Genomic DNA, 72,089 nt, shown 5'->3' with positions numbered 1-72,089 from the left:
CCTGGAGGCTTTGTAAGGAGCACAACGCTAGGATTTTTTACAACAAAATGTCCTCGGTTGCCCAGGTCTTCCAGTCAACCCAGGAGGCTATTCTCTCCTGGAAATCGACCGGTTTGATAACTAACCTTGTTTAACAGCTGGTTGTTCCACTTTTGAGGTTTGCTCCTATAGTGCTTGGTCTAGATCACATAGACTGTAAAACTTTGTAAGAGTTCTGTTCCTTTCTAATAAAAAACGGCTATGGCCCTTCAAAGTCTCAATTGTCCAAATCGCCAAGAGAAACTCTACGTGAACGTGCATGCAGCCGCGCTATCCAGTCATTCCGTTTTTTCGACCATCCGATTACTTGAACTTGGCCGCAAATCGACAGCGGATCAACCATCCGACGGCGGCCCTTTAAAGCCTCGTTATAACCCTGAAAAACTCAGTTTTAGTTTGGCACGCCCCATTCAAGGCCCCCGAGCCCGTTCTCCTCCCATCCTTACGACCGCAGCCTGTTAGACGTTGAGCCACCTACCACCGCTGAGCTATACCTAGCTCTCTAGGACAAGCCACACCATCGCGAGCTCTTAAAGTTACCGATTTGTCGTACACGGTCAGCTTGTCGGAGCCGCATGCCTCAAACAACCATGCCATGTTCAGACAACGCCTGACATGTGTAGTCGTCACAAGCATGCTGGTTGGCTCCACCCTTGTGGCACGAGCTCTGCTCCAGGCCGTTGAGTGCCAGTCGTGCACTGCCTAGCGGGCCAGTTCACGTACCACAAGCATCACCATGTCGTCTGCTTCTGGCTCCCGAGCACTCCACCGTGTCTGGCACCGCGGGCTGCCGCTTTCAGTCGCAATTGTATTTTTCGCCACTTCCAAGTAGTGGAAACCTAGTCGTCGCACCCTGGTAACGAGTTGGGCGGTTTTGGGCCTCTAAAGGTTGCACGACATATAGTCTGGTTTAAAATTAATAAGAGTGGTTGCATTCGGTGTTAACTGGCTGAGGCCCATATTGGCTCACGGCCTTACAATTCGACATGGATATTTGTATTTTAGGCCCTATAGTTTCTATGGAGTTATGTGATTTACATTCTTGGTTAATTATTTTATACACAAGCCCCCAAAACTATATATTCTCTAAAATGCATATTTTTTAGACTTGAAGAGCCTCTAGGGTGCGATTTTTTGCACTAATTTCAGGTTTAGAAGCGTTTAACATGCTATATTAATGTACACGGTTTTACTACATAATTTTATTGTCATTGATTAATTGTTCATTACTTCTAATCGTCAAGTAGTTCATATTTTAGCGTGTTTTAAAATATACTAGAATGCCATTTTAATGAATATGTACCATCATAGCCTTTACACTATGGATTACCCAATGTAATTCCCCAAAGATCGCACGAATGATGGCCAAAATCAATAAACCAACGACATATATGGCGAGCCAACGACAAATAAAAAGGAAAAACATGGAAGCTCTTGAGAATACTTAATGAGCAACTCACGCACCCGTATAGTCATGAAAAGATGGGTGGGCCAACTCGGACCCCTCGACAGATGGAGAATTTTAGAATGGCACTCACATTGTGGTTTACGAGATCTTGGTTATATGAGATACAAGTATACCTGGAGCAACCATAGTCATGAGGCGAGCAGATATGTCAAGGAAAGACTTCATAGAGCTGTCGGGTCTTAGAGCTAGCGCACAAGATTTCCATCATACAAAGTGATAACAGGAAATCCTAGACACTCAAATCATCGACCTATGACTATATATATGGAAGGCGCTGATAGAACAATGAGACCTGAAAGGGGGAATGATGGCTACCGATTTAAAGCAAAGTGGTTGCAGGAGGAGGGATGTGAAGAAATAGTCAAGAATGCATGGTCGCGGGTGTCTAATCGAGGCGAACATGATTTATCTCAGAAATTAAGAGGAACTGCGGGAGATCTAAAGTGTTTGGACACTAATGTGTTAGGGGATCTAGAGAAAAGAATGAAAATAATAAAAATTGAGCTGGAACATGTGAGGAGAGCACCGATTTACGAGAACATGGTGTCCCGAGAGCATCTCTTGTGGGAAAAGCTGGACAGACTGGAACACCAACATGACATTTTCTAGAGACAAAGAGCTCATGTTAAGTGGCTGCAGGCTGGGGATAAAAACACAAGTTTTTTTCATGCCTATGCATGAGAAAGGAAAAAGAAGAATACTATCAAAAGACTAAAGAGAGAGGATGGCGCATGGGTAGAGGGTGAAGAACAAATTGCTAGCTTTTTTTTAATATGTTTTCTTCCGCAACAGGACCAAATAGGGAAGAAACCCTGTATGCGATCTCTCCAAAAGTTTCTACTCAAATGAATCAGTCTATGTGCTGAATATACAAAGGAGGAAGTGAAAGAAGCTTTGTTCAATATTGGGGACCTGAAGGCGCGAGGACCATATGGAATGCCTGCATTATTCTACAAGTGCTTCTCGCAATTTGTTGGCAAAAATTAACAAAGGAAGTGCTGAAGTTCCTTTGAGGTGGAGAAATGCCGAAAGGATGGAACGATACCACAATGGTGTTAATTCCAAAAATTTCAAACCCACAGAACTTGAAGGACCTAAGACCAATTAACCTGTCCAATGTCATATACAAGGTGATCTCTAAAGTAATTGCTAATAGATTGAAAAATATTCTATCGTATATTATATCTCCGAACCAAAGTGCTTTTGTTCGAGGTAGAATCATTTTAGATAATATCTTATTGGCCTCTGAACTTACCCATTTTATGCAGAGAAGGAGAAGGGGAAACTAGGATATGCTGTTGTAAAGCTCGACATCAGTAAGGCTTACGATCGAGTAGAATGGATATTCTTGAAATAAATGATGTTAAAATTGGGGTTTGATAGTGAATGGGTAAATCTGGTGATGAAGTGTGTTACAATTGTGAGGTACCAGGTCAAGGTCATTAGAGATACAACAGAGGTTATTATTCCCCAAAGAGGACTACGCCAGGGAGACCCCTTATCAGCTTACTTATTTTTGTTGTGTGCAGCAATGCTAAAGGAAGCTGAAAGAAATGGGAGTCTGAGAGGGATTAAATTATGTAGGGAGGCACCAAGTGTTAGTCATTTACTCTTTGCAGATGATTCGTTGCTGCTCATTGAAGCAAATGCAGAGAGTGCTATGGTCGTCAACAACATATTGAACAAATATGAAGTTTTCTCATGACAGGTGGAAAACAAAGAAAAATCAGCCATCCAATTTAGTAAGAATACAAGTAGAGAGGAGAAAAGGGAAATAACGGAAATCATGAACACACCAATAGAAAGGATAAAAGGGAGATACCTCGGACTACCACCTTACATTGGAAAATCAAAATCAAGGGCCTTCCAGTATATAAAGGAAAGGATGTGGAAGAGAATCCAAGGTTGTAAAGAGAAGTTATTGTCGATGTCTAAACCGAAGAGAGTGGGAGGTTTGGGATTCAGAGACCTGCAATCTTTTAGTATGGCCATGCTAGCAAGACAAGGATGGCGGCTACTCCAAAACCCTTCTTCTCTTTGTGCATGAGCACTTGAAGCGAAATATAATCCAGGCCACAACATAATTGAAGCTACGCCAAAGAAGGGGATGTCTTATGCATGGTGAAGTATTTTGAAAGGTGTACAACTCCTGAAGAAAGGCATAATTTGGCGAGTTGGAGATGGAAGAAATATTAATATTTGGAAAGACCCCTAGCTTCCAAGTGGCATCACCAGAAGAGTTACCACACTAAAAGGATGATATCTAGTGTCAAGGGTGGCAGAACTTATTGATCCACTAACTAATGGTTGGGATAATGACCTAGTGTGTCAAACATTCAATGTAGAAGATGATAAGATAATCCTACAAATCCCCATTTATGAGAATATGAAGGACTGTGTGGCATGGCACTTTGACAAGAAAGGGATTTTTTCCATGAAGTCAGCATACAAGGTAGCATAGACCGTGTAGAAAGGGAATCAAGATATGGATAGCCATCTAGCTCTGCAAGCTTTGCAAGCAGTGGAGAAACAATCGATTTCGATTGGGAGAAAATATGGGTCTTATCTCTCCTGAATAAAAGTCTACACTTCCTACGGCGTATGGCAACATACACCTTCTCTTTAAGAATGAAACTGGAGAACAAAGGTATGATGGTGGATACTAGATGGCCAGTTTGTAACAGATACGATGAGGATGGGGGGCACTGCTTTCTGAAATGCAAGAAGGTGAGGAGGCTTTGGTTGCTAGCCCAAATGGAAGAAGTTAGAGAGAATGTTTTGAAGTGCAGTGACCCACTAAGTATGTTTGATGAGATATTTCACCTGACCGAGGAAGATCGTATGAAGGTGTGTATTCTGTTCTGGGTGTGGTGGCACGAGAGAAACAAGGCCAATGTCGGAAACCAGATGAAATCTCCAGAAGATATGATTGCTTCTATTAACTATTATCATGTCTTTGAATGCAGGAACCTAAGAAGCAGAGGAGCACCCAGAAACAAACTTCAACCATATGTTAGTCTCCTCCCATGAGTGGGATTCTTAAAATAAATATAGATGGTGCTTTTCATTAATCGACTTCGTCTGGTCGATGGGGTTTTACTATCACAAATGATAGTGGTGTGATTATGGCCGAAGGAGAAGCAAATCTGGAATATGTATCCAATGCAGTCCATGCCGAAGCCCTCGCCATGTTATATGGAATTAGCACAACTACGCAAATGGGATGTAATCATGTGATATTTTAAATAGACTCCATGGTATTGAAGCAGGCGATCTCAAGCGAGGAGTATGACTTGTCGACTTTAGGTGCCGTGTTTCAGGAAATAAAATTTCATTTGAATGTGGCTTTTGATGATGTAAATATTAGTGTTTGTCCAAGATCCTGTAATGTAGCAACTCATAGCCTAACAGCACATGGTGTAAGACTAGGAGATGGCCAATATGAAACTTGGCTAGGCTATTTCCCTGAGTTTGTTGTAAACTGTGTAGCTGGTGATTTAGTCAGTTTAACTTTGTAATGGAATACAAGGTTGTTCCTTAAAAAATTCAATAAACCAAGAGTCTAGGGGCTTGACCATAATCTGCTAGATTATACCCAACACGCATTCAAACTCATCCTCGAGTCCAAGTGAATTTAGAGGACGATAAGCTTGGGGACCGAGATGGTCCCCGCCACTCATAGGGGAATGCCTAGGCAATTCTTTTTCTTGAACTCTGACCTCCACAATACCCTGGAAAATGAGTACATCGCAGAACATAGTGCCCCAGCTCTTTTGGATCGCTCTCGAAAAGCAATTCAAGAGGCTCGAGCAGATAGTTTGCCTCCATGAGATGATGGAGTAGAACCTAGCCACGCAACCACTGTCTATAAGAGCACAATATACTCCTATGGTGGTGCCTTAGACGTGCCCATGGCAGAGCCATTGGTGTTCAACCTTACACCCTATCATCATGTTGATGCTACCCTAGCAAAAGTTCACCTATGCGGAGATTCTTAGCCAGCTTGCCATCTAGGATGGAGTAATTAGCTCCCTTGTTTACTCCGCCTGGTTTCCCCTTTGTTTATATGGTTCCTTTGGATAAAATGATACATTCATTTCAGTTGGTTTGTAAGCTTTGTGTGAACTAAACCTTATTCATTACCTCTGGCGATTGAACGATGTTACGTTCATCTATTTTCTCCTTTATAATTAGGATAGCATGTCATGTTCGAAGATGTGTGCATTTATTATTACTGTAGCTCATGTTCCTTGACTTACTATGCAGCTCATATGTTGTGGTCAGATTGTTGATTCTAATTGTAGGGTCATTCTTGACTTCGATTCATGTTCTATACACGATCGTCGCACAAGCGCTCTTCTTGGTGTTGGCCCTCAACACTTTGATGGTCTCTGGGAGCTTGACTGGCTTCGTCTTCCCTTCGCTGCAACCGTCACCAGACTCACAGCCCCTGTTGCCACATCTACCATCTCTTTTTAGCAGTGGCATCATCGTCTTGGGCATTTATGTGGTTCTCATATCTCGTCTTTGGTTCATCGTGATGTTCTGGGGTCTGTCTCCGATAATGCTTTGTTGGATTGTCTAGGTGATTCAGTTACCCTATCCTTATAGTGAGTGAGTGTTCGAGCGGCCTTTTGATCTTGGTCACTCTGATGTTTGGGGTCCGGCTCCCTTCGCTGGGGATGGGTACCAGCAATAGCTGGAGTTGTGTACATCCGCGGGCGAGAGGAAGAAGAGGAGTTAATTAACAAGATGTTTAAAAGCCAAGGGGCTTTTTGCAAAAATGCAAATGAACTACGGTGACAACCTTTTCCAAGTGAAGGGAGTATTTAGGAACGAAGTAAAATGTTTTTAGAAACGAAGAAAGTAGAATGTTTTTGTGGTGAATTGTTATTGCGAGGATGGTTTGTCGTGCTTGCTTGCCACGTCACAACATTCCATTTGCCATGCTTAAAAATGTTAAGTCACATTTTTAACACTCTCATAAGGCTTTGTTCGGTTGTTGTGGTTTCCTTCCCCACAGGTAATCAACACCTACAGGGATTTGATGAATCCCCTCATGTCACCCATCCCCGGCCAACCCCTTCCCCACAGATCCCCACAATCTCTTTCTTAAATTCTGTTCGGATACACCCTTCCATCGGCAACACTTGTCACTGAAAAATGTAGCGCAACTACAGGAAGCTAGCTCAAGAGAGTATCACTTAACACTTTGCCACTGAAAAATGGCCCGATCATAAAAACACATCATACTTAGCAGTATCAGTCAACACAGTATTAGTTAACACTTTGCTCAACACAGTAGCAGTTTTCATGAAGAAAAAACACAGGCTGGATTTAGGGTTCATCGATCACACCAGATTCTACTCATGAACGAAAGATACAATGCTGAATTATTTAATTGTGTGCACTTGCTAGAAGCCACCACGACGACAACAAACAAGTCATGCCTCTTGCAATCGCTCATGGCGTCATCAGATTAAATATCGGACACGACACCATGGGGTCAAGTTAGAGCACATCGCCTCAATGACTGTCCTATCGGCGTCCAATAGTGGTTCCTAGCCAAACATTTGATATGCCACACAGAACGTGTCCATTCAGTGTTGGTGGTGTTGGTCATGAATTCCTCCACAAACATGGCCATTGCACATGAACTCTTCATTCCTGCATAAATACGGCACCAAAGATTGCTAGCGGTACATCAAAAGTATAAATGCAATGAACAATTTAGAAATTGACACAAGTAAACATGGTAAGAACTAAGAAGCATGCCATGGACTTCTCACATAAAAGAAAGAACCATTGGTCTACAACAAGTAAGATGAAAGAAAGTAAACTAGAAGTTGAAATAATGTAAGGGTAACCAACTTTTTCTCCTTGTTAGCTTAAAATGGTTCTTTCTATCTAGATGGCCTAGATATTAACATTACAAAGTATAATCTAGTTGCAGGATATATACAGAATTATACGGTAAAAACAAAAAGCATATGCATTGAGCTAGGCACATAAAATTAGAGTATGTGCTTATAGTTATCAAACAACGGTTCTAGTGGACACCAATGGATGCACACACTACACATATTTTGGATGCTCAATACAAGTATGCATGCAAGTATCTACAAGGGGGATTCTTGCATATTATAGATGTTCTTGCAAGTAAATAAAAAAAACAAGGGGGCTTCATGTCAGTGCATGAGTTATTCCATTTCAGTTCTCACCCACATAAGAGCAGTATCCGGTCTGGCACCCATGAAAATCTCTCAGTTCTCGTGGATCTTGAACACTCGGAAAGCCTTGACTTCTTTCTCGGGTGTGATATCCATTGTTTTCACCATATCGATGCAGTTTTTGATAGAGTACTCATCCACAACCCTTGGCTTATTCCTCTCATTTCTCCATCATTGCAGCCACATCGCTATTCACCCCCATCCGCCTCTTTGGTGTTTTTCTTGTACATTTCTTGAGGGTGCAGTAGCCAAATTTGGTTGCGTTTGATGGGGCTCCACATCAATATTTTCTTGCACGATCACCTCCTCAACATCTCACCCTTTCTCCTCCAAGATTCTCACCATTGCTGATGTTTCTCCTCCAATATTCTCACCATTGTATGATGTTTCTCCATGATTCTCGCGAAGACACTCACCAGCTCCTCCCAGATTCTCGACTTGTGCTTGGGTTGAGTATTGTGCTGACTCGATAGATGTGAAGTTGTATGTCCCTTCAGCGGTTTGGCCTACAAGTTAAGGTGACAATCGAATATAAGATTTCAAAATAAAAGACTGAACAAACATAAAACAATGACATGAGTATATGAATGAAGTTGATAACTGGCCATCATGCAATTCTCCCAAAACGTCAAAAAGAGGGAAACCTTTTGTCCTGAACTTTCCAGCTTGAGGGTGTGACTACATAGTTGACAAAAACAATGAGATTAGAGCATGAAACAAAGCAATGAAACTTTTAGGGAATAACAATGACATTCTTACTATGGTAATGTTTTTCCAAAGTGGTGGATCAGCTAGAATCTTGCAGTGCTCGTCATCCCATGAAACACCGCTTTCCTTCCATATCTCTTTAATCATCTTATATTCTCTTTTCAACTCTTTCTCCTTTTCTTGGATCTTCTTCTCGTACCTAGCATAAGGATTCTTCTGGTGGAATTTCTTCACTATCTTATTCCATGCTTCAGAGCTCCATCCATTTTGACCCTTGTGTTCAGGTGTAGCATGCTCATGAAGCAAGTCCACGAGATCTTTCTCAAGGCTTGCATTCCATTGTGCTCTATCTTATGCATTCCACATATCGTGTTGATGTACCTTTTTCTATCTTAACTATTTTCACATTCCTAGAGAAATATCTAAGATTGTACAAGAGCTAGTTTATTACCTTTTGGAGACCCTCTCCTCCTCTTTTCCACACTCCCTGTAGGGGGTGACGCTCTACGCCTTTCGATAAATTATTTTAGGAGGTTCAACCTTGGTGATCCTCGAGCAGTCATCATAATGATTTCTCGACAAAATAAGTATCCAAGTGACTATTTATAACATGAGATAAAATTAAAATAAGTTTCAGAGTGACAAATTATTACAAAGCTTTATTGTTCCCTAAGGTTGCAGCTGATAATTTGCCCACATTTGATGAGCAATTGCATCCCTAAGGTTATCGCCTTCATGGTTGACTTGATGATTTTGAGGAATGTCATCATCAGGAAGATCCACAAAAATCATGGGAGATATGTTGTTTGGTTGATTATCTAACCAACGCTCATCTCCTTGGTGAGATCGAATGATTTTATGTAAGATTGTCGCTGTTGCTCGAAGCTTGACTTGATTCTCTATTAGATGGTGTGTACCCACTTTCAGAATTGGGAACCGCTTCTTCAAGACTCCCAATTCCCGTCGATAAAGTTTTGTAACACGGCATGCCGCTGATTAAAGAGCTCCCTGTGATTTTGGGGTCGACGGCGACCGCGTGCAAACTCCTTGAGATGGTACCGGACACCACGGTATGGTGCCAAGAAGTAAGGAGTGTTAGCATAACCGCCATCAACCAGATAACACTTGCCTGGAGGTACTTGAAACTTGTTGTTAAGTGTTGAGCGAAGAACTTTACCATTAGTCGCAGATCCCTCCCAACCACAAGAAATGAAGGTGAAGTTTAAGTCGGAGTCACACACGACCATAACAATATGGCTTAGGGTCCTTTCCTATTTCTAAACGGTGCGGCCTTTTCTCTTGAAATTGTTATGGGAACATGTGTCCCATCAATGGCCCCGATGAAGTTCTACAACAAAATAGTACAAGGTAGCATCTAAAACATGAAGAGTAAGATCTCGATGTGGATGGACGATGTGGATGGAAGTTGACGAAGCAAAAACCTGAAAATAAGGAAAGAATCTCGTGCTCGATTGAATCTTTGGATGTACTTGATCAGGATTTGGAGGCTTCAAGAAATTCTTAGATAGAGTAGGGATGATGTTGAAGAAATTCTTCATGTGCTCATGGAAAGTATCCTCGCTGTGACCAAAATGAACTTGAAGATCTTCGAAGGAAGAATTATGGGATAACATCCACAGAAACGATGTTAGTTTCTCTTCAACTTTAATTCTAGTGTCAGACACCAAATTCTCGCGTCGAAGATAACCAACCAAAGATCTGAAAATATGAGGTTCCATCCTGAATGCTACCAGGCAGTTTTTGATGTGTCCTTCGAGTAACTCATCAACAAACATCTCGCATGTTAGCAACGACGAATAACGCCGAATCCTCGGCTCCGTACTAGCAACTCCACCGGCCTCCATCAAATGTAGTGTAGGGAAAACAAATAGCATCATTTCGTCATCCTCCTCCTCCCTCTTCTTAGTGCAATCCCTCATATATGAATCCATTTTATGACTAAAGAAGAAAAAGGCCACTAGTTATTACTACTACAACAGTAATAATGCAAGGTGTCCAAACAAATGTCCATGCAAACGTAACTACAAATGTTCATGCAAACGTAACTGATAGTAATATGTAGGAGTACATTGATACATACAACAATCACTAATCAACATATGATATTACTGGATTGTTCCTTCGGGGTCATCATGTTTTTTGTAATTAAGACAAGACTAATCATCTAGGATTCTATCCTATGTGTAATTACATAGGAAATACAAGTTAAAAAAAATCTGAAGACTACACACCACACCATGGAAGCTAACAGAGTTTGCATAGGTACAAAATCAGTCCCAAAATCACTGAAACGGGAGTGGCAACAGGGACAACAAGGTGAAATTTTTACCTTTGTGTGGGCGTTGGCCTTGCAAGTTCGATCGAGCTCCTCCCAGGTCGAGCTCCTGCCCTCACCTCCTCGCTTCAGCCGTCTCCTCCCCTCCTCCTTGTCTCGTCCTCTCCCCTTCTGGAGCAAAGGGGAGCTCTGCTCTGCACATATCTGGCAGAGAAACACAGTCGGCAACAACTCTGGTCAATTTAGGCACGGATCTGGCCGAGAAACGCAGACGACGCAGAATACGTACCTCTAGCAGATTCGTGAAGGATGAAAGGAGAACGCTCGCAAAAGGTTGGCGCTTCTTCGTTCCCACTGATGTCGTGCCCTTCGTCCCCGCGGTTGGCGCCTTTGCCGCCGTCGCTGTCGCCTAGGGTTTGCAAGAGAGGAGAGGCAAGGGTTGGTTCCACGGGAGGAGAGGTGGGGGTTGATTCCCTGCTGAAACCCAACGGTTTTGGAAGGGATCGAACGGAATGTAACCCCTGTCGGGTTTAACCGAAGATAGTTAACAGGCCCACAGGGATTTAACCCCGATCAGGGCAAAACCCCGGGGTTTGACCGGGTTTCGGCTTCGATCCCGACGGGGGTTAACCCCTGTCGAGTATTCCACGTACCTCTAGTAGATTCATGAACGATGAAAGGAGAACGCTAGCGAAAAGCTGGCGCTTCTTCGTATGTCATGCCCTCCGCCCCCTCGGCTGGCACCTCGTCCCCGCGGCTGGCACCTTAGCCGTCGTCACAGTCGCCTAGGGTTTGCAAGAGAGGAGAGGCGGGGGTTGGTTCCACGGGAGGAGAGGTGGGGGTTGATTCCCTGCTGAAACCCGACGGTTTTGCAAGGGATCAAACGAAATGTAACCCCTGTCAGGTTTAACCAAAGACAATTAACAGGCTCACAAGGATTTTAACCCCGATCAAGGCAAAACCCCGAGGTTTGACCAAGTTTCGGCTTCGATCCCGACGGGGGTTAACCACTGTTAGGTTTAACTATCAGGTTTAACAGGCTCACAGGGATTTAACCCCGATCAGGGCAAAACCTCAAGGTTTGACCGGGTTTCGTCGACTTGACCGAACGAAGCCTAAAGCATAAAATAGTGTATTAAGGAATGGAGCTGGTCTTTTTTTCAGTCAAAGGGAAGTGATCTTCAGGTTTAATATGGCTGCAGTCAATGCTATTGCAAAAATAATTTTAATTTCCATCCACTTCTAACAAGAACTGTAGAGTCAACTTGCCTTCAAGCGAAGTAACAATTCGGTATTCGTTCAGTATCTGTATTCTTATTTCCCGCCTCACGCTAGGCAGCACGAAATACATAAAGAATAAGGGTGCTTGGTGCTATTCACACTTATTACAGTTGATTAAATATTCGGGCAGACATCTATCTATGTTTGGCGCACAACAGCAGTAACCATGAAGTAGCTGGCTTAACTGCTCGCAGTTATAGGTTCAGTGGCCTTCCTCAGCCATTCCTTCTCCTGAACATTTAGGTAAGACTCCAAGATTTTCTGGCAGTCGGAGTGGTACACGTTTACCCATTCGATCTCCGCAGGGGTCAACAAGGCGGTGTTTATAAGTTTAGTCTGGTATGGAGCCTGCACAACAGAAGAAATTCATCAGCATACTAAGGAGTGGCGTTTTTATTTTAGAAACTGGGAAGAGTGGTACATGACAAGAAACACATGCTGAAGCGAACAGGTGAATACTCCCTCTGTTCCTAAATATAAGTCTTTTTAGATGTTTCACTGGAGAAGTACATACGGATGTATATATACATATTTTAGTGTATATATTCACTCATTTTGCTCCGTATGTAGTCCCCTAATGAAATATTTAAAAAGACTTATATTTAGGAACGGAGGGAGTAGAACAGTAGGTTATGCAATGCCAGTGGGCCTGCAAAGTTTTCTTATGTTAAATGTGAATCAGTGATACATAATGTAGGCTTCCCTTATTTTGGAGGCACGGTTGGGATTTCTTGCCAGGACAGATTATACACATTACTCTTTTTTAGCATAATTATACACATTATTTAAGCACAGCAATCGTCATACATCAGATCCTAGTATAGTAATATGGACTCAGGATACCTAAAACCAACTTATAAGACAAGGAATATATTGAACAGCAGCAGAAGCTAACAGAATGTATTGAATAGAATTCCAGGCTCATACATTGTGAAATCGAAGACCCTCCTCAGAGAGCTGAGCCTAGAAAAGCAACTATTTTCCATGAATATGTCATAACTTCATCAGCTACTGCTACTTCAAAGTGAAAACAACGAACAACAATAACAGCTATTGCGGTGGACAATGAACAAACAATACTTACCCATGTTATATGTTCAAATGACAAATAACCCTTCTCCCCAAAATTAAATTTTGTATCAGCCTCTTTGACTATAAGGACATTCTCCAACCTTATACCAAAGTTTCCATCTTCGTAGTAACCAGGCTCTGCGACAAAATATCATGCAACTTATATTCCTAGGATTTGAGACAACAGGATTGACACTGGAGTATTAAGTAATTCCATTTTGAACTGTTAACAGCAGTGTGAGCTCAGATATTCACTGACCATCTGTTACAGTCATTGATGCTTGCAGTGGTACATTTCGAGCAGAAGGTCTGAAGCTAATTAGATGAGGTCCTGGATGTAAAGAAAAAGATAGTCACATCATTCCATGATAGCTATTCATTCAGATGAATTAAGAGAAAAAAAAGAGGACGAGTCACCCATCTGACCTTCATGAACATTCAAATAAGATCCGATTCCATGGCCTGTGCCATGCCGATAGTCAAGACCACTTTTCCACAATGGGGTTCTTGCCAAAATGTCAAGAGCATGACCTACAACCAATACTGAATGGTTACACGGAACATTCCATTATAGGTAAAAATGAAAGATAATGCCATCTCCTTGTATATAAATACAAATGCATAGGTACACATATAAATAGTTAGCTTCGCTAAGAAAATACAAGTAAGTCTCAATTGTCCAATTCGCCAAGAGAAACACTGCGTGAGTGGGCGTGCAGCCGCGCTCTCCAATCGTTCCGTTTTTTCGGCCATCCGATTCCCTGACCTTGGCCGCAAATCGGCAGCGGCTCAACCATCCCACGGCAGCCCTTTAAAGCCTCGTTATAACCCTGAAAAACTCAGTTTTAGTTCGGCACGCCCCATTGAAGGCCCCCGAGCCCGTTCTCCTCCCATCCTTACAACCGCCGCCCGCTGGACGTTGAGCCACCTACCACCGCTGAGCTATACCTCGCTCTCCAGACTAAGCCACACCATCGCGAGCTCTTAAAGTGCCCGATCTGTCATCCGCGGTCAGCTTGCCGCAGCCGCACGCCTCAACCAACCATGCCATGTTCAGACAACGCCTGGCATGTGTAGTCGTCACTAGCGTGCTGGTTGGCTCCACCCCTGCCACACCAGCTCCGCTCCAGGCTGTTGAGTGCCAGTCGCGTACTGCCTTGCGGGTCAGTTCACGTGCCACAAGCATCACCGCGTCGTCTGCTTCTGGCTCCCAAGCACCCCACCGTGCCTGACCCAGTCATCGCACCCCGGTAACGAGTTGGACGGTTTTGGGCCTCTAAAGGTTGCACGACATATAGCTTGGTTTATAATTAATAAGAGTGGTTGCTTTCGCCTTTCGTTGTTAATTGGGCCGAGGCCCATATTGGCTCACAGCCTTTCGATTCGACACGGATATTTGTATTTTAGCCCCTATAGTTTCTATGCAGTTATGCGATTAACATTCCTGGTTATTTATTTTACACATAAGCCCCCAAAACTATAATTTTTCTAAAATGCATATTTTTTAGACTTGAAGAGCCTCCAAGGTGCGATTTTTTGCGCTAATTTCAGGTTTAGAAGCTTTTAACATGCTATCTTAATGTACACGATTTTATTATATACTTTTGTTGTCATTGATTAATTGTTCATTGCTTCTAATCGTCAAGTAGTTCATATTTTAGCGTGTTTTAAAATATACTTTTTGATGGAACGGGCTCAAGTCACGCTGCCTAATTTCCTCGATTGTGAGTTGAGCCACCTCTACATAAATTAATCTTGTGCGTTCGAAGATGCGCCGGTTCCTCTCCTTCCAGGCATTCCACATAATATAGATGAGCTCCTTCCAGGCATTCCACATAATATAGATGAGGAAGCCGCTGCGTTGCCTGCTCGAGCCGTTGACTGCAGTCCGAAGCCGGGTTCTCACTTGGGTGGGAGAGCCGCTGGCTTTCGCCACGGCGTCTGCTTCCCCTTCGATCGATTCTTTACACTATGGATTACCCAATGTAATTCCCCAAAGATCGCACTAATGATGGCCAAATCAATAAACCAACAACATATATGGCGAGCCAACGACAAATAAAAAGGAAAAAACATGGAAGCTCTTGAGAATACTTAATCAACAACTCACGCTCCCGTACAGTCATGAAAAGATGGGTGGGCCAACTCGGGCCCCTCGACAGATGGAGAGTTTTAGAATGGCGCTCTCAGATTGTGGTTTACGAGATCTAGGGTATCTCGGAGACAAGTATACCTAGAGAAACCAGAGTCATGAGGCGAGCAGATATGTCAAGGAAAGACTTGAGAGAGCTGTCGGGTCTCAGAGCTGGTGCACAAGATTTCCATCATACAAAGTGATAACAGGAGATCCTAGACACTCAGACCAACGACCTGTGGCTATATATATGGAAGGCGCTGATAGAACAATGAGACCTCAAAGGGGGAATGATGGCTTCAGATTTAAAGCAAAGTGGTTGCAGGAGGAGGGATGTGAAGAAATAGTAAGGAATGCATGGTCGGAGGCGTCTATTCCAGGCGAACATGATTTATCTCAGAAATTAAGAGGAACCGCGGTAGATCTAAAAAATTGGGACACTAATGTGTTAGGGGATCTAGAGAAAAGAATAAAAACTGAGCTGGAACATGTGAGGAGAGCACCGATTGACCAGAACATGGTGCCTCGAGAGCATCTCTTGCGGGAAAAGCTGGTCAGACTGGAACACCAACATGACATTTTCTGGAGACAGAGAGCTCATGTTAAGTGGTTGCAGGCTGGGGATAAAAACACAAGTTTTTTTCATGCCTATGCGTCAGAAAGGAAAAAGAAGAATACTATCTCAAAAGACTAAAGAGAGAGGACGACACATGGGTAGAGGGTGAAGAACAAATTGCTAGCTATTTTTTTAATCTGTTTTCTTCCACAACAGGACCAAATAGGGAAGAAACCCTGTATGCGGTCTCTCCAAAAGTGTCTACTCAAATGAATCAGTCTGTGCTGAATATACAAAGGAGGAAGTGAAAGAAGCTTTGTTCAATATTGGTGACCTGAAGGCGCCAGGACCAGATGGAATGCCTGCAATATTCTACGAGCGGTTCTCGCAATTGGTTGGCAACAAATTAACAAAGGAAGTGCTGAAGTTCCTTCGAGGTGGAGAAATGCCGAAAGGATGGAACGATACCACAGTGGTGTTAATTCCAAAAATTTCAAACCCACAGAACTTGAAGGACCTAAGACCAATTAACCTCTGCAATGTCATATACAAGGTGATCTCTAAAGTAATTGCTAATAGATTGAAAAATATTCTACCGTATATTATATCTCCGAACGAAAGTGCTTTTGTTCGAGGTAGAATAATTTCAGATAATATCTTATTGGCCTGCGAACTTACCCATTTTCTGCAGAGAAGGAGAAGGGGCAAACTAAGCTCGACATGAGTAAGGCTTACGACCGAGTAGAATGGACATTCTTGAAAGAAATGATGTTGAAATTGGGGTTTGATAGTGAATGGGTAAATCTGGTGTGTTGCAACTGTGAGGTACCAGGTCAAGGTCAATAGAGATACAACAGAGGTTATTATTTCCCAGAGAGGACTACGCCAGGGAGACCCCTTATCACCTTACTTATTTTTGTTGTGTGCAGCAATGCTAAAGGAAGCTGAAAGAAATGGGAGTCTGACAGAGATTAAATTATGTAGGGAGGCACCAACTGTTAGTCATTTACTCTTTGCAGATGATTCGTTGCTGCTCATTGAAGCAAATGCAGAGAATGCTATGGTTGTCAACGACATATTGCACAAATATGAAGTTTTCTCAGGACAGGTGGTAAACAAAGACAAATCAGCCATCCAATTTAGTAAGAATACAAGTAGAGAGGAGAAAAGGAAAATAATGGAAATCATGAAAATACCAACAGAAGAGATAAAAGGGAGATACCTCGGACTACCACCTTACATTGGAAAATCAAAATCAAGGGCCTTCCAGTATATAAAGGAAAGGGTGTGGAAGAGAATCCAAGGTTGTAAAGAGAAGTTATTATCGCTGTCTAAACCGAAGAGAGTGGGAGGTTTGGGATTCAGAGACCTGCACTCTTTTAATATGGCCATGCTAGCAAGACAAGGATGGCGGCTACTCCAAAACCCTTCTCTTTGTGCACGAGCACTTGAAGCGAAATGTCATCCAGGCCACAACATCATTGAAACCACGCCAAAGAAGGGGATGTCTTATGCATGGCAAAGTATTTTGAAAGGTGTACAACTCCTGAAGAAAGGCATAATTTGGCGAGTCGGAGATGGAAGAAATATTAATATTTGGAAAGACCCCTGGCTTCCAAGTGGCATCACCAGAAGAGTTACCACACTAAAAGGACGAAATCTAGTCTCAAGGGTGGCAGAACTTATTGATCCAGTAACTAATGGTTGGGATAATGACCTAGTGTGCCAAACATTCAATGTAGAAGATGCTAAGATAATCCTACAAATCCCCATTTATGAGAATATGAAGGACTGTGTGGCATGGCACTTTGACATTAAGGGATTTTTTCCATGAAGTCGGCATACAAGGTAGCAGTAGACCGTGCAGAAAGGGAATCAAGATATGGCTAGCCATCTAGCTCTGCAAGCTCTGCAAGCAGTGGAGAAATAACCGATTTCGATTGGAAGAAAATATGGGCTTTACCTCTCCCGAATAAAATTCTACACTTCCTATGGCGTATGGCAACATACAGCTTGCCTTTAAGAATGAAACTGAAGAACAGACGTATGATGGTGGATACTAGATGTCCAGTTTGTAACAGATACGATGAGGATGGGGGCCACTGCTTTCTGAAATGCAAGAAGGTGAGGAGGCTTTGGTTGCTAGCCCAAATGGAAGAAGTTAGAGAGAAACTTTTGAAGTGCAGTGACCCACTAAGTATGTTTGATGAGATATTTCACCTGACCGAGGAAGATCGTATGAAGGTGTGTATTCTGTTCTGGGTGTGGTGGCATGAGAGAAACAAGGCCAATGCCAGAAACCAGATGAAATCTCCAGAAGATAAGATTGCTTCTATTAACTATTATCATGTCTTTGAATGCAGGAAGATATGATTGCTTCTATTAACTATTATCATGTCTTTGAATGCAGGAACCTTAAGAAGCAGAGGAGCACCCAGAAACAAGCTTCAACCATATGTTGATCTCCTTCCCTGAGTGGGATTCTTAAAATAAAAATAGATGGTGCTTTTTATGAATCGACTTCGTCTGGTGGATGGGGTTTTACTGTCACAAATGATAGTGGTGTGATTATGGCTGGAAGAGCAGGAAATCTGGAACATGTATCCAATGCACTCCATGCCGAAGCCCTGGCCATGTTATATGCAATTAGCACAATTACGCAAATGGGGTGTAATCATGTGATATTTGAAACAGACTCAGGTGGTATTGAAGCAGGCGATCTCAACCGAGGAGTATGACTCGTTGACTTTAGGTGCCGTGTTTCAGGAAATAAAATTTCATTTGAATGTGGCTTTTGATGATGTAAATATTAGTGTTTGTCCAAGATCCTGTAATGTAGCAGCTCATAGCCTAGCAGCACATGGTGTAAGGCTAGGAGATGGCCAATATGAAACTTGGCTAGGCTATTTCCCTGAGTGTATTGTAAACTCTGTAGCTGGCGATTTAGTCAGTCTAACTTTGTAATGGAATACAAGGTTGTTCCTTAAAAGAAAATCAATAAACCAAGAGTCCAGGGGCTTGGCCATAATGGGCTAGATTATACCCAACAAGCATTCAAACTCATCCTCGAGTCCAAGTGAATTTAGAGGACGATAAGCTTGGGGACCCAGATGGTCCCCACCACTCATAGGGGAATGCCTAGGCAATGCTTTTTCTTGAACTCCCACCTCCACAGTACCCTGGAAAATGAGTACATCGCAGAACATAGTGCTTGGATCACTCTCGAAAAGCAATTCAAGAGGCTGGAGCAGATAGTTTGCCTCCATGAGATGATGGAGTAGAACCTAGCTGCGCAACCACTGTCTGGAGGAGCACAATCTATTCCTATGGTGGCGCCTTAAAGGTGCCCATGGCAGAGCCATTGGTGTTCAACCCTACACACTAACACGATGTTGATGCTACCCTAGCAAAAGTTCACCTATGCGGAGATTCTTAGCCAGCTTGCCATCTAGGCTGGAGTAATTGGCTTCCTTGTTTACTCCGCCTGATTTCCCGTTTGTTTATATGTTTATATGGTTCAATTGGCTAAATTGATACAATCATTTTGGCTGGTTTGTAAGCTCTATGTGAACTAAACCTTATTCATTACCTTTGGCGATTGAACGATGTTACTTTCATCTATTTTCTCCTTTATAATTATGATAGTGTGTTATGTTTGAAGATGTGTGCATTTATTATTACTGTAGCTCCTTCCTCGCTAATTGTGAATGAGAACCTGCGAACGCTCCCCGGTCAAATCCCACCCCTGGTAGCTGTTCACATTTGGTATATGCATACGTATTATATTCTTCCCATTGTTGTGTATGCTTGTACACGTGTCTCCCGATGATGCCAGTTGCTAGCATCATGTTGCTTCATTTACTTTCTGCTCTAACTAATAACCTCTCTCCTTCGCTCCTTCATTATGACCACCTGCCCATTCTACTGTGCATCATCCATCTCCTTCAGTCAAAGAAATCAGCATATTGTTCCTCCCCTTCCTCTCACGTTCTGGCCCTCCTAATCCTCCAGATTCCCAAGCCAAATCCACGGCATCGCCCCCCGCGGGAAATAGAATTCTAGGAGGATAACACTACCTGGCACCGTGTACTCTCTACACTAGACAATCATTTCCTCGGCACCATCTTCCATTGTGGAACCATTCTTGAACTTCAAGAATGGAGTTATATAGGAATATAAAGGTTGAAGACGATTCTACAGTTCCCCCTTCCTGGAAGAATCTGATACAACCAGTAGAAAGTATGGGTTCTCCTGTATATTATATTACTATATCTAAGCAAAAATCATTTACTAACTCAAATACCACTACCTTCTTAAAGTGCATTAATGTCGTTCAGATAATAGGGGTGCACGCCGCCTGGAGCTAATAATCCGCTTCCCTTCCTCGCGGTTCGAATATAGTTGGCTCCAGACGAGCCACTACTTTTACTTACTATGGGAACAACTTTGATCATTAATGATGCATTGTTGCACCCGGAGTGTCATACTCTTTTACGTTTTAATAAAAACATCCGCACAAAGGTTTCCATGTTGAGATCCTAATGACAATAGCGAGTGTTTACTCATCACCAAGCATGATGAAAATGGTGAACATGTTATCGAAAGGCTTCTTTTATTTGACAAGGGCTAAAGTACACTAAAATTGTAGCACCGCATGTGTCCCTTGAGACTGTTTTTATAAGCTCTAAACTTTTTTGCCTCTGCAATGATAAGTTAGGCCACCCCGGTCTTAGGATAATGGTAAACATAATTAGCAAACCGAATGGTCATAATGTTAACGTAAAATACTTCCTGAATCCTGATGATTTCAGGTGCTCCACATGCGCTACGGGGAAGTTAGTCATTACACCACCCCCTAAAAAAGAACGAACCCAAGGGGACATACACGGTCGAATGCGGCCCCTCTCATGGCCTTCTCTGTTATTCATGGTGCTTATTGATCCTTCCTCTAAACCTATTGACAACGTGAAACCATACCTTTGCATAATTGTGTCACGACCCTGGATGAGGAGGTAACAAATCGATACCAAACAACAAAAATCAATGGATACAAGTGCTCCCGTTGTATTAATATATTCACCAAACCAAGGTTCACAAAGGGATACAATCCAGAGAAGAGAATCAAGGATGGGAAGAGCACAGCTCAAGGTAGAGTAGCAGGAGAATCAGAGAGAGACGCTTGTCTGGCATGAGGGGAAGAAGGTAGCTGGAGGAGGAGGAAGGCCTCCTCTATTTTGTTCGATGCCTCTCCTTCCGGATACTGCATCGCTCTTGTAGTCACCAAACCGAACCACAAGCCTAGTGCAAGTTAGCCCACGGCCCATTGTAACGCCTTCCGGTTCAGGTTCGACAGTTAACTGAACCTGAAGCGTACAGCGAGTGCACTGACGTGCAACGACTCGGGTGTTGGGCCAAGGCCCATGTAAGCGTGTGTGTGTGTGTGAGAGAGAGAGAGAGTGTGTGTGGGCATGCGAGCCGAACTACTTAAGGGAACTGTAAGTCCCGATGAGGGCATGAGAAATGAAACCGAGATCAATCCCCTCTCCCTTTTCTCTTGTCTCACCTACTCTCTTCTCTGATCCTCATCCCCTTCCTCTCCCTTGAAACCCTAGCGCCGCCGGGACATTAGAGTTGGTAATCAAAGCCATTTTTTCCCACCACACCGCTGCCACCAGATCTCACAAGCTCTTCATCGATCTGTAACATCCACCATGTTAAGTGCAATTTGCTCCGACGAATTGCGCGAAATCCTGCACGGGGTTAGATCTGATTCGGAGCGAGAAAACGGCGCCAACAGCCAAACCATCGGCACAGACCCGCTACCTCCTCGATGCCATGACGGAAACTACCGAGAAACTGCACAGCCTGCTCGAATCCGTCACCCGGCGACTGGATGCGAGTCAGACCACCGCCGACGAGAGTTTCCAGGCTCAGCTCACCTACAACGAGCAAGTTTCCCACGAGCTCCAGAATTTGGCCAAGCAAATTGACCTGACGCAGGCCGATGTTGATGAGGCACGAAAATTGGCGCCCACGGCCGACCCGACCGCTGCCACCACCGCAGGCGCTGCCACCGTAGGAGCCTCGACCCAGTCAGACCTAACGACGGTCATGGGTTCCTCCGCTCACGTGCACTCCACACCACCGCCCACCGTCATCCACCCACCACCGCCGCCACCGCCGCTCTACACGGAAGGCGTCGTGCAGCTGCCGTTCGCGCGACTTGTCAACCAGGGACCTCCGTTGCTTCCATCCAGGGCACCCTCGCCACCGGCGCAGGGCCGCACCGGCAAGCACTACACCAAGCCGCCCAAGCACGATTTCCCTCGATTCGACGGCAATGCACCCTGTATCTGGCTGGAGCGCTGCACCTACTTCAAGTTCTACAAGGTGCCTCCGCACAACTGGGTGACCACTTCATCCTTATACATGGAAGGACTGGAGGCTATGTGGTTGCAGGCCTATCGCCAGACACACCCTGGGTTGTCAGGACTGGCGGCTATGTGGTAGCAGGCCTATTGCGAGACACACCCTAGGTTGTCATGGACCGCATTCCGGGCAGTTATCGAGGGTGAGTTTGGCCTGGAGGAATTCAAAGTTCAGATGCACCGGCTGGTCCAATTGAAACAGCCTGGAAGTGTTCAAGAGTATAGGCAGCAACTTGAGGCCACCATGTACCATTTGCTGTCCCTGGATGCATCGCTCAGCCCAAAGTTTTTTGTGTCAGTTTCTGCTGGGCCTGAAGGACGAGCTGCGCCTCAGCGTCAGATTGCGGTCACCCACGAGCATCGCCTGAGCCGCCGTGTTCGCGCGAATACAAGAGGAGTTGGAGAAGCAACGCGTGCCGCGGCATCGACCAACAACAGTGTGCTGCCCTCCACCAACCATGCTCGCTGCAGCGCCAGCACGCGCAGCAGCCCCTCCCCGCCAAGGCGGTGACGATTTCGGCCGTGAGCATCACTTGCGCGATTTCAAAAGAGCCAAGCCTCTGTTTTCGCTGCGGCGACAAGTACTCCAGAGAGCATCAGTGCAAGAGGACAGGAGTGGTGATGATGATCGAGGTGGGTGATTACGGATGATACCCTCCATACCCTGCAACTGTTGGAGCCACCCGCCGCTGCAGCCCGGGACGCAGAATGCTGCTCGCTGTCCCAACATGTCGTTACTAGCGATGAAGCCCATTCCACCATCCGTCTTCGCTCACAGGTGGGCGATCAAGTCATGCTGCTGTTAGTCGACTCCAACAATACCCACGGTTTCGTCACCCCTTCATCTCCCTTGAAACCCTAGCGCCGCCAGGACATTAAACCCATGTCCACTGAGCCCGGTATAACTCTATGCACGGGTATGACATTACCGCCCCCAAAAAACATTGCTTGTCCCCAAGCAATGGCTTACTTAGGTTGCGATGCACTGTAGTTCCAATGTCTATGCAGAATTCTTCTCAACACAAGGACTGCCCCTATTATGTGTTAAGGCTGGTTGCACCCAGCACATGTGCTCCTGTGAAAATAATCCTCCAAATACCTGGATCCCATGGCCTACACTTAAGATAGCTCACAACAATGATCACAGAGCTTGTATTGAAGGCTCATAGTGCACACATGAGGGCAATATGCAAAATTGATGAGTCCAATTGCCTTGTAGAAGAGTGTACCTACTTGAGATCTGTAACTGTGCCAATACAAGTTGTCCATGGAATACTTCTTGTACCTCATGTCTTTGTGGGGAAAGACAAGCAAGTTTTCGCTGGAGTTGCAACTGATAATGCAACAAAGATGCTGCCGCAAACTCACCCATTCAGTAAGCCACCGGCTTTGGAACATCACTAAATAAGGATCCAAAAGGAATTGAAACAGAAGAGTAGTCTTGCTGATTTTCCCATTACTGCAGGAAGCTAGATTTTCCAAGTGCAAATCCTGCTGATTCTCATATTTTCTGGAGCTAAAATGAAGGGCAAAATTATTGCTGCCATATTTCCTGGTGAGTTGTCAAATGGAGCAATGAATATAGTATTTTGCACTTGCTCATATTAAATGTTTGTTCCATTGCATTAGCAGCAGTTACACCCTCTGTCAAACTTGGCAGGTTACCAACATGAGGCATTGCAAGTGCATGCATAAGAAGGATATTTATAATTTCAAGGTCCCATGGTATATAAAGTTCAGTTGGAAGAACTCTGAACTTGTCATCCTCCCAAATCATAAGCAACAGGTTCATGAAATAAACCTTGATGTTTTCGACAAAATGTTTGCAGCTTAGTACCTGCCATGTGTAACTTGAACCTCCAGGATTCAAATGATGGCCTAACCTGCTGGCTTGCAAGAGAATGGCCATAAGCTGAGAAAACAGAGCAGGAGTAAGCACTCCCATCCTCGTCCAAATATTAGCTCTAGTGTTCACAATGCAGAATTTAGCTTTGGCCCAACTAAAAATGCACTAGTACGAAACCACCAACCCTGCTTAACATGTATTAAACCTTGCGAGAATAGTGAAGAAACAACTATGATGTTTATGCTGCTGGTAACAATGCTCTGGACCTCCCCATCGGCATAGAACTGTGTTGCTCAATCCAGAAGTCTGACAACAAGCGTTCCTCAACAATAGCTTGAAACATCCACCCGGATCCCAAATGAGCTCCTGGTACATCTGCAATGCTTCAGTAACTTGCATACAAATAACATCTCCGATGTACCATGGCAAGGTTGAACTCGCACCATGCTCAGCAAATTGGAACCCAAGCATAAAGTTCATGCTGAAAACAGTGGTGTAGCAAGAACCACTCCATCTCTGACCAAGACTAATACCATTACAGCCCCATGGTAGCTCTATAGCCAACACACCGACTATAATGTGAATCTGAGAAGGAGGTGGTCAGGGTGTCCCCTCGACATCATCACGCTGCAGCACTTAAACAACGCATATGCAGTAAGATCATCGGCATCATCAAACTCAAAGCACTCTGTTGATTTTGTCATCGAAGCACTCTGTCATGCACTTGGGAAGCGTCGGGTTGTCAAGCTCAAAAATGGCAAACAATTGCATCGGTGGGTTCGGCAAGGCATTTGAAGGGCCAGTGACAACCGCCAACCGAGTGAGTACATGACCAGAAATCTCATTGTCCTGTCCCGCACCACGTCCTTGCGAGGCTTTTTCTCCACCTCAACAACATACACATCAGGCTCCATGAAAAGAGACAAACCTCCAACATTGATGGGTACCTTGTCATCTGATACTCCCAACTCCCCATCAAGCAGAACCACCGCTGAGGATGCACTCGGATTTGCTTCCTTCGTGAACATAGACGGCTGCACTTCCGCATTGGAGCTTTGCGTGGGTGATGATGCTCCTTGCGCTGCAGCCTGTATCAAGGCAGGTGGTGTCATCTCCTCACAATCAAAATCAATGGCGATCGATTTCGAGTTGGGCAGCGTGATGATGCTAATGGACGGTAGGGTGTACTGGATATCCAGAAGGCAGCACCCATCATAGTGCACCCTTAGCTTTGCTCGCCTCCGGCCATGATTGGAACTCCACAAACACCTCCATATGCGTGGATTTCTGCGAGACACACATATGATGCACACCATAGGCATCAAAGAGCTGACCTAGTACCTCCTTTGTTACCTTATAGATCAAGTTGGTGATGATGACATGCAAAACATAGCTGCTGGTTGCCTCCGGGTGTATTGACATTTTGTCGAACAGATGGTGAGCAAGAAAAAGGGAAACAAAATTTGGTGAAAAATTTCTGGGATTTGGGGAGAAATCGGCGGGTGGATCGAAGGGCTCTGAATACCAATTGTCACGACCCTAGATTAGGAGGTAACAGATCGATACCAGACAACCGCAATGGATACAAGTATTCCCGGTGTATGAATATATTCACAAAACCAAGGTTCACAAAGGGATACAATCCAGAGAAGAGAATCAAGGATGGGAAGAGCACAGATCAAGGTAGAGTAGCAGGAGAATTAGAGAGAGAGAGGAGACACTCTTCTGGCACGAGGGGGAGGAGGTAGCTCGAGGAGGAAGATGGCCAAGGCTCTGTTCTGTTCGATGCCTCTCCTTCCAGATACTGCATCGCTCTTGTAGTCACCAAACCGAACCACAAGCCTAGTGCAAGTTAGCCAACGGCCCATGTCCATTGAGCCCAGTATACCTCTATGCACGGGTATGACAAATTGATCTCTCAAATCATAGACATGAATGGACGACGCCGAAGAATTTAATTCAAAGGCGTTTGATGATTATTGCATGGCAATGGAACCAAAGTCAAGCACTTAGTACCGCATGTCCATACACACGATGGACTAGCGAGACATTGATTATAAGAGAACTAAAACATTGCCCAACCACTCTCTCGAGGTTGTAATTTACCAACTATAGGCCAATCTCATCAACTTTATACAGTCGGCCTACAACATCCACTCTCTTGTCCAGCCTGCACAACGGGTCGGCACCGAATATTTTCCACCTTTGTAGGTACGATTGCTAGATATATGTAGCAATACCACCACCCCATTGATCAGCAATGGGCCCGCCCCATAAGTCCGGGGTATACATTGGTTATGAGAAACTTGGGACTGGTGGAGGGCCCGCCATGGGTAGGACACCCCCACCACCTCCTGAAGGACCAAGTTCCTCCACCTAAACTTAAGAATGCTGGTTTTAAGAACGAGTGATTGCCCTTCTCCGACCCTTACTGCCCAACCGGAGAGCGGACAGCTAATGTGTTCCACTTATTGAACAGGGTCTATGGTCGGTCCGTGACCCCTGGACACCGAAGGCATCCTTGGGGTGATCTCGTAGGAACTACGGGGTGGAGACAATGGGGTCAGTCCATGGATTTTCCTTCCTTTTGCTGGTTATCCACCCTTGACCCAGTTGGTCTATTAGCCAAGAGGAGAGCATCCATAGTACGTGCAGTTGATGAGAATCACTAGTAAAGAGCTCTTTCCATATTTCCTCGGTCAATATTTACTTTCTGTACTTTTGTGCGCTTCTGCGTAATTGACAACTACACCTACACCTCCTGCTCCGCAGCCCTTGGACCGGACTAGCCGACAGGAGTTGCGGAACATATTTCATCATGTTCCCAATTCTTTCATTCTAACAACTATGCTATGCAAATAGCAAGGCTTTGTTTGGACTTTAGATAGTGTCTTCCAAATATGACCTACTCCTACTTCAGACCTGGCCTTACAGTTGACGGAAATATTTGTTGCCACACATGACGCATGCCTCACAAGGTTAATCCAATCGAAGTATAACCAAAAAACAACATATTTGAGAGGGGAATGAATTCAACTGGAGGCAATCAACCAAAGCAATATTTGTGAAGTTCACGGCATGCTCAAAAATGGTAAAAGCATGGCCGATCACATGTCAAACTTTTGCAATATTTTGATAATTTTCTCTACAGAAGCTTTGCCTACACAGTACTGTGCAAATGCATATATTTCTTGAGAAGGCACAAGAGTTCATGTCACAAGAACATTTAAAAAACGACTCACCTGTGGTCCCATTAGGAAACACAGCAGCATCTAGGGCAATATGGCCTTTCAAGACCTATTTTCGGTATTCAACACCACTTTGGTATCAGCATGAGATCAAACATAAGTAGTCCAAAAACAAAATTAATGAGGAAATTATACTAGATGTAAGTTATCACAGTGTATACTTAGGTATTGGCAATGGATGAAACATAAGTCAAGTATTTAAGATCAGAATTATTTTACTTAACAATAAGGTAAATAAAACAGCATGCCTACTACAAATATCAAACTGCCTTTAGTTGAAATACGAACATGAGTGTTCTAACAGCAGAATAATGGGACAAGCATTCAGAGCACTGATAGTAACAGTAGCAGAGCTAACAGGTGAGGTGTATGAATCTTGCGTGACAATCATTGATCAAACTACTGATTGAGTGACAAGGTTAAGTTGTAAGCTCAAGGAATTCTTTAACTCCATAAGTGGAGAGTTCATAAGGTGAGAACATATGAAAACACTGTGATTGATGCAATGCTTGAAGAAATAATATTCCAAAATATATACAAGCTGACTCCATATCTCATAATAAATTATATATCTTAAGAACAATTGATTAATCAAAAATAGAACTTACAGCTGTGTAGCATGACTTCTGATGCTCTGAGGGTTTACCAAAATGTACAGTTCTTGTAATGTCTGTAGTGCCATCCAGGTACTGCAAGTATACCATCACTAAATTCATTAGATTCTATGGAATCCACAAACAGAAAATCTCAGTTCAAGACAGATATGTACTCAACCTGTGCCCCAGAGTCACAGAGATATATTTTATCAGCATCAAGTTCCGCACATGTATTTGCATCAGGTGAATAGTGAATTATTGCTGCATTTGGCCCCACAGATGATATCGTAGGAAAACTCAAACCTTTAAAATGCTGCGGCAACATATAATGACTTGTCAAAGCTGATATGTATCAAGAGATTGAATGCAAAATGCCCACAAGGAATGGGTATTAAATATAAATTCATATAAAACATGCTAAAAAAATGTTCTAGAAAAATACGTATTTCAAGAAAAAATGTTCCAAAAAATACACATATTTCAAGAATCACCACAACACTACACATTAGTACTGATGTTACCCTGACACATAGTTGCAGGGAATCTGAGTCGCCCGGGTCGAGGAACGAGGTCGAGGGTAGCGGGTAGACACCCCATCGGAACCGGCGATCGACAAGGGGTATACTTCTTCGGGAAACTAATTGGGGATGTGGTCGTGATCCAAAGGTTTTCGGGTCGATGGCCCCGGTACGATACATCGGGTCGTGGTCTGAGATCCCAATTTTTGGATGGAGGGGAAGAAAGATCTTTACGAACTGCGCTGATATATTTCCCAATATTGCGGGGATGGAAATTGTTAGTTTTTCGAGAAAACGCAGAAGACTTTGTGTTTCATTGTATTGAAAAGAGGGAGGGACAACCCCCTAAGAGGCTAGTACAACGGTGTTACAAACGGATCAATGCACGTCCCAGGAGGGTGGCAGGGTGACCCTAAGCCCTTTGGCCCCTGCCTTGGCCCAACTCCTGGACTCATCCTTGATTGCATCGGCGAGCTCAACTAGCGATAGGGTTACATAGTCAAAAACACACGCGTTCCTATGCTTCCAGATCATCCAAGGCACGAGGAGCGCAATCGAGGCCAGCGCTTTGCGGAGCGGGGGTGGCGTGGCATCGCGAGCGCGCAGCCACCAGTCCTAAAGCGTGGCGTCCTGGTCAGGCACCGGTGCCGGGAGTCGCAGCCAGGACATAATCCCGTGCCAAGTCTGCTTCACGAATGGGCAAGAGAGCAGCAGGTGTTGTATCGTCTCCGGTTCTTGGTCGCAAAGGAGGCACCGAGGGTGATGCTGTAAGTGCATCTAGTGCCCCTTAGTGATTTTGGTGGTTTGAAGACTTATAGGTTAAGTATCTAATGTGTTTGTGAGTGTACACAGGATCTATAAGTCATTGAGGAGTTTGAGATATTTGAAGAATATCGACCCCTAAAAATATATGTCTTCAGTTGAAGAAATTGGTCTGAAGCTGAAGAAATGAATCGCGAGGAATCTGCGATGAAATTGATATTCCTCATGAAGATACTGATATTGAGAAGTCCGGTGGTTCCTGAAGAAAATCACTCTGAAGAATTGAAGCATGAAGATTTACACTTTCTGTTTTTACTTTCTTCGCATTCGAGTAATAGGAACACCGTACTGTTAAAGGGGGTCAAAGTTACACTATGGAATGAATTTCCTCATGATGCCCAACCCAAGCCTAATCCTACCAAAAGCCTCAAGTGAGGAATACGAGTGACATGAGGACTCTCACAGTTGAGGGTTCCGACCGTTTCGATAGCCACGCCAAGTCATTGGTCTTATCCACTCCAACGGTCATATCATTTAAGGGCATTAGTGTCAAATCATGTCGGGATGCTCCCAGGCTATAAATAGCCACCCCCCACAACCATTAGCTGGTTGGCTGCTCCGTTAGAAACTGACACTTGTCATAAGAGCAACCCAATTCCTCAGAGCCTTCGAGAGTAATTCATCAGTGAGGAAATACACCATACACCGAAACCACAAACCAAACCTAATGATTGAGCATCACTGAAGAAGTTGTTCCTGTGTGGGACTGAAGCCTTTTTACCTTTGAGGATTGTGCATCCTCCAGACGGTTAGGCATCATGGTCTAGAGCTTTCCAGCAATCAATTGTGGATCGCCGGGTGACCAAGTTTGTGAGGGTTTGGAAGTCTGCCCTGAAGACTTACCACGAGTGTTGGGCGAGGACTGTGTGTCCTTAGCTCAAGGAGAATACGGTAAGGACTGTGTGTCCCGGGACTGGGTGTCCTTTGGTTTCAATACCAAGCCGCTCCAAACCAGATGTACGTCTGTCACAGCAGTTGGAACTGGGTCATCAACGACTGTCTTCACTGAGCAACGGGTTCTAATTCCTCAACTCCTTACTTCCCTTGTATTATGTGTTGATGACTTTCACTGCGACTGTTTGAAGAATTTGTTGAAGACTTTCTCTGAATTTCCTCAGCCCCAAATTCTTCACGTTAGTTATTCCTCATCTGTATTCTGCGTGCCTGCTCACTGTGCAATCTGTTTTCACATTCTTCACTCTGAAAAACTGCTGTTGTGAAACTTTGCACTTCTGATCATTTACTGTTTCCGCTGTAAGTTAGTCATCAGTGAGGAATTTACTTAAAAGGAATTTCCTCAGTGATGAAATCCTAAAAATCTCCTATTCACCCCACCTCTAGTCGATATAACGCACTTTCAGATGCATTAGGCCATGGCGAGCAAGGCGCTCAGCAGTCCAGCAGCAGTCCTGATTAGCGAGCCAGTGGAAGAACTTGACCTTCGAAGGGGCCCAACCCTTCCAGATCAACTTCCAGGACCGGCAAGTGATAGATCCGTGGAAGGTGGCTAGATAGCAGGACCTGGCTGAGTAGCTGCCGCTGGCTGTCCACTTCCAGGAAAGCATGTCCGGCTCTGAGGAGAGGGTGATGCGGGACACCAGCAGCCAAATCTGGAGATACTGCCCAATCTCCTGAAGGCCAAGTGTGCCGTGAATATCCCTCGCCCAAGCATTGCCGGCAATGCCCTCCGCCACCGTCTGGGACTTTCTACGATGTTTGGGGATGCACAAGTACAGCGAGAGCGCGTGCTCGCGGATGGAGAGGCCGAGGAGCCATCGGTCCTCCCAGAAAAGTGTTGTTGATCCGTCTCCAATCTGCATGGTGGTGGAGGCATAGAAGAGGCCGTGCTCCTCGGGGGTGAACTGCAGGTCCAGGCCATGCCATGCGCGGCTAGTGTCCGTCCGCGAGAGCCATAGCCATCGGAGCCTAAGGGCAAGCCCCGTGCGCTCTAGGTCGCGGACACCCAGGCCGCCGTACTCAAGCGGTCGGCATACCCGACGCCAATTCACGTGGCAGTGCCCACCGTGAGCAGCCTCGCGTCCGGCCCAGAGGAACCCACGATGAATCTTCTCGAGCTGCTTCAGGGTTTTCTTCGGAGGTGCTAGGGCGAGCATTTGGTGAATGGGGATGGCACTAAGCACAGACTTGACGAGCGCCAGCCGCCCAGCCTTGTTCATGAGCCATGCCTTCCACGATGGTAGGCGGCCGGCCACCTTGTCAACTAGAGGTTGCATCTGAGCCGCGGAGGGGCGGCGCGTGGAGAGGAGGATACCCAGATACGTGATGGGCAGAGCCGCCGTCTGGCAGCCAAGAATCGCTAGCGATTCGGCGGTCGACTCATCTCCATGAAGTGCTGTGGCAGAGCTCTTGCCGTAGTTCACGTGCAGGCCGGAGGCGGAGCCAAAGACCCCTAAGATGCCCTTCACAGCGAGGACCTCGTCGGTCGAGGCGTGGCAGAACAGCATCACATCATCGGCGTAAAGCGAGATAGCCGGGATGTTGCGTCGGGGGTGGAGGCTCCGGAGAATGCCAGCCTAGAGCGCCCGTTGCATGAGGCGGCTGAGCGTGTCGACGGCCAGGACGAAGAGTTGCGGGGATGTCGAGTCACCCTGTCTCAACCCACGGCGGTGCCAGATCGGGGGTCCCGGCACTCCATTGAGCAAGACGCGGGTGCTGGCCAAGGAGAGGAGGATGGCCAGCCACTCCCGGAACCTCGCTCCTAAGCCATATTGGCGCAAGGCCTCGAAGAGGAAGGGCCATGATATGGAGTCGAAGGCCCGGGCGAGGTCGAGGTTGAGCATGATCCTCGGCGCGCCCAGTTGGTGCAGGATCTTGAGGCATTGCCGGACTAGGATGAAGTTGTCGTGGAGGGTACGTCCGGCGATGAAAGCATTCTGATAGCGGCTCACTAGGCCGTCGAGCATCGGAGCCAAGCGCAAGGAGAGGACCTTAGCGAAGAGCTTAGCCACAATATGTATCAGGCAGATCGGCCGGTAGTCGCCAAGCCTGTGAGCATCGGCGCGCTTTGGCAGCAAGGTGAGCAGTGCTTGGTTGAGCTTGTGGAATCCATGCCCCCACAGCGCATAGAGCTGCTCAAAGACCTCAAGCACGTCCTGCTTAATGGTGCTCCAGCACGCGCGCAGGAACTCCGCGGTGAAGCCGTCCGGCCCTGGTACCTTGTGCGCCGGCATGCGCCGCACAGCCTCCCAAATCTCCTCAGGACTGAACGGCACCTCTAGGGCCGTCAGGTCAGCTGGCTGGATGAGGTGCTCGAAGTCCAGCGTGTGGGCGCGGTCGGCCGCCCGTCGAAGTGAGCAAAGGCCGCCTGGGCCATCTCGTCGTGCTCGCTGAGCATCTGCCCATCAACAAGCAGGCTGTACACTCTGTTTTTCTGCCGACGATATGTGCATTGCCTGTGGAAGAAGCTTGTGTTAGCGTCGCCGTCCGAGAGGGAGGAGATGCGAGCACGCTGTCGGGCAATCGTGCGCTCAAGCGAAGCCAAGCCCAGGTAGGATAGCTTGGTCTGCTTGCACAGCCAATCCTCCGGAGGGGAGAGCGTGCGGATCTCCATGGCTTGGTCGAAGCGCAGGATTAGCTCACGGTAGATGGCAAGCTTGTTCCTGATGTTACCCGTGGACTTGGCGCTCCAGCTCGTGAGGGCGCGGCCCGTAGCCTGCAGACGCCTGAAAGGGTCTGGGTCGGACACCGAGCCCCAGGCCGCGGCTACCGTGTCGTGGAAGCCGTCGAGACGCATCCAAAACTCCTCGAAGTGGAATCGTTTGTGAGCTGATGGCATGGGCGAGCAGTCCAAAAGCAGAGGGCAGTGGTCGGAGACAACGGATGCCAGGCAGCGGAGGTGGCACTCGCCATGACTGTCCTCCCAGTTTGCGGTGCAGAGCACCCGGTCAAGGCGCACGAGCGTGGGACGGGATTGCTCGTTAGACCACGTGAAGCGACGCCCATTGAGGTAAACCTCCTTTAAGGCAAGGTCATTGACGACGCGGCGGAATCTACCCATCATGCGGTGGTTCACGTTGCCCGAGCTTTTGTCCGAGGCACGACATATCAAGTTGAAGTCCCCGCACAGCATCCATGGGCCTGGGCTGGTATCGCGAATGTCGCGCAGCTCTTGAAGGAACAGCAGTTTGTCCTGGTCGCTTTGGGGCCCGTAGACCGTGGTGAGCCACCAAGGGTTGCCATTGGGCACGCGCACCTTCGCAGTCACCGCGTGCTACGTGAACTGGAGGTCAGAGAGCGTGGCAGCCCTGGTTTTCCAAGCCAGGAGAATGCCACTACGCGTGCCATCGGCCGGGAGGTAAGTGGACCCATCAAATTCAGACCCCAACGTTTCCAGCACAAGTTATATTGATGATGTCCGGCCTTTTGTATTCTAGACTTTTGGCATCCTCTTGTACATGTATATATATTGGTTTTGGCCTCCTAATAATATTAAGTTGCTATTCTCAACATTGTATTATAGCTCAAGTATCTTTTTAGGCACCGCACAACTCGCACTGCTCCCGATCAAATCTCCTACACGGACGTCGTTGCTCCCTTCCCTGCCGGCCTGTGATTCTGCTTTTGCATGTGTCATCTCTAGCTACAAGAGTATCACATCCAGCCGTTGGCTAACTGTTACACTCCCGTGCAATCCACAGCGAATTGATTCAGCGTTGTGTGCATCGGACTTTGATCCAGCCACTACCCGCTCATCTTCCTCCAAGGTAGCCGCCGGCAGCCGGCCCCATGCACGCCGCTGCTGCCTTCCGCGGCTGCCGGCCGCAGGCCTCGTCCTGCGCAGCTGCTGCCGCCCGCCCTCCTGGTGCGCTGCCGCCTGGGCTGTCGCCGTCCATCCTTCGTTATACCCTGCACGCGATCTGGTCTGGTGCCAGCCTTCGTTTCACCGATGCCAGTTGCCGCTCTCCCGAGCCAGTAGCCGCTTGATTTCCGGTACTACCGACTACCCATCTCACGCTAGCATGCGTTGACTACGAGGTCATCAATCGATCCACTTGCATGTGTGTGTGCGTGCTCCCTGCACGGAATCCTCTACTTTGGGCTGCTGGTGGGCGGCCAGGCTGCTCAGTCTTCGTTTTTGTTTAAAAAGAAGAGAGAAAAAAAAATTTAAACAGATACAGTGCTTTCGTCAGGTACGCCTCCTCACTGCCCGATGTTCCGACGGTGATCCATATATTGATCCCGTCTTGCACATGTGCCTTTCCTCGGTGCTTGGTGCTCGCCCGCTTGGAGATGGTGGTTGTCGCTCATCGACACCTTTTGCGACATCCACCGATGTTGTTGGCCGCTCCACATCGACTTCTTCGACGATTGCATCGCCTCCTCTAGCCGCTTCTCTGCATAGTGTTGGTCGTTCTTCGTCGACTCTTCCCACGACTTCCACACCTGGTGATTGTCGCCCTACATCGACTCCTCTCGCGGCTTCTGTGCGCGGCAGTGAGCGCTCTACGTCGACTCCCCCATTGGCTTCCACATGCGGCTATGCGGCGACTCGCTACTCTCGATCGACTCTACACGCGGTTTCCACGGGTGGTGGCAACTGCTCATCGTCGGAAGTGTTTCTACCTCGACCTCTTCTGACGTATTGTTGTCTACGCATGAGATTGCACAATACGATGACATGCCTGCTTGATGCTTGGGATTCTTCACCGCTAGTTTCTGTAGATTCCGTGACTGACTCTTCTGGCAAAAAGAAACCACCTTCTACCCATTCAGATACATCCCCATGGATTCTTGATACTGGAGCATCTTTTCATATGACTTGGTTCTTTTACTTTGACCTCCGTTCGACCTGTCGAGTCTCTTGTTCGTGTTCTTACGGCGGATGGCACTCCCCTCCTTGTAGCTAGTCGAGGCACTCTTAGCACTTCTTCATTTCATGTTCCCTCTATAGCTCATGTTCCTCGACTTACTATGCAGCTCATATCTGGTGGTCAGATTGTTGACTCTAGTTGTAAGGTCATTGTCGACTTCAATTCGTGTTCTGTACAGGATCGTTGCACAGGCGCTCTTCTTGGTGTTGGACCTCGACGCTCTTGGAGCTTGACTGGCTTCGCCTTCCCTTCGCTGCCACCCCCACCATACTCACAGCCCCTGTTGCCGCATCTACCAGCACTTGTCAGCAGTGGCATCATCGTCTTGGCCATTTATGTGGTTCTCGTCTCTCGTCTTCGGTTCATCGCGATGTTCTGGGGTGTGTCTCCAGTAATGCTTCGTTGGATTGTCTAGGTTGTAGGCTTCGCAAGCAGATTCAGCTACCCTATCCTTATAGTGAGTTAGTGTCCAAGCGGCCTTTTGATCTCGTTCACTCTGATGTTTGGGGTCCGGCTCCCTTCGCTTCAAAAGGGGGTCATCGCTACTATATTATCTTTATAGACGATTTTTCTCGATACACTTGGATCTATTTCATGTCATCTCGTAGTGAGGTCTTACCTATATACAAAAAAAATTGTTGCCATTGGTTCATACACAGTTTTCCACTCATATTCGTGTTTTTCACGCAGATTCAGCTGGTGAGTATATTTCTCATGCGCTGCGAGGATTCCATGTTGAGCAGGGTACTCTTGCTCAGTTCTCTTATCCTGGTGCTCATGCTCGGAATGGTGTGGCTGAGCGCAAGCATCGTCACCTTGAGACGGCGCGTGCGATGATGATTGCCGCCTCACTTCTGGGCTGAGGTTGTTACCACTTCCACCTATCTCATCGACATTCAGCCATCTGCTGCTCTACGGCGTGGTATTCCTCTTGAGCGTCTTTCTAGCCGTTCTCCTGATTATTTGGTGCTTCGTTTGTTTGGTTGTGTTTGCTATGTTTTGCTTGCCCCTCCTGAACACACCAAAGTAAGCACTCAGTCTGTTGAGTATGTCTATCTCGGATACACTGATGAGCATAGGGCTATCGGTGTTGGGATCCTATCGATCGCCAGATGCCTATTTCTCGGGATGTCACCTTTGATGAGTCTCGTCCCTTCTACCCACGTCCATCATCCTCGACCTTTTCCACGGAGGACATCTCTTTTCTTACGTTTTCGGATATGCCTCTCTCGGTGCCTAGTATTCCTACTCCTCGTCCCACTGTTGCAGATCCGACGTCGTCCTCTCCTATGGTTTCTTCTCGTCCCTCATCTCATGACTATCCACCTTCATCACCGATACCTTCCTCTTCTCCACCTTCATCACCGATACATTCCCCGTCTCCACCTGTAGATATTCCACCTCTCCCCTACTTTCCTTTCCACTATACACGTCGTCGACGTGTCGAGGATAAGGCTACTGATGTGCCCTCTACTTCTGATGTGTCATCTTCCTCTTCTCAGCCGACTTATGGTGTTCGTTCTTGGCCTTGTCCGCCCCCTGATCGATATTCTCCTTCTCGCTCTGGTCTTTCAACCATTGTTGAGACGACTTCTTATCGAGATGTTGTTGTTCATCCTGAATGGCAATTTGCCATGGCAAAGGAGCTTGCTGCCCTTGAGCGCACCAGCACGTGGGATCTGGTATCTCTTCCTCCTCATGTTCGTCCCATCACTTGTAAGTGGGTCTATAAGATTAAGACTCGCTCTGATGGTTCTCTTGAGCGTTATAAAGGTCTTCTTGTGGCTCGTGGCTTTCAGCGGGAGCATGGTCATGATTACAATGAGACTTTTGCTCCTATGGCCCATATGACCCTGTTCGCACACTTCTCGTCATGGCCTCTGCTCGCCATTGGTCTGTGTCTTAGCTTGATGTTAAGAATGCCTTTCTTAATGGTGAGTTGCGTGAGGAGGTTTATATGTAGCCGCCACCTACGTATTGAGTTCCTGGTGGCATGGTTTGTCGTCTTCGTTGCTCTCTCTATGGTCTTAAGCAAGCCCCCGTGCTTGGTTTGAGCATTTTGCCTCTGTGGTCACTACAGCTGGTTTTTTGTCCAGTGCTCATGATCCAGCGTTGTTTGTTCACTTTTCTGCTCGTGGTCGCACTCTTCTTCTACATGTTGATGACATGATCATCACTGGCGACGATTCTGAGTACATTGCCTTTGTCAAGGCCCGTCACAATGAGCAGTTTCTTATGTCTGATCTTGGTCCTCTTTGTTACTTTCTTGGTATTGAGTTCCTGGTGGCATGGTTTGTCGTCTTCGTTGCTCTCTCTATGGTCTTAAGCAAGCCCCCCGTGCTTGGTTTGAGCATTTTGCCTCTGTGGTCACTGCAGCTGGTTTGTTGTCCAATGCTCATGATCCAGCGTTGTTTGTTCACTTTTCTGCTCGTGCTCGCACTCTTCTTCTATATGTTGATGACATGATCATCACTGGCGACGATTCTGAGTACATTGCCTTTGTCAAGGCCCGTCACAATGAGCAGTTTCTTATGTATGATCTTGGTCCTCTTTGTTACTTTCTTGGGATTGAGGTTTCCTCCACCTCCGATGGCTTCTTTATTTCTCAAGAGAAGTATATCCAGGATCTTCTTGCTCATGCAGCTCATAGTGATAAGCGCACTATCGAGACTTCCTATGGAGCTCAATGTTCACCTTCGTGCTTCTGATGGTAAGCCCTTGTCTGATCTGACGCGTTATCGTCATCTTGTTGGGAGTCTTGTCTAACTTGTTGTCACTTGTCCGGATATCTCCCATCATGTCCATATTCTGAGTCAGTTTGTCTCTTCTCCCACTTCGGCTCACTATGGTCACCTTCTTCGTGTTCTACGATATCTTCGTGGCACGATCTCTCACCGTCTCTTTTTTCCTCATTCCAGCTCGTTACAACTCCACGCCTATTCGGGTGGCTAGTGATCCTACAGATCGTCGTTCATTTTCTGCTTACTGTGTCTTTCTTGGTGGTTCTCTCATTGCCTGGAAGATGAAGAAATAGACTGCATTTGCCCGTTGAGTTGCGAGCTATGGCTCTTTTGAGAGCAGAGGTGACTTCGTTGCGATGGTTACTGGAGGATTTTGGCGTTTCTGTTACTACACCTACCACCCTCTTATCAGACAGTACAGGTGCTATTAGTATTGCGCGGGACCCTGTAAAGTATGAGCTTACCAAGCATATTGGTGTTGATGCTTCTTTTGTGTGTGTTGCTGTCCAGGATCATGTTATTGCTCTTCAATATGTGCCTTCTGATTTACAGCTAGAAGACTTCTTCACAAATGCCCAGACTAGAGCAGCGCAGCATGTATTTTACCTCTCCAAACTCGGTGTTATGGATCCACCATGAGTTTGAGGGGGGTATTAGAGTTATATTGATGATGTCCCTTGGCCTTTTGTATTCTGGACTTTTGGCATCCTCTTGTACATGTATATATGTTGGCTTTGGCCTCCTAATAATATTAAGTTGCTATTCTCAACATAAATTGTCCCGTCTGAAATTTCACAAAATAAAAATAAAAATTGATTACAAAGTGGGGCCACAAGTAGTCGATTGCATGATTATTACTTTCCCACAAACCGTTGGTCGCATAACTATCCCCAAATATCTCTTCGTGGTTCATCTTCAAAGCTCGAGTCTGGCATGATCAAGCTCCAGCTTCCCACATCAGACTCCACACTCTCCTGTTTGCCTTTCTCGCCATTATTTCTGCCTCGTGCTTCACTAATCCACATTAAAATCTTTAGTGGCTAGCCGCTCGCGTACGGCGTATTAATGGCGGGAGCAGGACGGGAGACGCCGCATACAGCAGCGAACGACACAAATGGCCGTCAGGTGAGCAACGGATCGCGGAAGGGCGGACTCCAGCAGGCCGAAAGAGTTCAAATTGTTGGAGTACGATTACCTGGTAAGCATCAATTTCCCATGAATGAATCAAGGTCAGCGTCCATCGATCAGGGTCGCGATCCGGCAATTGATCTAGCTCGACTCGATGTTGTCCCCGATCCTCGATCGAGGTCGATCGACCCCAAGACGAGAATCACACACTCGACCATCGAACAAGGCTACTATGCCTCGACATAGTAACTGCATATTTATTCTCTACAAACAAAACACCCACATTTGAATTGTGGATAAAACTAAAAGGCACCTGGGGGTCTTATCTTAAGCCTCAATTTACCGTTGTGACAAACTTATAATGGGACACGCAAGAAGTCAGTAGAACTGGCTGATAGGATCATGAAAAGTGGTTTATGTTTAAGCAGATTCTGTAAATACTATCAAGTGACTTGTTGGGATAGTAAATTCCATAAATACCACAAAATACCTCTTTCTCCGCACGGAAGGCTTCAAGTTTATCACTAACGGAAACCTCGGTAAGTTTTATTTCCCTGTAGTACAAAAGGAGCAGATTAACACAATCAAATCTACCCTGGTCTTTGTCCCTCTAATAAACAACAGTAAAACATATGCATGTGTTTATTGTTAGGATGCAGAGCGCAAACAAGGTAGGGCAAATAAATCACGTAGCATGGATGCAAGATCTTTTTCATGTACTGAAAAATAAGATGTAAAAAGAAATTCGGTTTGATAGTTGAAACTTGGAAATACAAGGAATGTGCATGTAGAACCAACATATGTTATTGTTGTAACAAGAAGCCAACAATAGAAGTGCACACTAGTAATACTGCAGTAGAAACAGATCATGTGGTCAATTAAAACAATCAGACGCCAGAGTGAGATATTTGAAGGAACCACAATTTTTATCAATACCACTACTGAAAAAATGACACTGGCGCTCCCCATAACCATCATGAACCAGTTAAGTCTCTTTATCATATATAATCATGATGACATAATTAGGTGTTCCGTTACAAAACATTGGTCAATGATGAATCATAAGTTCATTTATCATAAAGCCACTCAGTCTTATAAGACATATGCACTTCAAATGCAAATCCCCACTCGAGAGAACCACATAAAATGTATAGCAGCCTACTCTAGGAACATATAATAGTTTTAGTTGTGTATTAATGCTGGACTCTAGCTTTAGACTAAAGACAGCTCACAAGATGCACAAAAAACAAACCGCACAAATAAAAGGGTAAACTCACAAATTATCTTTTTTCTGTGATCCATTGGCCTCACTAAAGTAACCAGAGGCGCCATAGTTCTCTTGCATCTATGATTGGAGGAAAACAAAATTAATAATTAAGCAACATAAAGCAAATCGCCAAATAGCAAATACCAACTAAGCATGTTGTGACCAGGATCATTGGTAAGCATGCCACATCATCAAAGTACATGAGCTCCATATTAGATGCAAATTAAGGGTGTGTTTGGTTGGAGAACCAAGTGGACTGTAGTGTCATGGTTCCATTCCAGCGGAATGGTGCTGGAATGGGACTGGTTCCGTACAGATGGAGTAGAAAGGTTCCATTCTAGCGTTTGGTTGGAGAGATAGAATGGAATAAGTATGATCAACTCACCTCTTGCATAAGAATGGTGAGATTAAATTACCTCACTCGAATACACATAAATTCTCAAAAAACAGTCTTTGGATATTAAGCAACATACTTCTTTGAATTTTCATTACCATTTTGTTACTATCTGCCGCACAAACAATTCATAATATAGGGGAAACATGTAGTAATCTGGGTTTGTGAGCAGGAGAACATGTAGGGTGTGTTTGGTTGCCTGAGTGGCTTTAGCCTGCATTGCACGAGGGATACTGGGTGAGCATGGCCTGGTTGGGTTGATGCAAGGATGAGCTAAGATGTGTGTTTGGTAGATTGTATGATATGGATGCACGAGAGATGTTAGATAGAACAGATGTTGTTTGGTACGCTGCAGCCGAGAGGAGATGCCGGTGGTAGAGACTCGATGGCGGCGGACAGGACAACCAGTGGCGTGACGAGATCCGACGAGCTCCGGCAGCAGGCGGGACCACCTCTCCTCCTGGCGGCGGTCGGGGGCGTCCTCCGGGGCGACCTCGGACGAGACCTTGGCCTCGTTCCCGCCGATGATGCCGGCCGGCGCGCGCGAGCAGGACGTGAGCCAGGACGAGCGGTCGGGGGCGTCCTCCGGGGCGACCTCGGACGAGACCTTGGCCTCATTCCCGCCGATGATGCCGGCCGGCGCGCGCGAGCAGGACGTGAACCAGGACGAGCTGCGCCGCCACAGGGCCATGGCGGATGGAGGGGGGACGGGGCTGTGATCTCTCTCCCCGAGAGCTCGTGGAAGCTTCCGAGGCGAGAGATGGGGAGGGGTGGGGGGGGGGACGGGGGACGGATAAAGGGGATCGGAGGGAGGGAGACGACCAGCGGCGGCGGCGAAACAGACGACCGTCGGCGGCGGCGAAACAGACGACCGTCGGCGAAGACGGACCAGTCTGACGAGCTGCACGCGAGAGGATTCAGACGAGGGCGGCGGCAGCGGCAGCGGTGGGTTGTGTGCTCGATAGAAAGAAAGGGGGAAGGAAAATACGTGATGCAAGCGCGGGCCTGGCTGCGAGATACGCCCGATTCCTGCGTATCCGCGAGCTTGGCTCGGAGGCCTCTTTTGCATCTATCGGGCCAGGCTGAGAAAGCCGTCCAGGCCACCAAACACGCTCGATTTTGCATGCCAGGTACGAGCCAGGTGCGACCCGGGAAACCAAACACGCCCGTAGTAATCTGGGCTTGTGAGCGTCCAAGTTAAAATTAAGTTACAAGAGCATCTCCAGCAGCTCCCCAATTCTCAAAAAAAATCACGTATAGGAGAAGTTGACAGAAAAAACGCAATCCACCAGTTTCCCTAAGCCCAATAATTTTTAGGATCTCACCCAAAAACACCCCATCTTTCCCTTATATTTTTTTCCAATGCATGGCACGTCAGCACGCCACCACTAATTACCGGCGGACCACCGTCAATGCTCGCAAGACCGACGCCGGACCACCATCGTCGGCCACTAGCTACGCTGGCTACCGCACCGAGCCCCCGCCCCACCGTGCCACAGATCGTCGAAGCTCCACCGGTGTCTTCCGTGCACGAGAGAGAAATAAGCCACTGACAGGTGTAGCACATGTCATAATAAGTATAGGGAAAGTTGCATTAAGGATCTACTACAGAAGAACACCTGTGAATACCAAAAAAATTTATGGGGAGAGCCCCAATACACACTTATAGGGAAAGATTTTTTGGGAAGCTGCGAGAGATGCTCTAGGCAGGAAAGCACGTAAATTGTGTACATATGCTTTCATTACCTTCCTATGAACCAAAATTCATCTTTGCTGTGCTACTTTTCCCTGATTTCGATAAATCGGATGCACATGGGCATCAATAGACTGAGATTTTGGTGGTATTTGAGCCTAAGAGGGATTGCTGTTGGTAGATTGCTGTGTGGCGATTCCTACAAGCGGTAAGGGCATGTACAATGATTGATAAGATAGTCTTCTCTTAAGCATTGCATGTAATTTAGAGATGACAAAAAATGCGTGTCTACAATGGGTTATCTCTTGGCTTATCTTCAATAACTAGCTATTCCTAAAAACGTGGTGAGACATATTGGGCTAAAAGATATAAGAGAAGACAAGCCTTTTCTTATGATTTCTCTCCCCTCCACCAAAACATTTATCCTACATGGTACTCCTAAGATAAAACCATTGTACATGCCCTAACATGATCTCCATGGATGACTCGCCGATTGTGCCGAGAGTGGTGCAACTTCTACCGATGGTGGCAGATTTCCTTGGGTGGCGAGAGTTTTGTCCCTCGGCATAAGCTTGTGGTGGCTGACTCTCACTTTCGGATTCGTGTCTGGCGGAATAAGCGCGCCAAACTGGCTAGAACTAAGTGGTGGAAGCTCAAGGGGGAGGCAGCTCAGGCATTCAAGGAGTGTGTCTGACTAAGGAGAATCATCATGCTGAGGACATCCATACTATTGCTACACCCACAGCCCCTGCAGCTATTACTAGATCTCGCACACGCTAATTGAATTACCAAGTACTTTTGTTTCTTGAAAATCCTTCTAATGTTCATGAACATACGATGTTGCCTAAATTAGATACTTCCGTTTTACTTACGAATGAAGGACCTAGCATGGACAAGAAGTATGGCCATTGGAATGGAATCAAGCATGGAGAAGAAGGTGCGCGTGGGGAAAGAACAATGGAGTTTCTAGTGGTGATTTTCGCACTTTGAAGCCACCATAAGGAGAGTATGAAGGCTAGGACGAAATATACAAGATGTCATTTCATAAATTTCGTCCATAGGCTATTATAGGCGTAGCATCACCCTAATTTTTGGGTCAGGCCCATGTAATTTCGAAATACCACATTATAGGTTGTCTTTAGGGTCCGTATGTGTGGGGAAACTGAGTTAGGGTTGGTTTCGAACCCCTCCTCCAAAGAGTCACAAAATTCCCCTTTAATCCCCCATATATACAACTCTTATGGCGCCGTTTAGACTTGGGTTTTGCTTAGATTACAAGTTAGCCATAGCTGCAACTTAGTGTTCTTCATTTGTGTTCTACGACCAGAAACAAGACGTCACAGAACCCGACTTCAATCAATAAAGCTTTTTTCTTATATCCGCAATATCCAGATTGCATCCTCAATTTCTTGTTTGTTCTTTGTTTGCGTGCAGGAAATAGACCCTCATGGTCAGGTTGATCATGCTCCGGCGTGGTCAATACCCTCTCGGAGTTGGTTTAGCGATTCCTAAGGCTAAGGTCAATAACATGATTCCGTCTTCATACGTTTGTAGTGGGATCATGAAAGTCGACTTCCACCAAAACGATAGCCTCCATCTCATTGAAAGACGGGACACCTTTGACTCTATCACATCATTTTATTATTGATTAACGTATGGATGGTGGTTTATTTTCTTTCTTGGTTGTCACATCGTCAGTGCCGGTGAGAGTCGCCTTGAAGAAGTCACCAACCGGCCGAAGCTCCAACATAAAACAACCTCCCAAGAAAGATTGGATGCTGCATTGAAAATAAGTGTCGCCTTGAAGAAGTTAGACATTACTTTAAAAACGGTATTGTAAATAGTGATGAAGACATCAATGTCATTTTTACAGCCGCATCCCCTCTGTTATACATACTGGACCAATTACTAGAGCTCGTGCATGCCAATTAAATTACCAGGTACTTCCATTTCTTGAAAATCCTTCTAATGTTCATGAATATATGATGATGCCTATATTAGATACTTTTGTTTTAATTATGAATGAAGGACCTAGCATGAACAAGAAGGATGGCCATTGGAGCGGGAACAAACATGAAGAAAAGATGCACACGTAAAAAAGAACAATGAAGCTTTCAATGCTAATTTTCATACTTCGAAACCACCATAATGTAAGCATGAAAGCTTGACCTTGAAGAAGTTAGACACTTATTTTTTACATTACTTTAAAAACGGTATTGTAAATAGTGATGAAGACATCAATATCATTTTTATTGCCGCATCCCCTCTGTTATACATACTAGACCAATTACTAGAGCTCGCGCATGCCAATTAAATTACCAGGTACTTCCATTTCTTGAAAATCCTTCTAATGTTCATGAATATATGATGATGCCTATATTAGATACTTTTGTTTTACTTATGAATGAAGGACCTAGCATGAACAAGAAGGATGGCCATTGGAGCGGGAACAAACATGAAGAAAAGATGCACGCGTAAAAAAGAACAATGAAGCTTTCAATGCTAATTTTCGTACTTCGAAGCCACCATAATGAAAGCATGAAAGCTTGAACAAAATATATAAGATGACACTTCATAAATTTCGACCATAGGCTATTATAGATGTTGTGTCACCTTATTATTAGACCAGGCCCAGGTAATTTCAAAATACCACATTATAGATTATTTCTAGAATCCGTATGTGCAAGGAAACCGAGTTGTCACGAAATCTCCAAGGGGTCATGAAATTCCCCTCTATTCCCTATATATACAGCCCTTAGGGCGCCGTTTGGACATGGATTTTGTTTAGATTAGAAGTTTGTCATAGCTGCAACTTGGTGTCCTTCGTTTATGTTCCACGACCAGCCAAGACGTCATAGAATTTCACTTTCATCAATAAAACTTTCCTCTTATATTCGCAATATTCAGATTGCAATTTTATTTTCTTGCTTGTTCTTCGTTTGCGTGCAGGAAATAGACCTTCATGGTCAGGTTGATCGTGCTCCCCCATGATCAATAACCTCTCGAAGTTGGTTTAGCGATTACTAAGGCGCGACGTCCTCGCATGATCGTAGTCGAATCGTCAAAAGTCTACTCCACAGAAAAAGATAGACATCATCTCATCGAAAGACGGGACACCTTTGCCTCTATCAAACAGCTTCCAAAATAGGCAGAGCTATAACGATGCCACGAAAAACATGATTTAAAACCTTGTTCGGACAAAATATAGGGGTAATATTTAAAACCTTGTTAGGACAAAATATAAGGGTAATCTTACCACATAGATGAGAGGGTCATCACAAACCCACTTGATCATGTTCATCCACCAACCAACACTCCAACCAGCTCATTCCAACCATCTCTATCCCTTGAACCAAACAAACACCTAAGCTGGATTATCCCATCCAAAAAATAGGGATGGCCCTAACCCATCCTCGACTATCCCAAGTAGACACATCTTTTGTCTCCTCTTCACTCTCAACCCCAACTTACCCTCCTGCTCCTTGGGAAGCACAAGAGCCATCAAGGCATACGTCCCCTCTACTGTCGGCAAAGCTCTAACACCTTTTGATGTGTAAATCACATCCTCTCATCCTCAAGAGCAGCTTCACGAACAGCACCCCTCATATAATGTGGACAAACCTGGTGAGCTCCAAGAGCATGCTAGAGCAGAGAACTAGGCTGGTAGGATCGGACGAGAACCACAGAAACCAGCAAGTGCATGGTCCTCAAGCGCACGGATGAGATCAACCAGGTCGGGTTATTTGCGGTCACATTGTCGAGGCCGCTCAGCCCAAGGAGGTGAGATGACGGACGGTGGTGTCACAAAGGACATGGAGGGTAGTAGCTGTAGCTGATTAGCCTGGTGAGAAGAGGATTTGGGCTATGAAAATGGTAGAAACTAAAGGATGGGGCCGTGAAGGGGGGCAACCGCATCACTAGGATCTCTTGCTGGAGTTCCCATGCATGGGGAAGGCGGTTTAAAACCCTAGAGGTCAGATCCTAGGAAGCAGTAGGGTTATGGCATGTTTCAAGTCACACGGCATTTATTTAAAAGTAAAAAGTCTAATTAACTGACCTGATTATCAAGCCAAGCCAGGTATTGCACAACAGCTGTGCCATCCCGAATGTGTGCCTTCCTCAAACCATTCAGCTCCATAGGATTCTATATCATCATTACAACAAAATTAAAATGTTTAGGCAAAAAATACTAAATGATTAAACTTGCAAGGGCATATAGTTTATCTTACATACCCGTACGTATTAACTGAAATGCACACTATGTGCTTGTGCAAAAATACAGTGTGGAATAAGAAAAAAAATGCTTAAACAAGATACACTTTTCACCGTGCAAACTATTATATCTATATTCTGCGTGACAGTTACAGGATGTACTTCTAACATGAAACGTTTGTTTAATGCGATAATATATGTTCATAGTCAAAAGGGATATGATCAATACACACAATTATGATCAGTACATCCCTTGGATTGGCCAACTGGTGCACTTCAACTACTCGCTCGCCCCACAACGGCTGCCGAAGGGCCCACAACGCCTTCCAACTCCCTGTCGCCTTCTGCGCACGAGGCTGACCACGTTCTGCCCGAGCCTGCCCCGCCAAGCCCTCCGATTCGCCCGGCTCTGGGCCCATAACGGCTGCCGAAGGGCCCACAACGCCTTCCAACTCCCTGTCGCCTTCTGCTCACGAGGTTGACCACGTTCTGCCCGAGCCTGCCCCGCCAAGCCCTCCGATTCGCCCGGCTCTGGACCCAGTTGTGGATAGCGCGAGGTCCCCAACCCGCAACCACCGACGCGTACTGCAACCGAGGTGGATCCCTTGTCGGGGCCATCTTTACCTCTGCCTGTTGCAGAGACGGCCGTGGTCCGCCCTGACGGCCTGACACTGATCACGCGGATGATGCATGCGATATGGCTCTGCCCCGTCTCGATTCCCAGCCGGATTCAAATGCGGCGCCAACAGCCACGGTGCTACAAAGCGACGCCACCGCTGCAGCCGGGCCGGTCCATGCTAACGGCCCAGCTCCAACACGGGGGGCCCTTCCTGGTGTCGTCGAGCCATGCTCCGGGCCAACGCCTGCTAGCCCACAGTGCCCTGCTGAAGCCCACGTCGCTGCCAGGAGCCACGCGATTCCGGGTCGTTTTACCACGCCACCCATCACGTTGTATAGATTGCGGCCGAGCAAGGCGCACCCACTCGACGACTTGGGCGACACCCACTTGACGACTTGAACGCTTGGCGATTTTCTTGCCGCGGCCACCAGACAGCTTCAGGCGGCCTTGCCCACGCCAGGGAAGTGCCCACGCCGCCATGCCCTCAACTTCTCGCCTCGGTGCGGTCGGTCAGCGATGATGAAGAAGGCGGTGTCGGTACCTCCCACCGTGGAGCGCCGAGCCCAAGTCCAAGTCGTGCTGGGATTATTGGCACCAATCAGAAGATCACACCGGAGGAAATGAAGGCTTACGACGGGATTTTTGCAGCGCCCATACTTGTAAGCGTCCTGGCGGTCATTGCTGCACTAGTGGATCGCGAGCTGCTGACCAGCCTTGACTCACCTCCATGCACATATGTGCCCGCCGGCTGCCTCGTCGAGGTCTAGCCTAGAGTTGACGTCCCGATCGTCGAACATGTGTTCCATGACATACAACCCAAAAATCGTGATCTGGAATGTGCGAGGGCTAAATGCACGCGCCCGGCGATTGGTTGTTTGCTCGCTCATTGCTACTACCGACGCGTCGATCGTGTGCCTACAGGAGACTAAGATGGCGCTGGTCTACTCCCGGGCCGTGCTAGAGACCATGGGCGTTGAATTCGACGAGTATGTGTACCTGTCTGCGGACGGAACTCCGGGTGGCATCCTCCTCGCGTGGAAGAGCAGGGCCGTGGCCATTTCCAACCTATTGTTCACCACGAATATCCTGACGGCCAAGGTGTCCACTCCCGAGAGCGCCTCCTGGTGGATCTCCGTTGTCTACGGGCCTCAAGACGATGATGCCAAGGTCGCGTTCCTTCAAGAGATCGGGACGTACGTGCGGACTGCACGGGTCCATGGATGCTCTTCGGCGATTTCAACCTCATCCTTCGCGACGAGGACAAGAACAACAATCTTATTAACCGGAGAATGATGGGACGCTTCCAGCGTAGCGTCAACAAACTGGCACTCAAAGAGGACTACCTCAACAGTCGTCGATACACATGGTCTAACGCGCAGTCCCCGCCCACGCTGGTCCACCTCAACCATGTCCTCTGCACGTCAGACTAGGAGGACGTCGTCGGTGAATGCCACCTACGCTGCCTCGCATTAGTTGTCTCCGACCACTGCCCCTTTGCCTGGAGCTCGGTCGACCACGCCGACCCCTCCAGTCGCCTAGTTCTACGTCTCCAAGCCACCGCACGGAAGTTGACAAGTTGGAGCGCAAGACCTGTTGGAAGCGTCCAACAAAAGCTAGATCTCTGTAGGGAGCTCATCCTCCAGTTTGACAAGGCGCAAGAGTATAGGCTGCTAACGCCTCATGAAGTCTGGCTCCACAAGACCCTCAAGCTCTCCTACATCGGCTTCTCGTCCGTGGAGCGCACCATAGCCAAGCAAAGCGCGCGCATTGCTTCCTTGAAAGATGGCGATGCTAATACCGCGTTCTTCCACCGGCAGTGCTCCTATCCCCGGCAGAAGAACAGGATCTTCAGCCTCACGATGGCCGGCCGGGTTCTCAACAAGCAGGATGAGATGGCGGAGGCCGCGTTCTCCCACTTCAACGACCTCATTGGTACTGCCCCCGCCCGCAAGTGCACGCTCAACTTTGAGCAACTGATCGAACCGGACAGCAACTTGCTCGGCCTCGATGCACCTTTCACGGAAGAGGAGATACGGAATGCGGTCAAATGTATGCATGCGCCCAAGGCGTCGGGCCCCAACGGCTTCACCAACGAGTTCCTCCGTACCTGCTGGTGCATCTCAAGCCCGACATCACCGCCGTCTTCCACCAACTGTTTGAGTTGCGGAGCCGTGGGTTCAACCGCCTGAACCAGGCCCTGCTATCGTTGCTTCCTAAGCGGCCGGGCGCCAAGGACATTGGGAACTTCCACCCCATCAGCTTAATACACCTGGTGGTCAAAATATTCGCCAAGACGCTCTCTTTGAACCTTGCACCGAAGCTCGACGGGCTAGTTAGCAAGAAACAAAACGCCTTCACTCCGGGCCGCAGCCTCCACAACAACTTTGTCCTTGTCAGGCAAACGATGAGCGTGTTGCACCAATTGCAGGCTCCCCATGTCCTCTACTCAAACTGGACCTTGCGTGCGCCTTTGTCACCATCTCCTGGCCATTCCTGTTCGAGGCGCTGCACCGGTACGATTTTGGGCCACGGTTTCTCGACTGGCTGGCCATCCTGCTCTCCACCGCCAGCACTCGCGTGCTGCTCAACGGTGAGCCCCCCCCCCCCATCTGGCATCGGCGCAGATTCCGACAGGGCGACCCCATATCACCTCAGCTTTTCGTCCTAGCTATAGACACACTCGGACGCCTCATCAAACGTGGCATGACATTGGGAGTGCTCGAGCAGCAGCATCCCCGACGCCCAATCCCGGACATCTCGCTATATGCGGACGATGTGGTACTCTTTTGCCACCCGTCACCAAGCGACACGAGTGCAGTCAAGTCTATTCTGGAGCTCTTCGAACGCGCCTCCAGGCTGCTGGTAAACTACAATAAGAGCTCGTCCACCATGCTCAATTGCGAACCGAAGCACGTGACGCAGATCAGTGAGACCCTGGGATGCGCGCTAGCTGAGCTGCCGTTGACCTACCTAGGGATCCCGCTGACCATAAGGCGCCCCACGAGTGCACAGCTCCAGCCGCTTGTGGACAGGGGCGCGAGCATGCTTCCCTACTAGAAATTGAGGTTAATGAACAAAACCGACAGGCTTGCACCGGTCAAGAATGTTTTATGGGCAATCCCAGTCCACCAGCTACTCGTCTTCGCGTCGCCGAAGAAAACGCTCAAGCTGGTCGAGAGAATCCAGAGAGGATTCTTGTGGGAAGGGCGCGCCGTCGCTAATGGTGGTAGCTGCCATGTCAACTGGCGTCGCGTGTGCAGACCTACTTCCCTAGGAGGCCTCGACGTCCAGGACATGGAGCGGGCAGGCCTAGCCTTGCGGCTACGCTGGCTCTGGTATTACAAGACGGACGCAGGCAGAGCATGGCAAGGCCTCGACCTCCAATTCTCCGCTGAGGAGCAGGCCTTGTTCTTCGCCTCTACATCGATGGTCGTTGGCGACGGCACTTATGGGAAGTTCTGGGAGGACCACTGGATAAATGGTCGATCCGTCCAGGAGATTGCTCCCCAACTCTATTCCTGCATCACCAGACAACGGCGGAAGATGCGTTACATCGCTGACAGCGTACAGAATCATAGCTGGGCATGTGATATCTTCGGCATCATAGGTGTCCACGAAATTGGACAATACCTCATGCTGTGGCGGGAGATCGAGCACATCACACTCCAGGATCACCCTAACAAGCTAGTTTGGAAGTGGCGATCGGATGGCGTCTACTCCGCGCGCAGCGCCTACTTGACTACCTTCGCGGGCTCCTCCTGCTGCGATGCATGGGACCTGAGCTGGAAAAGTTGGGAGCCGAAAAGTTGGGCTCCTCCTGCTGCGATGCATTGGACAATACCTCATGCTCTGGCGGGAGATCGAGCACATCACACTCCAGGATCACCCTAACAAGCAAGTCTGGAAGTGGCGATCGGATGGCGTCTACTCCGCGCGCAGCGCCTACTTGACCACCTTCGCGGGCTCCTCCTGCTGCGATGCATGGGACCTGAGCTGGAAAAGTTGGGAGCCGCCACGGGTCAAGTTCAACATGTGGCTGGCCAACTTGGACCGTTGCTAAACCGCTGCCAGACTGAGCCGCCGAGGCATGCAGCACCACCCCCGGTGTGTCCTATGCGACCAGGATGTACCACCTGCTAGTTGCGTGCCCCTTCTCGCGGCAAATTTGGCATGATGCCCTCTCTTGGCTCCGCCTGACCGGACCCAGGATGACAACCTGAAGGACTGGCGGCAGCAAGCCAAACAGGCCACGCCGCGGCCAATGCGGAAAGGGCTCGCATCGGCGGTCCACTTGACGGCGTGGATGATCTGGAAGCAGCGGAATGCCTGCGTGTTCAACGCCGCACAACCCTCCTAAACCCAACTCATGGCGAGAATCAAAGGCGAGGCTACACTCTGGGTCTGGGCAGGCGCCACTGGCCTGGGACTGGTCCTCCCCATGACTTGGGACGTACACCAATTTTCTTGCATTTTGATCCTGTATCTCTCTTGCTCGAAGACCTGTACTGCACTCTCCTTCTGTTCAATGAAATGAAACGCAAAGTCTTTGCGTTTTCTCGCAAAAAAAAACGCATCATTACAAAAGAACTCATTTGAGTGACTCAATGTTAACACTTCTCTTTATTTCTATGCGTCCTCTTAGTGCTGCTAGAGATTATTGGGCTCACTTCCAGAGCAAAAAAATGTGCGGGTGATTTCCAGAGCAATTTAAGCACATGCAACAATCAAGTTACCATGCTTGATCACGAAGCATAAATTTTCTTAACAATACTAGATTTTGAGGAGTTTAAAAAAAGATGGTATGCATGTCATGGTCCATTGGAAAAGCTAAAGGTGATTGCAGTCTAGTTGAAAGGTTAAAGGTGATTGCATGCATACGAATTTCTATTAAACACATGCATACAAAAGAAAAGGAAAAACCTTGACAGCTTTTGGTAGAGCAATGGGTGATTGCAGCATCAAAGCTTGATCTGGTCTAAGCTTTGAGTAGAGTGCAAGGCAACACGAATTTGAATCAATCCAGATTTTGGAATGTTCCGCCACGTTGATATCCTTTTCCATGAGCAAGCTACCATTAACTGCAGAGCCTTTTAGCTGTCCAGAAGCAAGCAAGCTCACATCCAGCTGAACCATATCATACTCTCTGATATCAATACCAATTTCAGCCATGTAGTTCTTAACCTGCACCAGGTCACCATTAATACCACAATGGGAAAATTGCAAATTTTAAATATTCAGTTTACTCACTGACCTCAGTTGTTACTTTTCTCTTATCCACATAAAAGAAGGCACCATGCAGGGTTACAATAGCATAAGAATGAACCACTGGGCTGTAATGCACGTCATTTCCCCGAACATTGTACAACCAAGCAACCTAAATGGGGATTTATAGAAAAAGGAAATTAAAATGGCCATGCATCCTATAAACATTTGAAAAATAGAACAGATTCAATTTAATAGACCATACGGAATGAGTGAAACGAAGATGCAAATCAATTAACTGTACCTCATCAAGGGCCGTAATTATGATGCCGCTAGCCTTTTCATGTTGTAACTTTTCTCTTAACTCCTTCATCTTTTGTGCTACACTACGCCCAGCAAATTCTATAGGGTGCACAATTACAGGTGTAGCATCATTCGGAGGACGATGTTTCCAAACTGCATCGACGAGGTCAGAGGAAAGCTGAAACAACGTCTGATTCTTCTTCAAAAATGCTTGCTCATATCTCTGAGCAGAATCCACAGAGATGCACCATGAATCAATTCCAATAATCGCTTCATCCGCGAGATTCTGAGAACACAACAGCGGATTTAGTTTTCACAAATTAAATTAGAGACTAGAGTATTCAATTAACAGATGGTGAGATGTCAATGAAATTAAGGCGTTAATTTTGACATATTCCACAACACCTGACGGAATAACAAGCAGTTTCAGTCACAGATTGATTGGTGTGTTCCCTTGAATGCTGAAGCTGAAGGCTTATATCTATGAAGACGGAACTCTGAGGAGATAACCTTGCCATGGTGAACAAGAAAACCACATTTGCAGATTCACATCAATGAAATTGTGGCTGAACTAAAAACGAACAGCATAGTAGGTTCATCATCATTTGTACAAGTTCTGTGTGGTAGATTAGAAAACTGAACCAAAAATGTGCGAGGGAACGTGGGTAATACTTACATCAGCTATCCAGACTTCGACTGGTGGATCTTCTCCCATGCGCATGAGTCTCCACCGATCGCTAAGTTGATTAATGGCCTGCAAGAAGTATCGTCCATCCGTCCATAATAACGCCTCCCTTGTAGTGATAAGGGCCAACCCTGTATAGGAATTGAGGATACGAACCAAATAAGACTCCTAACAACTATGTAACAGGAAATAATGACATCAGGCTCGGCATGTTACAATACCCGCACTTTCAGATACCCATAACAACATAATAAATCAAATCAGTCCTTTCTGATACAAAGGAGGTTGTTTCATGCTTTCGGTCCAGTCAGGATTCCATCAAAATCAAAACTTGCTACACCACTCATTTGATTATTGCTTGCCCGGTTCAAGCAGAGCACATGATGATTTACTTTTAGCAATATCAAACTTATACTCCGCAAATTGGCCATTTTCTATCTTTTTTATTATTTACGTATCGTTTGCAAGGGCAAAACTTCTACTCTGCAAATCTTGTTTGAAGAATGGCTGTGGCGTAAAACGTGTAACATGATTGCTTTTCGTGTGCTAACTCCCAACTCTACACAAGAGGATACATACATAGCAAAGAAGATTCATGATGCTGGTTCTAAGTATATTATTTTTATCTGTGAGCAACCAAAAATGGATGATGCGGTTACATCGGCCAGTAGAGTTGGCTCACTATAACATGCTATCTTAGCTATCTTAGCTACTTTGAAAACCTCCGTGCTGCCCCTTGCAATTGCCGTAGCACACAAGCGGCAAAACAAGTTGCTACAACAGCACAAACCTAGTATATATCAACTAATAGGCGGTGATGTCGACCTGAACCCGTTGCAATTGGCAAAGGAGCGATCGACTAAGAGCTAAGAAGACGGATGGATTAAAAACTTACCAGCGCTCCCGGTGAACCCGGAGAGGAATTGCCGCCGCTTGTCCCGCTCCGACACGTACTCGCTCTGCACGAACACGAACCATATGAGCTAATCAATTCTCAACCATCGAGCAGAGGAAAAACCAGTAAAGCAGAAGAGATCACAAAACCCTAACCCCGGCGCAGTCGAGCCCGACAGGATCTGATCTACCCTGATCGGTCCCGATCGGCGCGGGCGGCAGGAGCAACAACCTGGTGGGCATCCTCGGATGGGATGAGGAGCGCGTGGATCGGCGGCGAGTGCGACGCCATGAGCGCGCGGAGCTCATCCAAGTGCTGGTTCCTCGCCGCCGACGACGACGTCATTATCCTCCACTTCTCCGTCACGTGGTCGGCGGGGGTGTTTGGTCGCTTATGATGCGATGAGTTCGCTCAGGCCTGGTTAAGGCGGGATTGGAGTCTATCGGAGGGCCAGAAACATACAGTCCTCGCGCGCCCATTTGATACCAGGGTTTGCTTAGCCCAATCCTTCTCCCCTTCAATCCCTTCCTATCCATGTATTTCAAAACGCTCTTCGGTGGACTAGTGAAAGCAAAACCCCGGGGATTTGAGAGGATTGGATGGAACAAAGGGATTCACCCAATCCCCTGAAATCCCTCCCTCTCAAAACCTCCCCAATCCCCCTTAACCAAACGAGGCCTGGAAATTGACTACTCCCTCGGTCGGGCAACCGACTTTCCAACCGCCCCCTCAGGTTTCAGCCTCCACACCCCAATATTTTCAAGTTCTTCTTTACAGTTGTTCAAAAACACACCACGAGTTCGGCTATCGTCTTGTCACAAGTCGGTGATCGGTGTCATAGTTCGACGATCAAACACATCAACAGTGCGACGATCAAAAGGAAAGGATAAAAACAGATCACACGACGAACTCGATGGAGTGCGGCTCCTCTACCGCGGGACTGGTTGGGGTTGTCGTCGGCGTAGTCAGGCTCATCATCGACGTCGTCGGGCTGTTCGTCGTCGGCGTAGTCGGGCTCGCGGTCGGCGTGCGCTCTGCGTTCGGGCTGGGCGCCGTTGTGGTCGCCGTTGCGGTCGCGGTTGTGGTCGCCATGGTCATTGTGGTCGTCATTGTGATCGCCGTCAGCGCTGGCATCTCGTTTAAGATGAGGTCACGATGTACTATGTACCACGCCTTCACCTTCTCGTCCGTCGTCGACGTGTCTGCCCCCATCAAGAACTTCAGACCGGTGTTCCTCTTCTTCGCAGCGACGTTGATCATCAACGCCGACCACCACGCGTCGGATTTCTTCTCCCTCCTCGCAGCGCTGCTCTTGACGTCGGCGATACATTGCTCGATCGAAGCATGCAACCGTTGGGCAGCGGGCGCCACGTCCCTCGTCGCCCTGGCTTTTTTGGTGCCATCTGTGCGCCCTTGTGCCGCAGCCGGGACAGGCGTCTCGGTTGTAGGTCTCCTTGGCCTTGTCGAGAGCGAGCGAACTTTCCTTCACTTTTCGCACGAGTCGATCCTCGAGAACACGTGAAGGAACCTAAAATCTTGGTCCTTGTTGTCGGCGCGGAACATGGCGAACATCCGAAGCATCTGCACAAAACGGCGGACGAAACATGTCGGCAAAGCACACGGCGACGCGGCGAACTTTGGGCATACCTGACCCTCGACGTTGGCGCCGCTTTCCGAGCGAGCTACGACCTCCTCGATGATGCCATACCACTTGTTGTAGGTCGTCTTGGTCGTCGACCAGCGGTTCGCCATAGCCTTCTCGCCGTGGTCCATGTGGATGCTGGCGAAGTCACGGTTGACCAGCTTGCGTTCGTCGAACGTCGTTTTGATTCTCCCCCAGTACGTGTCGTTGTTCTGGTTCGTGCCGGTGATCGGGTCGATGGTGACAGTCTTCCATGCTTCGGCAAGGCACTCGTATTCCTTGGACGTCCACTTGACGCAGGTTTCGGCCGGCTTGGCGTTCGTCGTCCGCTTTCTCTTCCCCCTTTTCTTCTGCGGCATTGGTTCTGGTTCCACCTCCATCGCCTCTTCCTCCCCCTCCTCCTCGGCATCGTCGAGCTCATCGTCAATGTTGTCAGTGATGTCCATTGCTTTATCTTGCGCATCGAACTCCGGGTGCGACGCAGCGGCGCGCGGAGCCGCTCGTGATGATCTCCTCCATGTCGGTGACGGCGACATAGTTAAACTGTAGCGACGAAGTGGGCACAAACGGAAGGACGACACGGCACAGAGACGACGCAAGCGAGGCTACTGACGAGTACGCCGGTGACGAGTAGTTGTACTGGGTGTTGACGCGGGCGCTGAACGCGGCCCGCGGGTCATAGCCGAAACCGCTGGGGAGGGACGCTGCGGCGTGCCATGCAGGAAGGTGGTGTTGGGATTGAAGCCGACATGCGCGTCGCCGTCGGAGTAGCGAGGCGAGTGCACGTACCCCAAGGGTGACATCGTCGGTGAGTGGGTGGCCGACGCAATGCCCTATAGACCCCTTCATGCGGCCTGCGGGTTGCGGCGGGGCGGGTTCATCATCCCCGCGCGGGACACCTCTTCCTGATCGACCCCGACCGCCGTCGTCGCCTCCATCGCGTCCCTGATCTTCTTGGCGTCGAGCCTCCTCCGCCGGTATGTTGTGACCGCCTCCGGGCGTTGGACGTCCGCCCTCCATTCGACGTCTGAAACGCCCGCCGGCCTGAGCATCGACTTTGTGACAGCCCGAGACCGACGCTCGAGAAGATTCCCCTTTTATTCCGTTTTCGTCGTGTGACTTATTTGTTTGCCGCACTCATCATCGCATCATCTGCATTGCATCAGCACTCTGTTGCCGCCAGTTTTCAAAATTTGCATCCGTTATTAGCTCTCGGTTCTCTCTGTTTTGTCGTTGACCGTTATGAGACCAACCACACACGCACGTGCCCATGGCATCACCTAAATATTGTTTGTAAAATGTGTAACAAACATTCTCGGATTGGGTTGAAACTTGGCATGCGGTCTTAATATAGTGTAGGTAGGTCGCCCGTCAGATTTCATCGCAATCGAAGTCTGTTTGATACCCGAACGGTCAACCATAGCGGCACCGTTGTGGGATTATCGTCAGACGTTTTTCGGCTTTTGAAAATCTCGTTGCTATTGGGTAACTGATACGTCTCCGCCGTATCTACTTTTTCGAACACTTTTGCCCTTGTTTTGGACTCTAATTTGCATGATTTGAATGGAACTAACCCGGACTGACGCTGTTTTCAGCATAATTGCCATGGTGTTGTTTTTGTGCAGGAATAAAAGTTCTCGGAATGTCCTGAAAATTTACGGAGATTTTTTCTGGAATAAAAGAAAAATACGTGCCCAAAGATCCACCGGAGGGGGCGTGATGGTGGGCCACAAGCCCACACGCCGCGGCCACCCCCCTAGGCCGCGCCGTGAGGGCTTGTGGGGCCCACGTGGCACCACCGCCCCCAAACTCAGCTCTATATCTTCCGTCTCACCCGGAGAAAAATCAGAGAGAAGGTTTCATCATGTTTTACGATACGGAGGCGCCGCCACCTCCTGTTTTTCATCTGGAGGGCAGATCTGGAGTCCGTTCGGGGCTCCGGAGAGGGGAAATCGTCGCCATCCTCATCATCAACCTTCCTCCATCGACAATTCCATGATGCTCTTCATCGTTCATGAGTAATCTCATCGTAGGCTTGCTGGACAGTGATGAGTTGGATGAGATCTATCATGTAATCGAGTTAGTTTTGACGGGGATTGATCCCTAGTATCCACTATGTTCTAGATCGATGTTGCTACTACTTGGCTATGCTTAATGCTTGTCACTAGGGCCCGGGTGCCATGATTTCAGATCTGAACCTATTATGTTGTCGCCAATATATGTGTGTTTTAGATCCTATCTTGAAGTTGTAGTCACCTACTATGTGTTATGACCCGGCACCCCCAGAGTGACAATAGCCGAAACCACTCCCGGAGATGACCATAGTATGAGGAGTTCATGTATTCACCACGTGTTAATGCGTTGGTCCGGTTCTTTATTAAAAGGAGAACCTTAATATTCCGTAGTTTCCATTAGGACCCCGCTGCCACGGGAGGGATGGACAATAGATGTCATGCAAGTTCTTTTCCCTAAGCACGTATGACTACATACGGAATACATGCCTACATTAGATTGACGAACGGGAGCTAGTTACATATCTCTCCGTGTTATAGTTGTTACATGATGAATCACATCCGACACACTCATCCATCACCGATCCACTGCCTACGAGTCTTTTACTACTGGTCCTTGCTACGTTACTTTGCCTAGGCTTGTCCCTTGCTACAAAAGGGATTGGGCCACTTTGCTGCTACTGCTGTTACTCTGTTGCTGCTGCTACTGCTGTTCCTTGCTACTTCGTTGTTACTTGTTGCAAGATCTTTTCCGACACTGTTGTCGGGAAAGAATAGTTACTCACCCACGTGCAACCTACTGGCGCCATTGATACAATAGTTAGGAATAGTCTGCTGTCAACAGTTCTGTTTCTGACACCGTTGCTATCATACTACTTTGCTACTGATACTTTGCTTGCAGACACTAATCTTTCAGGTGTGGTTGAATCTGACAAACTCAGCTGCTAATACTCGAGAATATTCTTTTGCTTCCCCTATCGAACCAACAAATTTGGGTTGAATACTCTACCCTCGAAAACTGTTGCGATCCCCTATACTTGAGGGTCATCAAGACATTTCTGTGGCGCCGTTGCCGGGGAAACACAGCTATATTCTCTCAATCACTTGGGATTGACGTCTGCTGATCACTATGAGGAATCCGAAAGATCTAAGAACTACAATCTTGCCTTCCACTATGAGGAGAGGTAAGGAACTGCCATCTAGCTCTGCACTTGATTCACCTTCAGTTTTGAGTAAGTTTACGACTTCGCCTCCTTCTAGAAATATTGATATGTCGCCTGTGATTGATGATGCTACTTCTGTTGCCCATATGCTTATGATAATGCTATTACTGATACTATGTCTGATGATGCTATGCTTGATACTATGCCTGATGGTGCTATGCTTGATATTATGCCTGCTATGCCTGATACTGCTTTGCCACTTGGTGCATTCCTTGATGCACATATTGCTAGAGTTGCTGCTAGGCGTGATGATACTTCTGAAACTGCTGATACTATTGAAGTAGAACCTGCTACTATGCCTGAATTGCCTGATATGCCTGATACGCGCTATGTTATGGAGGGAGAGATAGCTGAGGATTTTCTTGCGTGTAAGGATAGCTATGATGTTGAGAAACTTTTGCGCAAGTGGAAAGAAAAATCTCTGAACACTAGGATGGAATACGACCCGAAGTTTGCTACTTCGCCTATCTTTGTGACCGATAAGGATTATGAATTCTCTGTCGACCCTGAGTTAATCACTCTGGTCGAATCTGATCCTTTTCACGGTTATGAGTCTGAAACGGTTGTAGCCCATCTTACCAAACTGCATGATATAGCCACCCTATTCACTAGTGAGGAAAAGATCCGCCACTACTATATCCTTAAGTTGTTTCCTTTCTTGCTAAAGGATGATGCTAAGACCTGGTTCACTTCTCTTGCTCCTGGATGTGTGCGTAGCCCCCACGATATGGTCTACTACTTCTCTGAGAAATATTTCCCAGACCATAAAAAGCAAGTTGCCTTGCAGGAAATATACAACTTTGCTCAAGCTGAAGAAGAGAGTCTCCCACAAGCTTGGGGGAGGCTTATCCAGCTACTGAATGCTTTGCCCGATCACCCTCTTGAGAAGAATGAAATACTTGATATCTTCTATAATGGACTTACCGATGCTTCTAAAGACCACCTAGATAGTTGTGCCGGTAGTGTTTTTAGGGAACGAACTGTAGAACAAGTTGAGATTCTACTGAATAACATCTTGTGCAATGAGAATGCTTGAGAATGCTTGGACTATTCCCGAACCACCTCCGAAGCCAACTCCGAAGAAAAGAGGTATTCTATTCCTCAGTCCTCAATATATGCAAGAAGCCAAGAAATCTATGCGAGAGAAAGGCATTAAATCTGAAGATGTCAAAAATCTACCACCTATCGGAGAGATCCATGGTCTCAATAACCCGATACAGGTAGTAGAAGTAAATTCTCTGCTTAGGTTTGACGAGAGTGATATTCCTTTTGATAAACCTGCTAGCCTATGCATGGATGAATTTGATAACTTCGTTGCCAAACAACAGAGTTTCAATGATTATGTTAGCAGACAATTGGAAAAGAATGCTCGTATGCTTAGTCATTTAAGTGCTTGTGTGGACAGAGATGTCAATGATCTTAAGCTTCTGAGTAAACATGCCTCTATGGTTACTACTCAGGTAGAACAAGTAATTAAAGCTCAGAATGACTTGCTCAATGAGTTGAATGACAATTCCGTTAGAGTCGTCACTAGAGGCGGTAGAATGACCCAGGAACCTTTGTATCCTGAGGGTCATCTGAAGAGAATTGAACAAGATTCTCAAGGAGTTAGCACTGATGCACCTAGTCATCCTAGAAAAAAGAAGAAAAATGATAGGAACCTGCACCCTAGCAACCCTGTTGCTGCTACACCTGAGAGTCCAAACGATGTCTCCATCTCTGATGCTGAAACACAATCTGGTGATGAACATGAGCCTAATGACAATATCAATAGTGATGTTCATGATGATGCTCAGCCTAGCAATGATAAGTATGTGGAGATTGAACCTGTTGATCTTGATAACCCACAACCTAAGAATAAGAGATACGATAAGAATGACTTCACTGCTAGGAAGCACGGTAAAGAAAGGGAACCATGGGTTCAGAAACCCATGCCCTTTCCTCCCAAACCATCCAAGAAAAAGGATGACGAGGATTTTGAGCGCTTCGTTGAAATGATCAGACCTGTCTTTCTGCAAATGCGTTTGACACATATGCTCAAAATGTCTCCGTATGCTAAGTACATGAAAGATATTGTGACTAATAAGAGGAGGATACCTGAGGTTGAGATTTCCACCATGCTTGCTAATTATACCTTCAAGGGTGGAACTTCTAAGAAACTAGGTGATCCCGGTGTGCCCACTATACCTTGCTCCATTAAAGGTAACTACGTGAGAACTGCTTTATGCGACCTTGGAGCCGGTGTTAGTGTTATGCCTCTCTCTCTATTTATCGTAGACTTGAACTGGATAAGTTGACACCTACTGAAATCTCTCTGCAAATGGCCAACAAATCAACTGCTTTCCCTATCGGCATTTGCGAGGATGTGCCTGTTGTGGTTGCTAATGTCACTATCTTAACATACTTTGTTATCTTGGATATTCCCGAGGATGATGCCATGGCGGTCATCCTCGGAAGACCCTTTTTAAACACTGCAGGGGCTGTTATAGATTGCAACAAAGGCAATGTCACTTTCCATGTCAACGGTAATGAGCATACGGTGCACTTTCCTAAGAAACAATATCGAGTACATTGCATCAATGCTATCGAAAAAACTTCATCGATTCTTATAGGGAGCTTTGAATGCCCTATTCCTCGTGTCAAGATGAAGTATGATTTGCTTGTTGGGGAGATATATATCCCCATTGAGGTGACTTAGTGACTATTCGAAAATTCTCCGTTCTATTTTGCGATTCGAAAAGGTTTTTCAAGGAGACTTGATCAACCTCACTGACGGATTTCTTTCGATGAACATGAGATGGATGAATCGAGGAGTTACAAACCTTTGTTCCAAGCTTTCACTTTAGGTTGCTTAGAAGAAAAATGATAGATTTAGTTTAGTTTTCCCTGATTTTTGTTTTAGCATCCGGTGGAAAAGTACCCCGAAAATAAAAGTTCTCCAAACGCCGTGAAAATCTAGTATGATTTTTTCTAGAATTTTTGAAAAATTCTAAGACAAAGAGCTTGTCTGGGCCCCACACCAGTGGGTCACAAGCCCTAGGGGCGCGGGCACCCCCCTGGCCGCGCCACCCAGGCTTGTGGGGCCCGCAGGCACCCCCTCCACTCCTTCTTGCTCTTATCTCCTTCTCCTACCTCCAGAAAAAATCGTTTCGCAGCTCAAACCCGTGTTCTTGCTTCTCTTGCTGGCATTTTCGATCTCTTTGCTCAAATCACCGTTCTCCGGACTGTTTTGGGGAAATTACTCCTTGGTAAGTGACTTCTCCATTGGTCCAATTAGGTTTTGCTCCAGTGCCTTATACTCCGCGTATTTTTGCTACCTTGGTGACCATGTTCTTGAGATTTGCATGCTGATTTTAGCTGGTCCAAAGTAGTTTTGATGCGTAATATGGCCTCTAGGCACTTGTGGGAGTAGTTGCTACGAGTTTTGTTTAGCCTTGTTCACCGTTCCTTAGAATCACTAAAAATTTCAAAAAAGGAAGATGTTCAGGAGAAACTTTCATGGTGGTTCCTCAAGCAAGAGAGGTCCCCGTCTTGCGATTCGGGAGCCTGATCCTTACCAACCAAGGGACACGCAGGTACAACCATGTGAATGGCCTTCTGATGAATTTATGATTGAGGCAGGTTTCAAAGATGAGTTTGATGCACTTGTTCACGACGTCGCACTCGAATAATTCAGCTCCGATAAATGTGAACAGTATGTTGCTCTCACTGCCTCTTTTGTTCGTAGATTCAAATTTTCAGCTGGCCGTGAAACATCGGTATTGTTTGATCTCTATGATAAATCGTATACCATGGATTTAGAGGATTTCAATAGAATTTGCAAAATACCTATTTGGGGTAGTCTCAATGATCCTCCTAAATCTTCGCTTAGAGATTTTTGCTCTGGTATTACTGTTGGAGAAACTAGAGACATTACGCAAGCTACCATGGGGAGTACTCATTTTCCTGCCTTGCATTACTTTGCCCTCTTCATAGGCAGATGCATTAAAGGCAAGATTGAGCATTGTCACCTGTGCGCACCCGACCTTAGTATCCTTAAGAGCGCAGTGACGGGTGACAAAAGCTTCAACATGGGAGCTATTATAGCAAGGAGGCTGAATAAGAATGCTATTGAAGGGGATTTCTTTGGTGGGATCTATGCCACTCGCATAGCAAATTTTCTTGGAGTACCCATCCGTGAAGGAGATCCCTGGCTCCATACAGCTTTCCTTGACCGCGTCGCTTTGACATGCTACCAGTTCCTTGAGAGGGATGACAAATCCCTCCTATACCGTTTGATATTTAACCGGCATCGTGTTTTCCATATTACCCTTCCTGCTCCTACCTTCTTTGACTTTCAGGTAAAATAGAGATATTACATAACCAGAGGAGAGGCACAGGAGTATGAGAGGGAGGCAAAGGCTCCTCGTCTCTGTGAGGCAGCTATTCAGGCAATGGCTGCAGCGCTGCCGTATAACCCCCCATTATGATTTTGGGTTTCGCCAGGACCATCCTTGGGAGTAGACCAACTTAGGCCAAAAGCCTAAGCTTGGGGGAGTACGTGTTCTCACCGACTTTACATTCTTGCTTATGCTTTCACTTTGTTAGCCGGTGTTCACACTTTGCCACTGTGTCATCCATGTTAGTTTATTTTCTTTTTCTCGTTTTCTTTTCATGTGTCTGTCTAGTTTGAGAAAAACCCAAAAAGATTTTCTTTTTCTTCTTTTGCTTGTTGGGAGCTTTCCCGTGTAGATAGTTTTCTTTTTCTTTGGGTCAAGGTAGAAGATATTGGTTACAATGTTTAGTGGCTCTTGCATGCATACCTGTTTAGCTTTCAAAGAGCCATATTACTTTGTCTTCTCCTTTTGTGTTTGCCTACAGATTCCAGCGTAGTCCAACGCACGATCACGCTTATTATTGTTCACATCGTTCGGTCGTGCAAGTGAAAGGCAATAATGACGATATATGATGAAGTGACTGAGCATGGAAAAGCTGGTATGAACTCAATCTATTTTGTTTTTGTAAATATGACTAGCTCATCATTCCTGATTCAGCTTTGTTGTGAGAGAAACATGTTTGCAATGACAACTTAGAGATCATAGTTGCTTATGCCATGCTTACTTAGCTAGGAGTTTATAATGGTTTGTCTTGGATGCCCACATGAATGTTCAGATGACTGTGTTGTACTATGATAGGATGGTATCCTCCTTTGAATGATTCAAGTGGCTTGACTTGGCGCATGTTCACGCATGTAGTTGAAACAAAATCAACATAGCCTCTATGATATTCATCTTCATGGTGATTTATGTCCTACTCATGCTTGCACTCAATGTTAGTTAATCTCAATGCATTTTGATGACTGTTGTCGCTCTCTAGTTGGTCGCTTCCCAGTATTTTGCTAGCCTTCACTTGTACTAAGCGGGAATACTGCTTGTGCATCCACTCCCATAAACCAAAAGTTGTTCCATATGAGTGCAACATACCTACCTATATGCGGTATCTACCTGCCGTTCCAAGTAAATTTGCATGTGTCAGTCTCTAAACGTTCAAGAAATAATCTGTTTTGCATGCCCAAACCGCTCATGTGGTGATAGGGGGCTATCAGTATCTTCCATGCTAGGCGTGTTATCCTCGATATGTGTTTATTCACTATCATTGATGAGAAAGTGGCCGGTAATTGGAATGCCCAGTTCCATGCTCAAATCGAAAAGATAACTTCAAACAAAACTCCCCCAGGATTGATGTTGGTATGGACGGTACCCGGGGATTCGGCTAGCCGTGGAGTGTGACTGATTGGTGGTGGGGGAGTCAAAACTTTACTTTTCTGTTTGGGAACGCCTAAAGCATGAGTAGCGTGGAAGATGTTGAGAACTCTTAGTCATTGCGTTGACAATGAAAGCATGCCACCCAAAATTATTATCTCTGTTTTCAAAGCTTGAGCTCTGGCACCTCTGCAAATCAATGCTTCCCTCTGCGAAGGGCCTGTCTATTTATGTTCCTGTTGAGTCATCCTCCGCTTACAAAAAGCACCAATTAGAGAGCACCTCTATCATTTTTATGATTTGCTTTTAACTATGTTGAGTATGACTATGACTGGATCTTCATTGCCTTGAATTACAATGTTTAGTCAGCCCTTAGTCTTTGAAGGTGCTCTGCATTTATGTTTTGCGGTCTCAGAAAGAGCTAGCGAGATACCATCTATTCGTACTGCTTCATGTTGTTTTGATTGAAGTGTTGACATTTGAGGCTTATTATTATTTGCTCGCTAGTTCATTATGCCATTGATATGAGTTTACCGTGAGACCTAGGTGTCATTTGCTTATGTAGTTTACTTGTGATCTTGCTGAAATTCTGGTTGTGAGTTAGACATAGTTGCAACAACAAGATCAAACAGAGTTCGTCAAAGTTTTTCTTTTGTCTCTTTCAGTTTGTCAACTGAATTGCTTGAGGTCAAGCAAGGCTTTAAGCTAGGGGGAGTTGATATGTCTCCGTCGTATCTACTTTTCCGAACTCTTTTGCCCTTGTTTTGGACTCTAATTTGCATGATTTGAATGGAACTAACCCGGACTGACGCTGTTTCAGCAGAATTGCCATGGTGTTGTTTTTGTGCAGAAATAAAAGTTCTCGGAATGTCCTAAAAATTTACGGAGATTTTTTTTGGAATAAAAGAAAAATACCTGCGCAAAGATCCACCGGAGGGGGCGTGCCGGTGGGCCACAAGCCCACAGGCCGCGGCCACCCCCATAGGTCGCGTCGCGAGGGCTTGTGGGGCCCACGTGGCACCACCGCCCCCAAACTCAGCTCTATATCTTCCGTCTCGCCCAGAAAAAAAATCAGAGAGAAGGTTTCATCGCGTTTTATGATACGGAGGTGCCGCCACCTCTTGTTCTTCATCTGGAGGGCAGATCGGGAGTCCGTTCAGGGCTCCGGAGAGGGGAAATCGTCGCCATCGTCATCATCAAACTTCCTCCATCGACAATTCCATGATGCTCTTCATCGTTCGTGAGTAATCTCATCGTAGGCTTGCTGGACGGTGATGAGTTGGATGAGATCTATCATGTAATCGAGTTAGTTTTGGCGGGGATTGATCCCTAGTATATATCCACTATGTTCTAGATTGATGTTGCTACTACTTGGCTATGCTTAATGCTTGTCACTAGGGCCCGAGTGCCATGATTTCAGATCTGAACCAATTATGTTGTGGCCAATATATGTGTGTTTTAGATCCTATCCTGCAAGTTGTAGTCACCTACTATGTGTTATGACCCGGCAACCCCGGAGTGACAATAGCGGGAACCACTCCCGGAGATGACCATAGTATGAGGAGTTCATGCATTCACCGCGTGTTAATGCGTTGGTCCGGTTCTTTATTAAAAGGAGAACCTTAATATCCCGTAGTTTCCATTAGGACCCCGCTGCCACGGGAGGGATGGACAATAGATGTCATGCAAGTTCTTTTCCCTAAGCACGTATGACTACATATGGAATACATGCCTACATTAGATTGACGAACGGGAGCTAGTTACATATCTCTCCGTGTTATAGCTGTTACATGATGAATCACATTCGGCACACTCATCCATCTCCGATCCACTGCCTACGAGTCTTTTACTACTGGTCCTTGCTACGTTACTTTGTCTAGGCTTGTCCCTTGCTACAAAAGGGATTGGGCCACTTTGCTGCTACTACTGTTACTCTGTTGCTGTTACTACTGTTGTTCCTTGCTACTTCGCTGTTACTTGTTGCAAGATCTTTTCCGACACTGTTGTCGGGGAAGAATAGTTACTCGCCCACGTGCAACCTACTGCGTCATTGATACAACAGTTAGGAATAGTCTGCCGTCAACAGTTCTGTTTCTCACACCGTTGCTATCATACTACTTTGCTACTAATACTTTGCTTGCAGACACTAATCTTTCAGGTGTGGTTGAATCTGACAAACTCAACTGCTAATACTCGAGAATATTCTTTCGCTTCCCCCATCGAACCAAAAAATTTGGGTTGAATACTCTACCCTCGAAAACTGTTGCGATCCCCTATACTTGAGGGTCATCAGTAACATAGTAGTAATTCAAAAAAATTCCTACGTCGCACAAGGATCCATCTAGGAGAAATCACCAACGAGCTGGGGTTAGAGCATCTTCATACCTTTGAAGATCGCTAAGAGGAAGCGTTACTAGAACGCGATTGATGGAGTCGCACTCGTAGCGATTCATATCGTGGTGGATTCCGATCTAAGCGTCGAACAACGGCGCCTCCGCGTCGACACACGTGCAGCCCGATGACGTCTCCTACGCCTTGATCCAGCAAGGAGAGAGGAGAGGTTGAGGGAGAGCTCCTGCAGCACGACGGTGTGGTGACGGTGGAGCTGCGTGGTATTCCGACAGGGCTTCGCCAAGCACTACGCATGACGAGGAGGAGGAGAGGTAGGGCTGCGTCGAGGGGAGGAAGAACTTGTGTGTTGCAGCCCCAAAACCCCTTGGGTTTATATAGGAGGAGAGGGAGGAGGGTGCACCACCCCTAGGGTTTCCCTTAGGTGGTGCGGCAGTCCTAAATGGGAAGGGCCGGCGGGCAAGTGGAGGAGGGGCGGCGCCCTAGGGGTGGGCTTGCCGCCGAAGACAGCCCCCCACGCCCTAGGGTTGGCCCCCTTAGCGCTTTCTTGCGCCTTGGGTTGAAGTGGGAGGCGCACCAACCCATCTAGGGGATGGTTTCCTTCCACTTTTGGCCCACGTGGCCTTTCGGGGTTGGTGGCCCTTCCCAGTGTACCCCCGGAACCCTTTCGGTGGTCCCAGTACATTACCGCTGAATCCCGAAACAGTTCCGGCGATCAAATCTCCACTTCCTATATATGAATCTTCACCTCTGGACCATTCCGTAACTCCTCGTGACATCCGGGATCTCATCCGGGGCTCCGAATAACCTTCGGTAACCACGTATACTATTCCCATAACAACTCTAGCATCATCGAACCTTAAGTGTGTAGACACTACGGGTTCGGGAACCATGCAGACATGACCGAGACACCTCTCCGGTCAATAACCAACAGCGGGGTATGGATATCCATGTTGGCTCCCGCATGTTCCACGATGATCTCATCGGATGAACCACGATGTTTGGGATTCAATCAATCCCGTATGCAATTCCCTTTGTTTACCGGTATGATACTTGCCCGAGATTCGATCATCGGTATCCCTATACCTTGTTCAATCTCGTTGCCGGAAAGTCTCTTTACTCGTGCCGCAACACATCATCCCATGGCCAACTCCTTAGTCACATTGAGCTCATTATGATGATGGATTACCGAGTGGGCCCAGAGATACCTCTCTGTCACACGGAGTCACAAATCCCAGTCTCGATTCATACCAATCCAACAGACACTTTTGGAGATACATGTAGTGCACCTTTATAATCACCGAGTTATGTTGTGACGTTTGATACACCCAAAGCACTCCTACGGTATCTGGGAGTTGCATAATCTCATGGTGTAAGGAAATGATACTTGACATAAGAAAAGCTTTAACACACGATACTTGACATTAGAAACACTTTAGCTGACGAACAATACGATCTAGTGCTATGCTTAGGATTGGGTCTCGTCCATCACATCATTCTCCTAATGGTGTGATCCCGTTATCAATGACATCCAAAGTCCATGATAAGGAAATCATGATCATCTATTGATCAATGACCTAGCCAACTAGAGGCTCACTAGGGACACACTGTTCTACGTATTAACACATGTATTACAGTTTCTGGTTAATACAATTATAGCATGAACAATAGGCAATTATCATGAATAAGGAAATATAATAATAACCACTTTATTATTGCGTGTAGGGCATATTTCCAACAGTCTCCCACTTGCACTAAAGTCAGTAATCTAGTTACATTGTGATGAATCGAACACCCATAGAGTTCTGGTGTTGATCATGCTTCGCTCGTGGAAGAGGTTTAGTCAACGGATCTGTGACATTCAAATTCGTATGTACTTTACAAATATCTATATCTCCATCCTGGATGTATCCACGAATGGAGTTGAAGCGACGCTTGATGTGCTTGGTCTTCTTGTGAAACCTGGGCTCCTTGGCAATGGCAATAGCATGAGTGTTGTCACAAAAGAGAGTCATCGGGCCCGATGCACTGGGAATCACTCCTAGGTCGGTGATGAACTCCTTCATCCAGACTCCTTCATGTGCTGCTTCTGAAGCAGCTATGTACTCCGCTTCACATGTAGATGCCGCCATGACGCTTTGCTTGCAACTGCACTAGCTGACCGCCCCACCGCTCAATATATACACGTATCCGATTTGTGACTTGGAGTCATCCGGATCTGTATCGAAGCTAGCATCGATGTAACCCTTTACAATGAGTTCTTCGGCACCTCCACAAACGAGAAACATATCTTTAGTCCTTATCAGGTACTTTAGGATATTCTTGACCGATGTCTAGTGATCCACTCTTGGATCACTTTGGTACCTCCCTACCAAACTTATGACAAGATTCACATCAGGTCTGGTACACAACATGGCATACATAATAGAGCCTATGGCTGAAGCATAGGGGACAATACTCATCTTTTCTCTATCTTCTGCCGTGGTCGGGAGTTGAGTCGTACTCAACCCCACACCTTGTAATACAGGCAAGAACCCCTTCTTAGCCTTATCCATATTGAACTTCTTCAATATCTTGTCAAGGTATGTGCTTTGTGAAGGACCAATGAGGCATCTCGATCTATCTCTATAGATCTTGATGCCTAATATGTAAGCAGCTTCTCCAAGGTCCTTCATTGAAAAACTCTTATTCAAATAGGCCTTTAGGCTTTCCAAAAGTTCTATATCATTTCCCATCAACAATATGTCATCCACATATAATATGAGAAATGCTACACAACTCCCACTCACTTTCTTGTAAATACAGGCTTCTCCATAAGTCTGTACAAACCCAAACACTTTGATCACCTCATCAAAGCGAGTGTTCCAACTCCGAGATGCTTGCACCAGCCCATAGATGGAGCACTGGAGCTTGCATACCTTGTCAGCATTATTAGGATCGGCAAAACCTTCCGACTGTATCATATACAATTCTTCCTTCAAAAAGTTGTTCAGGAATGTCGTTTTGACGTCCATTTGCCAGATTTCATAACCATAAAATGCGGCAATTGCTAACATGATTCGGACGGACTTCAGCATCGCTACGGGTGAGAAAGTCTCATCGTAGTCAATCCCTTGAACTTGTCGACAACCTTTAGCGACAAGTCGAGCCTTATAGATGGTCACATTACCATCCGCGTCAGTCTTCTTCTTAAAAATCCATTTATTTTCTATAGCTCGCCGATCATCGGGAAAGTCCACCAAAATTCATACTTTGTTCTCATACATGGATCCTATCTCGGATTTCATGGCTTCAAGCCATTTGTTGGAATCCGTGCCCGTCATCGCTTCTTCATAGTTCGAAGGTTCACTGTTGTCCAACAACATGATTTCCATGACAGGATTGTCGTACCACTCGGGTGTGGAACGTGTCCTTGTGGACCTTCGAGGTTCAGTTGGAACTTGATCCGAAGATTCATGATCATCATCATTAACTTCTTCTCTAGCCGGTGCAAGCACCTCAGAAACATTTTCTTGTGATGCGCTACTCTTCGGTTCGAGAGGAGGTACGATTACCTCATCAAGTTATACTTTCCTCCCACTTACTTCTTTTGAGAGAAACTCTTTCTCTAGAAAGGATCCGCTCTTGGCAAGAAAGATTTTGCCTTCGAATCTAAGATAGAAGGTATACCCAATAGTTTCCTTAGGGTATCCTATGAAGAAACATTTTTACGCTTTGAGTTCGAGCTTCTCAGGTTGAAGTTTCTTCACATAAGCATCGCAACCCCAAACTTTCAGAAACGACAGCTTAGGTTTGTTTGCCAAACCATAATTCATATGGCGTCGTCTCAACGAATTTATACGGTGCCCTATTTAAAGTGAATGCAACAATTTCCAATGCATGTCCCCAAAATGATTGCGGTAAATCAGTAAGAGACATCATAGATCGCACCATATCCAATAAAGTGCGATTACGACGTTCAGACACACCGTTACGCTGCGGTGTGCCAGGCGGCGTGAGTTGTGAAACAATTCGACATTTCCTTAAGTGTGTGCCAAACTCGTGACTCAAATATTCTCCTCCACGATCAGATCGTAGGAACTTTATTTTCTTGTCACGTTGATTCTCTACCTCACTCTAAAATTCCTTCAACCTTTCAAAGGTTTCAGACTTGTGTTTCATTAATTAGACATACCCATATCTACTTAAATCATCAGTGAGGGTGAGAACATAATGGTAGCCACCGCGAGCCTCAATGCTCATTGGACCACATACATCAGTATGTATTATTTCCAACAAGTTGGTTGCTCGCTGCGTTGTTCCGGAGAACGGAGTCTTGGTCATCCTGCCCATGAGGCATGGTTCGCATGTGTCAAATGATTCAAAATCAAGTGACTCCAAAAGTCCATCTGTATGGAGTTTCTTCATGCGCTTGACACCATTATGACCAAGGTGCAGTGCCACAAGTATGTGGGACTATCATTATCAACCTTACATATTTTGGTACTCACACTATGAATATGTGTAACAACACGTTCAAGATTCATTAAGAATAAACCATTGACCAGCAGGGCATGACCATAAAACATACCACTCATATAAATAGAACAACCATTATTCTCAAATTTAAATGAGTAGCCATCATGCATCAAGCGAGATCCCGATACAATGTTCATGCTCAAAGCTGGTACTAAATAACAATTATGAAGGTCTAAAACTAACCCCGAAGGTAGATGTAGAGGTAGCGTGCCGACGACGATCACATCGACCTTGGAACCATTCCGACGCGCATCGCCGCCTCGTCCTTAGCCAGCCTCCGCTTATTCCGTAGTTCTTGTTTTGAGTTGCAAATGTGAGCAACAACACCGATATCAAATACCCAGGAGCTACTACAAGCGTTGGTAAGGTACACATCAATAACATGTATATCAT

General features: G+C 46.6%; 1 protein-coding gene across 4 annotated transcripts; it reads right to left on the bottom strand.

Moving 5' to 3' along the window:
• Positions 1-11,921: 11,921 nt before the first annotated feature.
• LOC123448466 (aminopeptidase P1) lies at positions 11,922-54,665 on the bottom strand. 4 transcript variants are annotated; one of them, XM_045125368.1, is made up of 18 exons: positions 54,443-54,665; positions 54,212-54,275; positions 53,308-53,447; positions 52,633-52,917; positions 52,378-52,500; positions 52,047-52,307; positions 46,353-46,439; positions 40,219-40,286; positions 39,432-39,495; positions 28,080-28,214; positions 27,914-27,994; positions 27,300-27,354; positions 24,049-24,123; positions 13,520-13,624; positions 13,353-13,424; positions 13,107-13,231; positions 12,950-12,985; positions 11,922-12,370 (listed from the first exon to the last, which is right to left on the bottom strand). In XM_045125368.1, exons 1-18 carry the CDS (start codon positions 54,554-54,556, stop codon positions 12,203-12,205), a joined length of 2,058 nt encoding a protein of 685 aa, XP_044981303.1. In that variant the 5' UTR covers positions 54,557-54,665; the 3' UTR covers positions 11,922-12,202. The 4 variants fall into 4 exon arrangements, with proteins under 4 accessions (XP_044981303.1, XP_044981305.1, XP_044981304.1 ...); XM_045125370.1 differs by lacking the exon at positions 24,049-24,123 and having other exon boundaries at positions 54,443-54,664; XM_045125369.1 differs by lacking the exon at positions 12,950-12,985 and having other exon boundaries at positions 54,443-54,663.
• Positions 54,666-72,089: the final 17,424 nt, after the last annotated feature.

This window comes from Hordeum vulgare, chromosome 4H (assembly GCF_904849725.1).
Source record: "Hordeum vulgare subsp. vulgare chromosome 4H, MorexV3_pseudomolecules_assembly, whole genome shotgun sequence".
NCBI classification, from domain to species: Eukaryota; Viridiplantae; Streptophyta; class Magnoliopsida; order Poales; family Poaceae; genus Hordeum; species Hordeum vulgare.
Note: the sequence above shows the minus strand (reverse complement) of the source record. Positions and strands in the feature narration are given on the sequence as shown.

Excerpts from the sequence above, each read along its gene's own strand:
- LOC123448466 (XM_045125368.1), bottom strand. The coding sequence starts at position 54,556 with ATGACGTCGTCGTCGGCGGCGAGGAACCAGCACTTGGATGAGCTCCGC. Across the intron at positions 52,308-52,377 it reads AGAGAAAAGTAACAACTGAG|GTTAAGAACTACATGGCTGA; the intron begins GTCAGTGAGTAA and ends GACCTGGTGCAG. Across the intron at positions 39,496-40,218 it reads TCACAGAAAAAAGATAATTT|GGAAATAAAACTTACCGAGG; the intron begins GTGAGTTTACCC and ends TTTGTACTACAG.